The 72,089-nt window shown below is 41.6% G+C and overlaps 3 protein-coding genes across 3 annotated transcripts; 2 read left to right on the forward strand and 1 right to left on the reverse strand.

Moving 5' to 3' along the window:
• Positions 1 to 8,010: 8,010 nt before the first annotated feature.
• LOC133128418 (protein c-Fos-like) lies at positions 8,011 to 11,021 on the reverse strand. The gene is made up of 4 exons (XM_061241924.1): positions 10,447 to 11,021; positions 9,695 to 9,922; positions 9,299 to 9,406; positions 8,011 to 9,178 (listed from the first exon to the last, which is right to left on the reverse strand). The coding sequence occupies exons 1-4, from the start codon at positions 10,585 to 10,587 to the stop codon at positions 8,549 to 8,551; spliced, it is 1,107 nt and encodes a 368-aa protein (XP_061097908.1). The 5' UTR covers positions 10,588 to 11,021; the 3' UTR covers positions 8,011 to 8,548.
• Positions 11,022 to 15,732: 4,711 nt separating this feature from the next.
• On the forward strand, positions 15,733 to 19,048 carry LOC133128575 (protein c-Fos-like). Its single transcript, XM_061242206.1, has 4 exons — positions 15,733 to 16,001; positions 16,937 to 17,143; positions 17,514 to 17,621; positions 17,744 to 19,048. Exons 1-4 carry the CDS (start codon positions 15,855 to 15,857, stop codon positions 18,413 to 18,415), a joined length of 1,134 nt encoding a protein of 377 aa, XP_061098190.1. The 5' UTR covers positions 15,733 to 15,854; the 3' UTR covers positions 18,416 to 19,048.
• A 22,076-nt stretch (positions 19,049 to 41,124) lies between these two features.
• On the forward strand, positions 41,125 to 54,302 carry LOC133128769 (jun dimerization protein 2-like). The gene is made up of 4 exons (XM_061242536.1): positions 41,125 to 41,253; positions 50,800 to 51,015; positions 52,204 to 52,308; positions 53,217 to 54,302. The coding sequence occupies exons 2-4, from the start codon at positions 50,815 to 50,817 to the stop codon at positions 53,400 to 53,402; spliced, it is 492 nt and encodes a 163-aa protein (XP_061098520.1). The 5' UTR covers positions 41,125 to 41,253; positions 50,800 to 50,814; the 3' UTR covers positions 53,403 to 54,302.
• The last annotated feature ends 17,787 nt before the right edge of the window (positions 54,303 to 72,089 follow it).

Raw genomic sequence — 72,089 nt, forward strand, 5'->3', positions numbered from 1 at the left:
TACACTGCAAAAGTTCACAGGAATACAAGTGAGGAATAATAGTTCACCCCACCAACTATCACATAATGTGTATGAGGTGAAGTGTAGTGATACATTTTAAAATATGTTTTAAACTTGAACTAAAAAGCAACCCAAAGCATAAAACCAGTTACTTTATTAAAATAGTTGACTTAAAGGCATGACATGGCATGGTAGGCATGTCAGGCATGAGAATGTGCACTGTAACCACATGTAAATTGTTTGATTTTACATCTAAAATGGTAGAGTACAGAGCCAAATCAAGAAAAATGTATTTGCCCCAAACTCACTGCATATCAGTATTCAGTTGACAGCTCAAAAAATAAACCAAGAATGGGGAAAATAACTTCCTGATGGCACTTCACCGAGCATGAGAAAAGCTGGACTACATTATAGCTACAGGTTTTTTAAAGAATAAAAAATATTTCTACATACAACTTCCGTGTAATGAGAACCGCGAAATGACATCACATCTAGGAATGACGCAGCCATGCCCATCCCAAGTTTTATGATTCTGGTCTGATTTTATGGCCTATCCACACCTGATGGAAATCTGCATCTGATAACATCAGTTTCTATTGAGTGCAATTAATTTAACTGCCTTTGAAGGAACCACAATTTTATGATGTCCTAAATAGAAAGAGGTCCAAAGTAAAGACCATGTCATGGGTAAAAAGCGGTTTGTATTTAACTGCTTTCCAGTTTCCATTTCAATGTGCCAGCGATTCTAATCAAAAAGCACATCTTCACAGTGCAGTCTGTAACTATTTGGACAGGGACATAGATTTTGTTGTTTTGGCTCTGTCCTCAAGCACACTGGATCTACTATAAAACAATGTATACAAGGTAACTGTCTAGACTGTCAGCTTTAATTTGACGGTATTTGCGTCCATCCTGGGGGATCCATATTGGAATGACCTTTTTATACATATTTCAACACCCAAATCATACCTCAAAAGCAACCACAAACTACTGAAAAGTACAAAAGAGTTTTGCAATGGTCGACATTGGCTCACGCGGTAAGAGCAGCCATCTAGCAGTCAGAGGGTTGCCGGTTTGATCCCGCCCTGGGTGTCCCTGAGCAAGACACCCCACCACACCCCAAAATGCTCCTGACGAGCTGGTTGGTGGTTGGTAAGGCAGCCAATTGCCATTGGTGTGTGAGTGTGTGTATGAAGGGGTGAATGAGAAGCATCAATTGTACAGCACTTTGGATAAAGGCACTATATAAATGCCAACCATTTACCATCTTCACTTGAATATTATTGAAAATCTGCGGGGAGAACATGCAGCGCTTGCAAGAAAACTGAAGAATATTTCTGAACTCAAAGGATTCTGCTAGGAAGAATGGAACAAACCTAAGCAAGCCTTAAGCAAGACACTATTAGCAAGTAATAAGAATATTTTTGGAGCTGTGACTTCTACCAGAGGTGTTACTAAGTACTCACTGACATGGTGCCCAAACCATTTCACATGCAAAATTAAAAAGTAATTGTGCATTAAAATGTATAGATATATGCCATATTTAAGTGTGTTCCCAAGAAAACACCAACAAAGAAAATCAACAAAACATGCAATCTGAGTTTGGCAAACCACTGTACATCAAGTATTATTCTAATGATTGCCTTTTAACTCTTTAAAGCAAAGATATCACATCTTACATCAAAATATAATGTAAATCAGATTTTTAATTTAGTAATGAGTAATGAGTTTTAAAGGCCTGACATGTTTTTATTCTGCAACATGCAAATGGATAAAGAATGGTCATCCCTGATAAGCAATGGATCACTGGCCTGGCACTCATCTGTATTTTTGGATTTTGGATTTCTAAAAGCTTAGATTATTCTGATAAATGGTGGCACAAGGAATTCCCAGTTATATTTGGCAGAGCTGTCCAGTTTCCAGGGAAACATCCCTCTTCAGTCTCCCCTGTGGCAAGATGACATCTAAACACTTACGCAAATGCAGCCTGCCAAATGTACCGTCTGTCACCACGGCACTGGCTGAAAGTCCCTGCAGATTCCCCACCATGTTAGATGAGCCTTTAAAAATGAATCCATGAGCAAGAGATTACTTCTAAACTGCCTTTGCATCTTAATGTCACAATGTGAAAACCTGACACCATTGTACAAGCATAACATGCTTGTCTGAAAGCTGTAAGAAAGCTCTGCATTAATGCAATAAGCGTACACTCCCATTCGTCTAAGTAAACTAAAATGTGAAGATGAATGGTTTCGAATGAAGTAACAGTGCACTACTATCTCTGTTGCCAGATGAATGTTGCAATACTGAATACGTGCCTGAGAGGCCCAACAGGAGAAAAAAAAATGAGTAGGCAGTGTGACGCTGTTTTCCCTCCACACCCTTTTGCGATATACGTCAATATCTGAAGTACTCGAGTACCTTTCTCAAAAGGCTTTTTCCAAATGAAAGGAGGGAACTCCCACTCACTTCACACCTTGTGTGCATAATGTTTAGTCATTAGATATTTTGAAAGCTCATATTTCATATTAATCGCATATAAAAACAGTATGTGTCCAAGGTTCACAATGATAGCTGAGGGTAGTAAGTTTATGTAGTGAGTAAGTTTATTGCCATTTCCAGGGCAAGACTGAAAACCACCACAGTGGGAATCATTGCAGAAATGTCAATATGAGCAGGAAGTATAATGCAAAACCAAATCCCAGCATCATTGCATCCTATGGCGTTTGACTGGTCCCCACACCCACACAGAAGGTGAGTTATCTCAGCAATGAAATCACTACAAAAGCTCAGGCGAATCCTTGGCTCCTGTGTGAATCCACGTGAATCCAAGAAGACACCCCCCCCCCACCTCGACAAACCCTCCCTGCCCTCTTCTACCCATCAGCCAGTTTTCTTCCCCCCTTGGGCTAAAGCACAGACGCAGTTTGGCGTCACAGAGTTTCTAATTTTACCGCCATGCTGTTGATGCTGATGTTAAAAGAAGCGGCAGCTATTTCACCCGGCACCGCTTCTCTCTAGGGCTGACAGGTGGTATAAATAGAACAAGCTATTAGACGCTGAATGATCTTACGGGAGGGACGGTGTGGTGTGATATTGCTACACTTCGTGTTAGAGAACATACAGTGCTGTTAAAAAAGTATTTGCCTCCTTCCTGATTTATTCTCCTATTGCGTATTTGACATACTGAATGTTTTGAGACAAAATGTAAGAGACAAAGAGAAACTGACAAAACATTTTGATCTATTTCATGAAAAAGTTATCAAACACCCATATAATGCATGTGAACAGTAATTCCCGCCTTCATGAATGTTACGGAATCAACCAATTAACCAAAAGTAATTGATAATTAGATTCAGGCGATTAAACTGGGGCCAGAGTGAGAGGCCAAATGAACCACAGTGAGAGCCATTATCTGCAAATGGAAAATATTTAGAAAAGTGGTGAATCTTACCAAGAGTTGCCAGTCTGCCAAAATGTCTTCAAGGGCACAACTTGTCCAGGAAGTCACAAAAGTTTTCAGAAGAACATCAAAAGAACCGTAGGCCTCTCTAGCTAATGTCAGAGTTCCCGACTCCACAATAAGTACAGTAACATCCTGGGCAAAGATTGGATTCATTGGAGAGTAGCCAGGCGGAAACCACAGCTAACCAAGATAAATATGAATGCTTTTCGGATAATGTTCTATGGACAGATGGGTCAAACGTGGAACCTTTAGGACGATACAGGACCCAATGTGTCTGCAATAAAACAAATACAGCATTTTACAGTAATAACATCATATTAACTTTCAAACATGATGGTGGTGATGTGATAGTTTGGGGATGCTTTGCTGCCTTGGGACCTTAACATCATGCCATTATTGAAGGAACAATGAATTCTGCTCTGTACCAGAAAATTCTTAAGGAGAATGTCCAGTCATATGTTTGTGAGCTGAAGCTTAATTTGGTGATGTAGCAAGACAATGATCAAAAACACAAAAGCAGGTCTACATCTAAATGGCTGAAAATAAATAAATAAAATTAGTTTTGGAGTGGCCTAGTCAAAGTGGACCTGAAACGAGCAGTTCATGTTTGAAAGCCGAGAGGACAAGATTCCTCTCCAGTGATGTAATTAAATTACAGGCATTTGGTTGCAGTTATTCCTGCTAAAGGTGGTGCAACTGGTTATTAAAGGTACAATAGGTAAGATTGATGTGTTAAAACATTGTTACAAGACCATTGGTCAATGTCAGCGCGTTCACAGAGAAGGGGGAGGGATAAACAGTGTTGTGGTTTGAGGGCGTTTGTAGCTGCAATTCCTCTCTTGACCATTAGAAGTCTGAAATTACCAGTTGTACTGGTTTAAGGGACCAATTACTTTTTTTCACATGGTTGATATAGTGTGATAGATTTTTTCATGAAATAAATGAAAAAATAATTAAAGGATTTACTCTGTTTCCCTTTGTCTAATATTACATTTTTTGTAAAGATCTGAAACCATTCACAGTGACGAATATGCAATAGAGGAAATCAGGAAGGGGTCATATCTTCCATAGGAAAGGCATGATTCCTGTATTCCACTAACAATCACCAAAAGTTCATTTTATTCAACATAAGTGCATTATGAATAATTTACAGGGATGTTTACACCTAATGTATTTTGTTTCAAGGTGTCATTTTACTGTGATTTTACTTATGGCATGGTGTCTATGAAAAGTGTAACAGAGTTTGACCAGATAAAGGAAGTTTATTATGAGTGACAACCATCATTCTCTGAAGCAAAAGCATGTGCACACCCCCATACTTCCACACTAGTCATTTCCTGTGAAAACTGCATGCTCAGACAATTCAAGGGAAATACATGGATACAGGGGGGTGAGTGCAGGTAGTTGCAAATACTGAATGACGAAATCCCTATCAAACTTCTGTGGGCTTGTCTCTGTACCAGGAGCCATTATCCGTGGGCCTGTGTGCTAATATCCTGTAACCACCGGAAGACGAATAAGAGCTGAATAATTCATATCTTATCACTAATCCCCAAAACATTGTGCTCAGTTGCGAAAGCTTACTGGTGGCAGCCACATAGATATCTGTAATGCATGATCATGCATTTAACAGCCCCTTTAATGGATAATAATGTAATATAGGTGGAATTGGGGGTTACATTACTCTGCGGACCAGGCCTTGATTCTGAAGAATGACTTCAAAGTATAAGTTTGTCATTTTGTGATTTTTATTTATTTGACAATTTGTTTTACAAATAGTAAAGTGTTGATCCCAGAACCCCTATTATGAAAGCTACTTTATACATAAGTCACTTGTCTGTACTATATCATTCCATGCACAAGACCAAAAACTAATGTGTGCAACATAACAATGCAAATCAACAGGCAGGTCAAAAATTACATAGACAATTCTGATAATGGCCGCGTTTCCCGAACGCGTTAAGAACGTTCTTAAGCTAAGAAAGTTCTTAAGGACCTTCTTAGGCCTCCCGAAAGAAGCAAACGCGTTTCCCGAAACACCTTCTTAGCCTAAGATGATCTTTCGTAAGAAGGCTTTGTAAGAAGGGTCCGGAGCGTTCTTAAGAGCCTTCTTATCTCTTAAGAACGTTCTTCATCGGGAAACCCGGCCAATATCATTCAGTTTTTTCATAGCAGACCTATGTATCAAGGAAAGCAATGAAATTGAAGAAAAGAACAGTAATCGTGTTGACCCGTGGACTGCATATATTTTTAAATATACTTTTACTGAATATTTTAACTCCGCAGATACTTATAACATACATGGTAGCATAAAATATCATGCACTTCACAGGGCATGTGACTGATTTGAATAGCAAGTATTTCATATTCCATATCTAAATATTGAGATATGAATTTCATAAACTCAGGCTATGGAAGAACATCCTGGAAAGCAAATATGAATGTACCTACACTCACTGAGCACTTTAGTAGGTATTTATTAGACTTATTTTTTAGACTTCTACTGCTGTAACCTATCACTTAAGAGTTATGATGCGTTGTGTGTTCAGAGTTGCTCTCCTGTTGTAATGTATGGTTATTTGCATTACTGTCACCTTCCTGTCAGCTTTGACCACTCTGGCCATTCTCCTCATTTCTCATTAAAGTGTTTTTATCAGCAGAACTGCAGCTCACTGGATTTTTTTTAGTTCCCCCATTCTGATGGTTGACGTGAACATTAACTGAAGCCCCTGACCCGTATCTACATGATTGTATGCATTGCACTGCTGCCACACAATTGGCTGATTAGATAATCGCATGAATAAGTAGGTGTATTAAAGTTTAAATGTTCCTAATAAAGTGCTCGGTGAGTGTACATGAATGAATGAACAAAAGTGTACTTTCATGAAGGAAATGAAAGTGATCTTGCATAACTGGGCTCATAGGATGTGCGAAAGTAGAAACCTCATTTTGTAATGCCATTCCGCAGTGAAAGTTACTGAGCAACAGCAAAAAGTCACAGGTTTATGCTGAGTAGGAATATCTCAAAAGCATTTCTGACCACAAGCTCTTACTCTTACTCTTACTCTTACACATATCTTTGGGGTTCTTTGTCATTTTCACTTGTCACCTAATAAAAATGATCATGCAGCTGTAGGAAGGCCTATTGTTAATGCTGCATACGTATATCAACAAGTCTAGTTGATCACCCTTGTGCACTGATCCCTCCAGCCATGCCTATGTTTCCAATTCATTTCCAACTCAGTGAGCATTTAATTAGACATTTATTAGACATATTTTTTAGACTCTGCTGCTGTAGCCTATCCACTTAGGGGTTTGTCACGTTGTGTGTTCAGAGATGCTCTTCAGCATACAACTGTTATAATGTGTGGTTATTTGTGTTTTTGCCACTTTCCTGTCAACTTCGACCAGTCTGGCCATTCTCCTCGGACCTCTCTCATTATCAGAGCGTTTCTGCCAGCAGGACTGCTGCTCACTGGATGTTTTTTGTATTTCGCACCATTCTCTGAAAACTTTTTTTGTGTGTGGAAATCCCAGGAGCAGTTTCTGAGATACTCAAACTACCCTCTCTGGCATCAACAATCATTCCACGGTCAAAGTCACTTTCCCCCCCCATCCTGATGGTTGATGTGAACATTAACTGAAGCTCCGGACCAGTTGATCAGATATTTGCATGAATAAGTAGCTGTACATATAATAAAGTAGAGTTCACGTGAATTCAGCACCAAGAACCGAAACTGCCTTGACCCAATTTGTTCAGCTGTAGCCAAGATGTAAGGATTGCTTGTTGGTTCCGTTCTTTTTCTATCCGGAAAGCAAATTCTAAAAATGGCAGGTGCTATCCAAAACTAACATCATCAAAACTGGAGCTCGGTAAATCTATTAATTTAACATAGCTAGCTAGCCTAGCTAACCTACAGCCATATCATTTTTGCTAGCCTTACGTAGGAAAAGCAAGGTTACCAAATTAGAAAGGTTAACGCAGAATTATTCACAGATGCACGTTAACATAAACTGCTGAATATATTTTCTCTTATATTTTGGGCTACCTACCCGTATATCGTCGGCTTTCTTGAATTTCGGCATCTAGCTACATAACAGTATATAATTGCTAAGGTAACAACATACTCGCTGAGTCGCCCAGCAATTTTCCAGAAATTTCCACCCGCCTAGGAAGAAAGTAAATCTATATTTGGTCACGGAAACGTCAGACGTCATTCCGTTAACGTTGCAGGGTATTCAGAAAAAAAAAAAAAAAACAGAACAATGTAACACGCACTGACGTTAGCGCGCTCTGACGTTTTGTGTTAACCTTGGAGACGGAACAGCAAATAGAACAGCGGAGGGGTCTGGAAAACTATTTTGGGACGTTTATTTTTTAATCTCAGAAAGATTGTGTCGGGAAAGTTTGTGAACGTATACTGGTTGTTTCAAATGTAGGATATATGTGCAGTAAAATGGGTATTATGTAGCCGAGTTTAGATTATACACTCTATGGAAACATGAGCTTTATAACTTAAAACACCAAACATCACATGCACACGTCGTTTTCAGATATTTATTGTTTGTAATATTGAGCAAACAATATAAATTAGCTTTGCTTTTTCACAAGCTTTTCAAGTAGAAAAATAAAATTGAAAATATAAATATCAGAAACAGATTTAATAAATAAATTAAAAACACAGCGTTTTCACAGAAAACTGTATCATCAAATTTACCCCACTCGCACAATGCTTAGACAAGCACATCCTTTATAAATACCACACAATGTATACAATAAGCACACACATTCGGTAAAACAGAAACAAACATCGAGTTAATTCTATTGCTGTGAACACATTTTAAAGTCAGCTGCACAAATACAACTTTTAATATCTAGCACCAATAAAAAAATACATACATTTGAACCCTAGCATGGTTTGACATGCTTTTATAGAACTTCATAAACATTATTATTTTTTGCTACATACAAATAAGATCGGGGGTGGGGGGTGACAGGTTTGTGGTATTCCATTCCACAGTCCAGCATATGCACTAATTTACGCTAGATTCATGCATCCTAGTAATGTCACTCAAGTGCCCTCACAAGGCCAGCAAGGTGGGTGAGCTGAGGGAATCTGAGGACTGGTCATTGCTACTATTTTCTCTCATGTGGGCCACACTACATGTGGGGAGAGGGTCAGCATCGGAGTATGTGAATACAAAGGAAGACGTGTATGTTGTGCAGGCAGGGGAGCATGTCACCACTGGGGTGCAGAGGGGCTCGAGATCATTGGTGGAGGGAATGTAGAGGGGCTCCCAGTCCTGAGTGCAGAATGAGCTGGACAAGTCCATGTCGGGGACGGACCGCACCGCCTCCACGGTGATCTTTCTGAGAGGAGTCAGCAGGTCAAATGATTCCTCCAGGGAGCTGTCCAGGTCAGACAGCTTTACTGTAGTGTTTTCGTTGACCTCTAAGGCAGAATTGGCAGAGAATATGGAAGGTTTGGGTGAGAGTGAGGCAGATGCCTCTATCTTGGGGGAGCTGACCTCGCTGGAGAAGCTGTGAGCAGGGGAGATGGAGGTCTCTGGGAAGCCAGCCTCCATGTCTGAGGGGACTTTGCAGGCTGGCCTGTGAGCCATTAGTATGAACTCCAGTTTCTCCTTTTCCTTCATGAGATTTGCAATTTCGGTCTTCAGAGATGATTTTTCATCCTCCAGAATATCGGTTTCCTATTTAAAAGAATGAAAAAATATATTTTGTTAGGATTTCCTTAACAATGGCCTCCAAGTCTCGGAAGTCAATATGATGCCAACACTTTTTAAAAATGTCCACTTTAAAAAAATACTTACAGCTTGCAAAGTGTCAGTGAGTTCTCTTCTCCGGTTACGGCATTTCGCTGCTGCCATTTTATTCCTCTCTCTGCGAAGCCTTTTCTTGTCCTCCTCCTCAGGGGAAAGCTATAAAAACAAAAATAAAAAGTGTTTAATTCATATTCAGTAGTTATACCAACTTCAGTGATTGAATTATTAGCCTGCTTGCTCAGTGCTGATTGTAAGATCATTCAACAATTGCCTTCCAACTGGAAGCAGGCTTTTGTGGCTTATACCTCAAACAGCAGTGATGCTACACAATGCATATAGCTTTTCCATAGTTTTGACATCGTACACAATGGTACAGTCACTAAACATTCGTATAAATTGACTATTTGTATCAATTTAACTCATAGGTCAATGATTGAAAATCACCTGTTCCCCGTGGCCTCTCTTGCGAGTGTTCAATCCCTTGGTTCCAGTAATCTTGACCATTCCTGCACTTGTGAATGTTGGAGTCGATCTCTCGGTACTGGTATAAGAAGGGGCTACAGATGAAATAAGATTGGTCGGCTGGATCATCCATTGCAAATCCGCACTTGTGGAGATTGACGTGACAGTCGGGATGAAAGGTGCGCTTGAAACGGTCAGATCTGTGAACTCCTGCAGAAAAGAAAGGGGAAATATAGGCAACGTAAATATTAAAAAGAAAAAACGAGCGAAACTGTTCATCCAACATTCTTGTGTAGATGTTACAATATTGATCTGAGACATCCCCAAACGAATACATATGCATGACGCTATATGCGCTTGTATGTTCTATAAAAATCGAGACCGTTATAAATATTATAGTGATGCAACTCATGACGTGGAGTATCTATATTGAGGAATGAATTAATTTGCATTTGCGTTCCGCGTAAACAGTTGTGGCCTGCGCACACTGGCATGCAACACAGCTTTAAAAAGGTGCACAGTGTAAATTCACGTATTCGTAGTAAAGTAAGAGACTAACTATGAACATCCCCGGCTGAGCTGTTTGGTGGACGTTTTATTAATCGATAAATACAGCGTGCACATTAGTTGTTAAACACAATATAACGGAAATTGATGCCTCCTTTGGGACATACAATATAAAGATCATTTACATTGCCGTGTAGACCACAGAATTTCCAAATATCTAATCTTACCTGAGTGTGGGTGACAGGGGAACCCATACTGGAATAAGAGCCGGTTGGAGACGAATAATAACTGAGCATTTCGCCAGCCGGGGAGGCGGTACTGCACCGGGAGGTTGAATCGCACTCTGAGCCGAAGCCTGTGTACATCATCCTTGAAAAAATCCCAAAGTAAACCTCCAAGGAAAGTACGTCTCTATTACCTAGGTTTCAAATGTAAAAGTTGTTTGACAGGTTTTCTGTTTTGGTTGTCAGTTAATGCGCAGATTGTCAAATTATCAGGTCGTAGTTAGAACTCGAAGTTTTAAGTGTCAGCTTTCACTGTCTCCGAAGCTTATATAGCCTCGTTCCCCCACCAGCAAAAAAAAAGAAGTTATGAATGGAAGTCCAGTTGCACTACGAGTAAATGAAGGGGACTCCGTCGTCTGAAATCATGAAGAAACTTGTGTACGAATTTAATATCAAAACTAAAACAGACGGATCATAGATTGTTCTGAAAATAAAAATTGCACTTGTTTATTCGGTTCATTTTAAATGATCTACTTTTAAAACACTTCAAAGTCGTAATAAATAACTTACCTACAGTTAGAAATGGAACGTTCCACAGAAGGGTATCCCAATACGTAGGTATCCTTATATGGAATACATCCTGTAAAACGATGCGGGTTACTGACGGGAAATCTACCGAGCCACAGAAACTGCGCGTGAGTCGTCTGCCATTGGTCGGTGCTTAGTAACGTCAGAAGCAGCGTGGTAAAGAAGGAGAGGCAGTAGATTTGTTTGTTGCCTAGAAACCCTCTGAGAATTTGACGTTACAGTTGGAATGCGGGTATAGCGGTATTACTGAATGGCAGAATATTTATAACCATGCCGTGATAATATTTTATATTTTAAAACTCTCATGGCTGTATTGTATTGCCCATGACCTGATTTAACTCCACGCGCGGGGCATACCCCATTGTCGTCATTATTATCAACATTTGGCCAAACATTATGTCACATCGGGCTCACCCAAATCGAAGCTGACTCTGCATTAGGCCTATTTGTCACATAAATTCCCATATCTTTATGCTTCATACCTCACACGTTATATCTTATTCATTTTTATTGCTTAATATTTACGAAATCAAAGTTGGTTAATAAAAAACAAACAAACAAACAAACAATGAATATTGCCAAGAAGCAGCCAGCAGTCATTTGCCTCTAGGATAGGCCTATAACATTTAGACTTGCTTAAATGTGTTATTTTTTTTCTTTGTCTCCTTTTGGGGAAGCGAGGATGGATTAAAGGTGTTTAAAACAGCAATGTATGAAGTCAGCAGTTTTAACAGTCAACACCCTTGTTTAAATGTCCAGCACTCCACAATACTGAACACAAGCGTGCCAACAGTTAAAACACCTCACTTAACCAACATACATGCTTATTTAATTTAATTTGGTAATCATTATCAAAGATATAAAGTGTGAATTAAATTGCCCAATTGATAGGCAGAGTAATCTGTTGGCTCAACCTTTATCAAAAAGTAAGGAAAAAGCGCAACACTGCTGCCTTACAGAGTCACCACTTTATGGGCAGGCGTGCTGACGTTTCGGCACTAGGCCTTCATCAGAGTTTTTTTGCACCTGTAAGGTGTGCAGGCCCTCTCTGACTTTGTGGCTCAACCTTTATCAAAATGTAACTTGCAACCAGGTTAAAATGAAGACATTTACCTTAAAACAATGAAGCTTACAAAAACAGTAAACAAGGAACAGTCATAAAGGAAATGGAGGAAGGGAAATTCCGAACCCCAGCTTGTTTCCTCCCAAAATGGTCAAGACACTGGAAGACAGCCACACATTCCAAAAAGAGCAGGGATGAAATACACACACTGAGCACTTTATTAGGAAGACCTGTAGCGATAGTTTTGCAGGCGGAAACACTGTTAATGTGTTAATGAGAGAAGTCAACAGAGAATGGCCAGACTGGTTCAAGCTGATAGAAAGGCTACGGTAACTCAGGCAACCACTCTGTACATTTTGAGCAGAAAAGCATCTTAGAATGCACAACACGTAAAACCTTGAGGTGGATGGGCTACAACAGCAGAAGACCACGTTGGGTTCCAGTTCTGTGACTACTGTCTGCAGAAGTCTCCACATACAGAAATACTGCAAGATGTAGTTAGATGCAAAAACAGAATGGTTATAGATTGCTTAGAAGTATCTAAAAGAGTTCTGGAAAAGGGTCTTGTGGATGTTTGGGTTTTTTTCTTCATTATGGTTGGAATTTTTTGTTCATCAACTGTCAATGTCAATGATTTTAGTCAGTCAAAGGTTTGGCCTATGTATATTATTATTTCTCATGCCTCATAATGGCTTCCTTGACTCTGCTCCTCATGTTGACAAATGCCAATAACAGACACCAATGGCAATCAGAATGCTTATGTTGATGTTCCGTATGTGGCAGAAGACCAAAAATATTCTCAGCACATGGTGACCCTTAGGCGCTTCTTGTACCTGGCAGAAAGTTACAAGTGCATGTGTCTGCTTGTAGAGAAAAGTTGATGACGACCATAATGTCACCAAAATAATATTTTTTACATTTCAGTCTCTCTCTGTGTTACTAATGATGTCATTCAGTGCAGAGTATACACTCACAGAGCAGTTTATTAGGTATTTATTAGATTTATTTTATTTTATCTACTGCTGTAACCTATCCACTTAGAGGTATGATGTGTTCAGAGATGCTCTTCTGCATAACACTGTTGTAATGTGTGCTTATTTGCATTACTGTCACCTTCCTGTCAGCTTTGACCAGTCTGGCAATTCTCCTCTGACATCTCTCATTAACAAGGCATTTCTGTCTGCAGAACTGCTATTCACTGGATTTTTATTTATTTTATTTTTCAAACTCTAGAGACTAGTGTACATGAAAGTCCCAGGAGATCAGCAGTTTCTGAGATACTCAAATCACCCTATCTGCCACCAACAATCATTCCACGATCCAAGTCAGTTAGATCACATTTTACCCCATTTTGATGGTTGATGTGAACAATAGCTGAAGCTCCTGACCCGTATATAAATGATTGCATGCATTCCACTGCTGCCACACAATTGGCTGATTAGATAATCCCATGAATAAGTAGGTGTAATAAAGTAAAAATGTTCCTCGCTGTAAATAAAGTGCTCGGTGAGTGTACATTCATGCAGAAAAGAACATATTCGTTTTAATGAAAACCACATGTCCTAAAATGTAACTAAAAAAGTGACATCCATCCTGCTCAAGATGATTCCATACATTTATGGCACTGCATTTTTTAAATTCAGGTTATTTATTATTCACAGGGAATTTTTTCTGGACTGCTTTACCAAACTTGTTTTCCCCAAACAATCGGGGTTGTCCTAGTAATGTCCAACCCATAAACATGCATATACACTCAGTGACCTGTACACTCGCTTGTTAATGCAAATATTTAATCAGCCAATCTTGTGGCAGCAACTAAAAATGCATACAAGTTTTCAGACCAAATGTCAGAATGGGGAAGAAATGTGATCTAAGTGACTTTGACCGCGGAATGATTATTGAAGCCAGCCAGGGTGTTGAGTATCTCAGAAATCTCCTGGGATTTTCACTCAGAACAGTCTTTAGGGTTTGGTGAAAAGAATGGTGCAAAAAACAAAAGAAAACCCAGTGAGCAGCAGTTCTGTGGGCAGAAACACATTGTTAATGAGAGCAGTCAGAAGAGAGGGGCCAGATTGGTCAAAGCTGACAGGAAGGTGACAGTAACACAAATAATCACACATTACAACAGTGGTATGCAGAACAGCATCTCTGAACACACAACACATCAAACCTCTAGACTACAGCAGCAGAAGACTTAATGAATCTAAAAAATAAGTCTAATAATTACCTAATAAAGTGCTCACTCAGTGTAAAACCAGACAATATCCTTGCCAATCTAAGCAGTGAAGCACCCAGAAGTACAGTGTAGTCCATAAGTATTTGGACAGTGGTACAATTTCTGTTTTTTTACTCTGTGCTCTGGCACATTGGATTTGGACCATGAGATTGTGGTTAAAGTGCAGTCACCTTTAATTTGAGGATATTTAAATCCATATCGGGTGATCCATGTAGGCCTTACTCCTCTGCCCATCAGGCCACCCTTTGACTTTAATCAGAGTAGTATCTTCACAAAAGATGTACAGAGGTTGCTTGCACATAAAACTCACAGTAGCATATAAGTAAGAGGCAACATAATTGCTGATCAACACTTTTTCTTCAAAAAAGCGACCAAGTGCAATCCGAGGTCATGTGAACAGGATGTACCATATATGGTATGATAACTCTCCCCTGTGATTGGCTAGATGACCAGCTCCATGTAAATGTTCTGTATTCCCAGTCTGCGTTTCCAGACTGCACAAAGGAGGATACTATTTGAATAGACAGTTGAAATGGTTGCACATTGACAATGTTTTTGTCCCTCAGACTCAGGTTAAGATGTTCTAGTTTTATTTTTGAGCGATGCTTTCGCTCCTCTTCATAATATTACGGAGCGAATAGTAGTTGACCTTTTATTCATTTCAGTCATTAGTAGGCCTAATGTGTGCACGCACACTGCAAGGGTGAATTAATAAAAATGCTAAAACGGACTAAAAATTGATTAATTCCTTATTTTTCAACGATCCGCTTACGTGTGTAACAATTAAAATGAAAAATGGTATAATTGAAAAAAAGGCAAACAACTGTAATGGTATCTACAACTATCTTGTGTGGAAACATTTGACGACACATGCATGGTAAGGTAGACTATACGTCTATGAAATAATTAAAACAAATGAGTTTTTCCACAGTTCTTCATGGTCTTTCCCTGTCTGGTATGCCAAACATATGTCATTTCACTCTGGTACAGTGTCACGGAGGTATAGCTAAGCAATTCGTCCACAAACGACTCGTTTCATTTTATTTTGAATAGCTTTTATTTCTGTATTTATTTTATTTAACGGACATTTGTGCTGAATAGAATTACATTGCAGACACCATGTAATAGATCTGGCACGTCTGAATAATCTTTACGCTTTTTATAGAGTGCCCATTGTAAACGTTGTGCTCTATATATAATGCAGGTATCCTATAACAAAATGTCATTTTATCGTAGTGTGCGCAAGTATCGCTCAGAAACTGAAAAATTGAGTTGTTTATTTTCTCATCAAAGTCTCTCCCCTCTAGAAATGGTACAGCCTTTGCGCACAGATTTCATTCATAAAATTGTGACAGTATAAAAGGAGGAGCTAGCAAAGTAACCTAGCAGTTACCAGGTTTGTAAACCTGGAGAAGAAATAGGGAAGACTTCGCAAGAGACAGTGTATCGACAGCGATTGAATTGACATATTTAGAAGGCATACAATTCTTTATTTTTGCATGTGGCCTTCAATTTTGTGGAAAAATGTTTCAAAACTTAAGCCCCGATTACGATTCATCTTCTCGCTGCAGTACTGCATCTCCTGCCGGGGACACCCTCACGTACAACCAGCAGTCTCCAGATGATTCGTTTTCTGGCACCTCCGCTTCACCGATGGAGACAACGCAGCAGGTACATTAAGAATTAAGAATTATGTTTATAATAATGGATATTGCATTTACGCAGTGGGTATTTACCCTGCGATGAGTTAATAGCACGCAATAGTAGCTTACTTTAGTTCACACAGCCAGGCAAAAAACTAGCTTTGACAGATGCGCGCTCCCGTCCCATTGATAAAAATGAAGTTCGGTCATTATCATAATAACGCTATAATTATAATAATAGTATATTATAATAGAAAAGTCTTACCATGGCCGTTGACACGAATGCATGCATTTACTGAAATTCAAATTATATAATTTAAATGAATGTATTATAGTGCATTAAATATTGACTGCAATAGTTTAATAGAAAATATGTTGCTTACAGGGATATTCATAGGATTTCAGACATTCGGGACTGTAGCAGTGCTTGTGGTTAATGGTGGTGGGGTGGGGGGTGGGGGTGATTTGCGAAGCAATTTTGAAATAAGTGGATCATTATATGTACTTGAATAAAATTTCCTCAGTATAAAATCCGCACACATTTACTGAATTGGGATATACGGTATGACGTATAGCTTGTATAGCTATTGCTGTCTCTGTGCCCTGCTAAGGGTCAGGTTTGGTCTTAAGAAAAATAATAATAAAAAATTAGGAGACTCCGCGGTAATTTTGCGTCAGTGTTGACGTCAGCGACAGTTATAAAGCGTTATTGATGTAGAGGTGGGTACATGCGTACATATGTAAATGCATAGGTAGTATGATGCATGCAATATACATAGATATTATGAATAAGAGCTTCTTTGCATATTTAAAAGATGCAATATGTATTCATCAAAGCATAACAAAATTAATGACTTGTTCTGTGGATTTGAAATGTTTTGGTAATCAGTGTAATAAAACAATGAATTGATATTGCATGCAAATCAATCTTTCATATCTAAAATGTGCTATGCTGTTCTGCAGGAATGTTCTGAAATGGATGCATCCGAGTCCCCTTTTGTTCCAACGGTGACTGCAATTTCAACTACCCCTGACTTGCAATGGATGGTCCAGCCAACCATGATCACATCCATCGCTCAATCCCATAAAGCACCAAGCGCCGTGCAAGCGACTCACAAAGCAGTCAGAGGCAGAGGACAGACCGCTGTCAGGAAGGCAAAGAACGAGAAGGTATTTTTTTTTCACTACAATGCCTGCTTATATTGATCAACTCTACAGTCAAATCATAAACTAAATGTCTGATGCTCAGTAATAGCATAATTAAGAAAAAATGTTTCCTTTCTAAGTACCCGGTGCACTACCGACAGAGCAGACTTTTTGTTCGCATGCTTTAGAGCTGTACATTGGGCACAGGCACCCAATTTATATTCAGCTCATGGTGAGTCTGCAACAATGGTCTATTTTTAGATGCACTTAGTGAAGGATACATTTGCCACTCTTTCCCAAGAAAAAGAAATTGCCTCCAGAAGTCAAGGCTTAGCAGATGCAATGGCAAGATTGCTCCGGATAATAATTGTGTTTTTTTTTTTTTGTGAAACAGCTCTCCCCGGAAGAGGAAGAGAGGAAGAAGATCAGGCGGGAGCGGAACAAAATAGCCGCAGCAAAGTGTCGCAACAGAAGGAAGGAGCTCACCGACACGCTGCAATCCGTAAGTGAACCTGTCAATTGTTGCGCGGAAGCTGGTCGGCCGCGACTGCTGACGCGGAGGTGTGCGCTTTCGCGAGTGAGACTCGATTCGTCTGTGATAAACCTGCCCCGTCTTCTCCGCAGGAAACGGACGCGCTAGAAGAAGAAAAGGCGGCGCTGCAGGCGGACATCGCCAGCCTCCAGAAAGAGAAAGAGAGGCTGGAGCTCATCTTGGCTGCCCACAAGCCAGCCTGCCGAATTGCTGACGATCCAGAGGGAGACTTCAGAGAACCCCTGGGGTCGCCCCAGCTCCTTTCGGTCCTGGAGGACGGCAAGCTCCCGGAGAGCAGCGCGCTGGAATCGACGCCACTCCAGGAGCTGGACGGGTCCGATGTCCCCCCGGCCACTGCTATCTCTGGAAACTCCAACATCCTCCTGTGCTCCAGCGTGGCTGCGAGTGCCAGCGACCTGGAGCCCCCCCTTGACCTGAAAGACGAGCCCCTGGACAATCTGCTTCCGAGCCTAGGCAAGGTCTCCATGGAGACGGCACGGTCTGTTCCAGACATGGACTTGAGCGGGTCCTTGGGGGCCACGGACTGGGAGACCCTCTACAAGTCTGTATCCAACGACCTGGAGCCTCTGAGCACCCCTGTTTTGACTTCTACCCCCTCCTGCACCAGCTATTTGTCACTTTTCTCGTTCACCTACCCCGAGTTTGACTCTTCTGCCAATGTGGACGAGAGCTGCAAAGGCGGAGAGGACAGAACCGATCTGGTGATAGATATTCTCAATTCTCCCACCCTCTTGGCGCTGTAATGTTGATGCCATTAGGTAATCAATTGGATGGCACTTGGAAATTACTGTTGAGGCGATCTGCCCATGGGACCTGATCTCACTTAACATGACATGTGTCTTTTGTGATCAAGCCTTTCATCCAAATGTTGTCTTCATGAAATGTTTACCTTTGTCAAACCAGTATTAACATCTTCTAAACACTTTGGTATAGGTAAAGCATGGATATGTATTTCCCGTACAGAGAATTGAAGTATACAAATTTACCAGCATGCAAAGAGGTGGCATAGAATTTGAAAATACCCTGATATTTTAGCTTTGTTTTTTGTTTTATTTTGATGTTAGATATCTTAATGTATTGTGTTGTCCTGTTTTGTGGTTCACTTGAATTGTATATTAATGTGAAAAAACTGAATATAGTGTCCAAAAGTAATCATGAAATTTACTGAATTTGCATGCATAGCTTTTACTGTTCTGTAATTTCCTGTCATTTGAATTCCTTAGTTTTCCATGAAAACATTTTGTCTGCTACATAATCTGTGAAGATGAATTTTATGACATAGTTTATTTTTCTACCTTCAAAGTTTCGACTTGTTTGTCAAACGCAAAATAAGAGCATTAATTGCTTACTATGATCATTAAATATATTTGAAGTGATGTTTTGTCCCTTGTTTATTTCTGAGTGAAAACTAAACTCCAACCATGTCCAACCAAAAAGATAGATTCAAATTAATAATGTACCATCAAGGTCCTACTACTGAATATAATACCACTTGAATTAAGTGGAATTGCTTATAACTGACTGGAATGAAAGAACATTCTCCTCAACTGATGTGAAAACATTTCAAGAACCATTCCGTGGAAAATACCTGTCATTATATGCCCCTTATTTACTATTATCAACATAGAACCTTATGAACAGAAACTGCAGCACAAAGCTAAAAACGATCAGCTCAAAACCAGGTGCAGGATGTTACCAATGTTCTGCAAAGTCTTGCAATATGTCTAAACAATAAAGTTTGACACATATTGCACAATCACAGTCTTTTGGAACATGCACAGGCTATAAAAAAAAATCCAAGATTTTCATTAGAGGAAGAAAAGCAATATGTTGCTTATATATATATATATACATACATACATACACACATTTATTTATTATGTAACTATAATGTAGAGAATATTAAAATATAGAAATACAATTCAGTTGCTTGGATTACTTACCACAAGTCACTTGATTTCCAATGGGGGCTGTGAACAATGTCACATATTTGCTTTTTAAGTGTCTATCCTTAATATTGGGAACTGCATGTACCCGTCATTCAGATGACCGATATTTCTGTTTTCAAAATGATCTAAAATATAGTACTGTGAGAAACGTCCTTGCCTTATGATGACCTATACAAGTAATCTGAGCTGGATCCAAATTAATTGTCAGAAAAAGATAACATACGCAGTTCATATGACAATGGTTATGGTTCACTTGCATTATTATTTTATTATTTGTGGACGTGAACCTTTAGCAAGATAAGAGTCTATTTTCTGTCAGTTAGGCCTCGCCCCACAGCGTGAATGAATTACGTCAGAGCGTGTTTGCATTCCTGCGTTGCATGGCACGCGATTTCGTTCCACTTCCATGTACATATATGGAGGGGAGCGTAGGCAACTGACACTGATACGTTGTAGCTGCGGGTTGGTTTTGGGCGGATCGCCCCGCCTTCTGTAGATCGAATGGTTGTTCTGTTTGGTCTCCATGGGGATGTGCGGAATAGGGTTTCAGACGGACATGCCAGCTTTTCCCGGAAAGATAGAAGGGAAAGCGGACAATCAGACTGCTACCCTTTTTACGGGAAATAAACAATTAGGGCATCCGGTTTATTTCTGGAACCGCAGCGTTAGATTATCGGACGCCTACCGGTTTTCTGAAAGAAAGCCTTTTTATCACAAAGAAAGCTAAGCTAACTTGCTAGCTTGTACTCTATATGCGTGAATAAAAGTCACAACGCTGAGCTTTGGAAAATAATTATGTATTGGTAGTTCGCTTGTTCGGTTTCAACGCCTAGCTACTGTTATTACGACGATTTGTGTTTTAGTTTAGATTGCCAAGTAACATGGATAGATTTATAGAACATAATGCGCACAATGTCATGAATATATTTTTAGAGATTTGGTTATCATGGTACTATCAAACGTTGACGCTACACATTAAAGACATAGCATACTGAGACTAAATCTCCTGTGCAATCAATGCATAATAGGCTACCCCGCTTAATGTTGTGTAGTCGGAAACATTTCCCTGTTTTTGATGTTTGCAGGTCTGTCAGCTGCGCGGAACACGCAAAACTGAAATTCGGAATTAAGCGGCCCTCACTGCACGTCATCACCACTGCCCAGCAAATTAGACCAGATTGTGAATTTTAATTTACAAATGTGATAGCTAATGCTAATGCTGTCCCATTGCTCACTTATATAGAATACTATTTATTAACATTAGTAACCTACGGCATGTTTAGCTAAAAAAAGGGATCAGGAATATTTTTTTTAGGGAGTGTATTTAAAAATACAGTTTTTAGAGGATCACGACCATTCCCTTCAGTAGGAGGAACTAGAGTTGATTAAAAGCAGGATTTTCATTTTGTATTGCCTGTCTATGGTCATTAAGTGATTTTTAAGTGGTGTAATATTGGCTGTATGTGCTTGGACCCTGTGTATTCTAGGCCAAATGGTTCAAGAGTTATAGGCCAAAATATAAACATGATAATAACAGCGTCACCTATGGGCCAATCTGGATAAATAACCTGAATAGTGAGTGATGAAAGATTCATGGTATCTTTTTTTGGTAGCTCTAGGTCTTACGGTTTAGGAGCTACAAGAGGTACAAGCTTGATGGGGGGGGGGGATCTCAACAAAAACAATAGGATTCCAGCTCTTTGGTGAGGGCAGACTCAGAAACTGGATTTACAAAGAAGTGTCCCAAATGTGTGATACAGTGATACATGGAGACAAAGCACAAACAGCCAATACACATGTATCCTTCCGTCTTCTGCTGGTTTAGAAAAGTGATCCGCGCCCCTTCTGAAGGTAGAGCTAGATACCTGTGTGTTCAGTGGTTATAGTTCCAACCGTCTAACTTCTCCAAAAACAAAAACAAAATCTCTTGGTTTAAAAAAAATCCTGCATGTGTATTTCAAATACACATGATACCTTGTGTAAATAAGAAAGCCTCAAAGTTGACTTCTATTGGCTTCAAGTCATAACACGTTATGCTAACATGGAAAACCAGCCAGCGAATGGTCAAAAATTCAATCAAACATTTCATCTAAGTCGGAAAAAAGTGATGTTAATGTTGGTGTATTCCTTTAAGAGGTGCAATAAGTGCCAAATGCATCTTCTGTGTGCAATATCAAGGAATGTGCCCTAGTTTATAGGGTGGCCTGTAGTGTAGTGGTTAAGGTAAATGACTGGGACACCCAAGGTTGGTGGTTCTAATCCTGGTATAGCCGCAATAAGATCTGCACAGCTGTTGGGCCCTTAAGCAAGGCCCTTAATGGCCCTGCATTGTTCCAGGGGAGGATTGTCTCCTGCTTAGTCTAAGCAACTGTACATCGCTCTGGATAAGAGCGTCTGCCAAATTTTGATAATGTAATGCAATGTAGTACCAGCAAACTTAAACATAGTGGTTACTCCACTTACAAATGACATGTGATTCACCCACGTTTCAAGCGGTGTAATTGTGTTGTCTTTTCCCTGTATGAGGGAAAGTGTATTGAGAATGTTGTCTTTTCCCTGTATGTCCGAAACATTAGAAGACTTCTGTGCAACTAAAGTCACTCTCTGATTTAACAACAATCTGTCATAACAAGTCATGGGTTTTTAGCCCTAAAGGTCCACACAAGCATCATGCATATTCACACAGAAGACTCCAACGGGATTCTTTTGGAGATTACTTTTATTTTAGCCCTTCTCTTCCTGTTAGAAACTCACACAAAGAAGAAAACAGGAAGACAGTACAAAACCATGAGCAATGAGCAATGGAGCCACTGCAGCAGCAGCAACAGCGTTTGACCTCTGCCGTACTTGTGTGTGCAATGGTTGGCGCTAAAACAGCCAAAAAGACTCTGGCACTGGTGATGTCAGACAATAACTACACACCTACTGGTTGTTGACAGTGTAGGATTTTGAAGTCACGCCATTGACCGTCACAACCCTTTTGGGCCAAGACTAAAGACTTATGATAATAGTCAACAATTTTGTCTGAACAGTTAAGAGGAGAAAAAGACTGTATGACAGCAGCTCCAACTAAGTTTGTGATCATCTCACACTAATTGTGTAGTGTTGTCACATGTGGGTGCACACAAACTGAGGCAACACTGGCATGATTTTACCCTGAGTTATAACACTGAAATGAAATCACTTAAAATATTGTCTTGTAAAAGGCCAGCCTAAGAGAGCACAAAAGCCCAGGGTGGCTGAACCAACACCAGAGGGGGCTGTGAGACACTGCAAATAGCTTTGCCCCAAGCTAGTCAGTTTGTCTCATAACATGACTTTGTTATAACTCATAACATAACTAGATCTCTGCAGATTAAAAACAAAACCAAAAGGGAAAATGCGATACTCAGAACACAGGTATTGTGAACAACAACAACAGACCAGGAAGAAGAAAGAGAGTTCAGGTGTTGGAAATGAGAGTCCATTTGGGTGCAGATTTCACCGGACTTTCCCAGCAGAATTACCCAGAATTCATAGCAATAAGGATTAAGGATATGACAATATAAAAGACATGAAGGAAGCAATGCCAAACAAAAATAGAATAGAAGCATGATGTCATGTATGTAATACATAATTCTTATAGCCCATATTTGCAGACATTGATTTATTTATCGTTTTATTTGAAATTTAGACGGGGACATATCCACGGCAATTTACCAGCACATTTACCCTCGCAGCCCTGCGCTCTGGCAGGCTTCATATAATGACGCTGAGCACTTTTCAACATTTTTACCTCTAGTGGTAAAATCTGATTACTCACTGAGAGATCTAACAAAGAATCACTAGCTCTAATTGGCTCTTTGGAGCAGCGGTTGTCTTCGTTCCAATCACAGTTGTGACCCCAAACCCCTAAATTGTCCTAAATTATACACTTTAATCATTTTTGAGGAATGATTTGCTCTATTAAGCCATATTGAATGTATAATTGCAATAAACAGCATGAAGAATAAATATTTCATTTTCATATCCAAGGGCTTCAACCAGTCAGATCATTTCACCTTCTGTAATGAGCTATATGGCAAACAATTCCATGGTTGCATTTTCAAATTGATAGGGGGGGGTCCTAATTGCTCAAAGTTTGCATACCTGGTTAGTGACACGAAACGATTTCTGGAAAGGGAGAAGTACTCAGACAAAGCAATTGACAATGAGCCAAACTTTGTGTTAAAATAAGTTTCTCAAACATGGAAGAGCTTAACATATTTTCAATTACATAAATAAAAAAAGAGATGCTATTTCTGCTCAAATAATTCCATCGTAATTGCGTACCTCTATTTCCAGGGCTTGACTATATTTATAGTGTCAGTGGCAAGTGATTCAAAACAAGTCAAATCTTTCCACACAATTTCCAAGTAATTGGAACATTAATCAGGAGGCGCTGGCAAATTTGTAAGGATAAATCTCAATGATTCAAATGGGACTGTGTATAGTCACATGATGCATGTGATGACAGCAAATGGCGCAAGTGATGTGGCAAACATTTACATTTTAGTCATTTGGCAGACGCTTTTAATCCAAAGTAATTTACAAGTGCATAGGTTCTTTCACAAGTTAAAGCATCACATCCATAACTCGTAAAATACACATGAAGGGCTGTTCTAAATAAAAATGCAGTCCTCATAAGAGGGATATTGGAAAGGGGGGGGGGGATCAGGAAGGAGGACTAAGGTATAGTTTGAAAAGGTGTGTTTTTAGTCTGCATCGAAATAGGGGGAGGGATTCTGCTGTCCTGACAGTGGTAGACAAGTCATTCCACCACTGAGGAACCAGAACGGAAAACAGGCATGAACGTGCAGCTCGACCACCAGGTGCTCGTAGTCAGGGAACCACAAGGCAACCAGAGCTGGCAGACCGATGTAAGGTGGGGCAGTCCCCTTAGCAGCCTGAAATGCCAACACTAGGGCCTTGAAGCGGATGCGTGCAGCAATAGGAAGCCAGTGGAGGCCAATGAGGAGTGGGGTAACATGAGCCGACCTGGGCTGACTGGTGATCAGGCAGGCTGCAGCATTCTGGACCAGCTGGAGGGGGTTGATGGCACAAGCTGGGAGACCGGCTAGGAGGGATTGCAGTAATTCAGGCGGGAAATGATGAGCGCCTGGACTAGGAGCTGGATGGCTTTCTCCGTCAGGAGATGACGGATACGGCATATATTTTAGAGGAAGAACCTGCAGGTTCTGGCAGTGGAGGATACATGTGAGGGTGAGGTGGTTATCAAGAGTCACCCCAAGATTCTTGGCTGTATGGGAGGAGGATGCTACAAAGTCCTCAACAATCAGTGAGAGGTTGATTGTTGGAGAGGACTTGTGTAGGGATGTAGACAAGCTCATGTAGAGAAGCTCAGTCTTGGCAAGGTTAAGCTTCAGGTGGTGGGAAGTCATCCACGCAGAGATATCAGAAGACAGCACTATATTACCACAGGCTCAACACATCACCCATCGCTTCAGTGTAGAGTGTACCAAAAAGTACTGTTTTTTATGTTCACCTGGTTAGGCAAAAATCTCCATGTAATTTATGTCATATTCCAGGCACCAATGCACAACCTATCAGCTCCCTTGTTATTGCTTTGGCTTTGAGATGTGAAAACGTTCTTCTGCTTCATTGCCATGGGTACAGCTGAGATACACCTGGCTGAATCCCAGAGGAATGCAACAAAAACTATAGCCCTAGCACTTTGGTTCCAGGAATGCATTTCTGGGCTTATGCTCCTAGGTTTTTGGCCTACAGTAGGAAGGAGGCTAGTGTGTGCATTCGATTTGCAGCCTGGATTATGCCATTTGGCCAGTATTAACCAGTGCACCAATCCAGAAACAACATCTTTATCTATGCCAATGACATTCAGTTTAAATTGCTCCTAAGCAGCATAATTTGGGCTAAAACATAATTTTCCCAGTCTGTTTTGAACAAACGGTCAGCAAGGAGGTGGGTAACATTTCAAAATGTATTTTCAGACCTTCACTGCAGCTGCCTTCTGATCTTTGTTTTGGGGGGCTTCTGTCTTCAATATCCCATTCAGTGAGTGAATTGTATGCTTGATTGGATTTAAATCAGGTGACTGACTTGGCCAGTTCAAAACATTGCACTTTTTCCAATTTATGAATGCTTTTGGTTGCATAGGCAGTTTGGGGTTTGGGCATAGTCTTGCTGCAGGATGAAGTGCTGGCCATCCTACTGCTTTCATCCTCTGTTACATTATCAATAAAGACAAGCAAGCCTGTTCCAGAAGCTGCCATACATGCCCAAGCCATGACACACACTACCTACTCCATACTTCATAGATGAAGGGGTTTTGGACCATGGTCTACTCCTTCCTTTGGTCACATCTTTAGGATTAAATTTATTTATTTATCTGTCATGAATTGCAGTTGTCTTCCTTGACCAATTTGACTCCAAATGCAATCTCCACAGATGAAAACAAAGGCTAAATCTCTCAGTCACTCACTGCTCTTTTAAGTGTTATGCAAAAGGACCATGCAAAAGGAAATGCCCAAGCAAAACACCTGTCACTCATCTGTGAGCTTTTGCAGAGCAGAAAATGAGGGGACACATATAAATACCAATGCTTATTGATCTCAAAAAAAATGGCTATTGATCTCAAATACAAATGGTGTAAGTATACAGCAAAAATAATGCATTGTTATTTTTACTGTTTCCATACTTTTGGCAGGCACTGTATATGAAGTGGATGCACAGATTTATTGTTCAAGGGGAAAATGTATTTCCAGAATACGAAATAGTGTATTTTATTTTGATACATTTTTGGCTGCAGTATTTTCTAGTTTATTTTGGTACATTTACATTTGGGGTATTTTGTATCAAAATACATTTTGATGTATTTTTGCCCATCCCTGGCTGAGAGAGAAAGATAGAGGGGAGGGGAGAAGAGGGAGGAGGGGACCAGAAGAAGAAAAGAAACAATTATAAGAGGAATAACTCACTATAAAGCCAGCTGGACTGAGAACATAAAAAGTTGATGTATTCATGCATTTCTACTGGCGACTCACATGTGACTAGGCTGCCCTGTACATTTAATGCTCCAAATAGATGATGGTTATGAGTTGCGCTGGCCAAAAGCTTCTGCAAAATGCCCTAATTGTGGTTGGGTACTTCTGCAGCTGGAGAGTGAGTCAATACGAATGCTGCCAGAACCCTAAATATGGTAGCCGTAACCCTAAATATGGCTGAAACATGGAAGTTGCATTAATACTGGAGAACCCCAAAACATATGGTTAAAGGAACTGGCCCCTACAAAGTGATGGTGACTTGCGCACAATATCCATTTTACAGGATTCTTGAGGCCTGTGGCAGATGGGCGGGGCTGAGATGGAGCAACGCAATGTCTGTGTCTAGTTGACAGAAAGGAAATGATTCAGAGCCATCTGTGCAGTCTATGGGCCAGTTTCCCAGACAGAAGGTGGCCCCTTACGGCACCTGCACCAACCCTGCACATGCCTCAAACATGCAGGATGGCTTATAAACTATGATATATCTCCCCTCGTCTTTGCAAGGTGGGTGGGAATTCAACCATTATATTTGGCTGTGGATGTGATTCAGATAAATATCCAAATACCTAATCTACATTACAGCTTCAGGCTAACTTTAATGGTGTTTCGTGTTCATTTTTGCCCTGTACATGTGAATTAGATTGCTTATCTGCAAAATCTATAATTAGATGGATATCAAGACATTCTATTGATCCAAAATGATCAGGAATTTTTTATTTTGTGCATGACTGAAAAAATTCTGATTCTGAAAAAAGGCAAATGTATTTCAAGTCCAAAAGTACTAATTGTCTTAATCTACAATGTAGTCTGTGTTAGTAAAACAAAGTTTTACCAGGAACCAGTAAGATGACCGTTGTCACAGGAAGAAGCAGATCCGATGTTCGTCATTAGAAAACAGGAAAGTTTATTACAATCAGGAAAATGTTCCAAAGAGCAATGGTGTTTGGAGTGTTTATACTGTTACATTTGCATATATTCAAATATGTCTACAAATCCAAGTGTAACCTCTGATTGGTGGTAAGGAATTGCGCCTATCCCGAGCACGTCGGATTGGGCCATTCAAATCCTTAATGGTTGTGAGGCCTTGCCCCGCTCCCCCCTGGAGTCCAGTGGAAAATCCCCAGAGGGGGGACCTGGAAACTGATAGCGGTCATTACCATATGTGAAGTGGTCCAATACACAAATCCGTCTGTCTCCCAACAGTCCCTCCTTTTTGACCCAATATGAATTTCATGGTGAGGTCAATTTTAGTTAAACTCTAGTCATTGTTCAAGGTGGGGGCGAAACCTGTTTTAGGAACAATTCAGGAAAAATTCCCCCACGTCCCCTTATGGGCGAACGAGATATACTCCAAGAACATGGCTCATAAGAGAAAGCCCCTCTGCTGCTCACGAGAAGTGATGGGTACAGACATCATTGGTATGCCACATGCAGCTGAATAGATATCAGCCCACAAACATAACAGCTGGTTCTGTTAGCATGTTTGGCTGTCATTTGTACTGGTTGCATGTTTATATTATTGCCCATTGTCCATGTCACAGAGTCATTGAGTCCTACAACAGCGATCACTATGATAGTGACAATGTTGTGGTGGTGCCAGGGTGAATCAGGCTTGGTGGGTTGTCCTGTGGAGTAATCCTCCAGTGCAGGAGTCCGCAGCAAGGTGGTCCGGAAGGTAGGCGTCTCCGGCGACGTGGTCTGGCACAGGTGTCCGCCCCAGTGTATGAGGGAATACGAGAAGAGAATACAACTTGAGTGTAGTATTCAAGTACCTTGAATACTTCAAGAACTTGTGCACCTGATTAATGAAGGCTGCAGGTGCCCATGGCAGCGTCGTCTGGGTCAGGCATCCTGTAAACAAGGGGAAAGGCCAGAAGCCACAGAATCCAGGCAAGAAGAATATGCAACAGGGCATTGCACACCTCCATGGGAACTTGTCATTGGAGGGTCGCGCCTTGGGTGTAGTGGCTGGGCATTTTCTTGACCAGTGTCCTTTTTCTCCAGTTATGGCAAACATCTTGAGTCTCGTTTTGGTGATTATAAACACGCCTACCTCTGTCTTTGTCCCTCTCCCTGCATTGACGAGCGCGATGACCCTTCTTCCCACACTTATTGCAGCGCACATTATTGTCAGAAGAATTGTCACGCACAGCGGCAATGGGGTGTAAAGCAGAGGCATTTCTGCGTGTCTGTTCTTCCAAGCGGGAAGCCCACGCCACAATATCATTAAAAGTATTACCGGGGTTTATGCCGATCGCTAGTACCTTTTGAATATGTGGGCCAGCATCCGCTAGTAGCTGTTGGGTGAAGACAGCCACATTCCTATTTGGATTAGGGAAACCACTATGCGTTTCAAACGCTTCATATTTTTGGTCCGCATATTCTGCAAATGGCAAGTTACCCTGCAGTACTGCCGTAAACCGATGCCATTTAGGTGCGCCTTTGCCTAAAGCAGTTTTTACAGCCTCGCTGAATAAGTTAGTTGCCGTTTGGAGGTCGGCGCGATTTGACCAGGGGCCAGATGCCCAGGTGTCCTGCCTGAAGTGTTCTGGCTCTATTGTATTCCAGCAGGAAGACGGACACTTAGCGCGCACGAGCGAAAACATATCTATAGGATGCAATGACATGCTTCGCTGCAGTTCTGTTAATTGTCGCCAGAATTGTAAATTATCATCATGCAGATTAAGACTTGGTAGGTCTTTTAATAGCGCTCTCAGGTCGATTACGGTCAACGGTACATGGTCAACGTGAAGTCGCTGCTCAGTCCCTCTACCTCGAATTTTAGTTACCATCGGAGCCATCGGTGCTATATAATCCGTGTGTTTATTCTCATAATATAATGGATCGGTTATCGAACGTTCCTTGCTTTGATCTGGATATAATCTTTGAACGCCTTTTGAAACCTCCGGGATACATGCTACCGCCGAACTCTGATCAGAGTTTAATTCTTCGACCTTTTTCCTCAGGTCGGATAATTCGTTGTCTTTCATTTGCAACTGGTTTTGCATTGTGTCGCACTTCTCTATAAATTTCCTGTGTTCGGTCACCAGGATTACAGTACCAAAAACAGTGCGATTGCTATTTAGGTTTTCCCACCATTGTGGCGACGACGGAGTAGATGCTTTCGAATCCCAACCCTTTTGTATCATCTGTTTTTCTTGTTTTGTGTATTTCTTTTGAATATAAGAAGTGATACACCCGGCATATTTAAGGGCATTTTCCTTTTCTGTCGTCATTGTTAATTGTAATTTATATAGTATGTTAAATGTATATTTTATAGTTATAAATGTTTGTTAAAATGTTTGTTAATGGCCAACACTGAACATTTAGAAGACAATATTAAAACGACGCGAAAATGACGCGATTCTTTCCAAAAACCGTATCACAGTAAATGCAATCTACGTCCGACGGACACCGAAGTACGCTTCTTAGGAAAAGCTGCAATCAGTAGCCAACCACTTCACCTAATACCCCAGGTACGAGGGTACACCTCTGTCCCCTGGACTGAGGGCCAAAATCTCAGCCAGCCTCAGCACGACACTTCACACAAACCCAAGTGAGACGACTACTTCCTTGTCTCTCACGTTAGGCCGGGGCGTAAAACACTCACTCTCCCCTTAACATATAAACACAGACACGGGATACGCTTCTTAGGTGACTCTCGGGACCTAATACCCTGGCGTGAAAATATTTTGTCACCCGGGCTGTGGGCGAAAACTCAGCCTGCCACAGCAACGCACCACGTATTTCCTCAAGGCGTGAATACCTCACTCGCCTTAGGGGGATGATACACCGGTCACCCCGTCACATAAAGCTATACTCACAATAGATATAGCAAACAACAGCGCTGGTACACACTCAGCAGCGCTCGCAAATACAAACACCGAACAACAGCGCTGGTACAAAAACAACAACGCTCGCAAATTCAAACAACCAGTTACGAAAAGACGCAGTTTTCCAACAACGAACAATCGATCGCTTCTTTAAAGGTCATGAAAATGATGCAGGTTACATACCACTGGGTGGAGTGCGCCTCAGTTCTCCGCTGGTTTGCCTTCCGATCGCTCGTCGATGTCAATAGGGGAACCAGTTTAGTTGTCATTTTAGTGTTCTGTTGTGTACTTGTTTGTTTGTTAGCTATTACAAGTGGTGTTTATTTAGATTCAGTGAAACTGGGTTAGGTGTTTGTTTCTCTCAGGTAAGCTAGGCTATTAAGTTAGGCTATTGTTTTACTGGCTGGCAGGCCACAGCTTTTGTTGTAGGAGGAGCCAATACTTTGCACCCTGCTCAGGCTATTAGTACTGGCACACCTGAACTCACTTCAGTGTGCATTATTGTTCTGCAGTGGGTTGGTTGCATTTTCTGTATTCAGTGTCAGTGTTATTTAAGCAGTTGTGTAGCGCACCAGCGGCAGCTGTGTGCGGCAGCCTCGGCTACTTGCCTCGGCGTACGAAGTCGCAGGTGTACAAACTCGAGGGTGTCTATCTACGGGTGTCCATCGAGGCTGTCCGAGAGCCTGATGTTTGATTTTGTTTTTGCTGCCTGCCCTCATTCCACTGTGTAGTATTCCTCTTGTCCTCCCTAGTTCCCTCCATGTGTTTCCTTCCCATCCCTGTCCTCTCTCCTCTCCCCAGGTCCCAGTCAGGTAGGAGGTTCGCCTCCCGCCAACATGGGCAGAATATCTCTAACTTCATCTTTCCTCCCAGATCCCCTGGTATTGATCTCTGTGTGGCTGGTGGCCTCTGGAACTGCCAGTCCGCCGTCCAGAAAGCAGACCTCATATCTGCCTATGCCTCCCACCTCAACCTTGACTTTCTTGCTTTAACTGAAACGTGGCTCTCACCTGAGAACACGGCCACCCCGGCTGCCCTTTCCTCTGCCTTCTCTTTTTCCCACACACCCAGATCCTCTGGCAGAGGAGGTGGCACAGGTCTCCTAATCTCATCCTCATGGAGATCTAGTGTCTTCTCCTCATCCCTCTCCTTCTCCTCTTTTGAATTTCATGCGGTTTCTGTTACTCTGCCGTGCAAACTGTTTGTTATTGTTGTTTATCGCCCCCCGGGTCCTCTGGGAAACTTTTTGGATGAGATGGACATCCTCCTCAGCTCCTCACCTGTCAATGACACCCCCCTGATCCTCCTGGGTGACTTCAACCTCAACTCAGAGTCCACCCAGTCTACCTTTCTCTCCCTCCTCTCTTCTTTTGACCTTACCCTCACTCTTTCCCCTCCCACCCACAAAGCAGGCAATCTTCTTGACCTCATCTTCACAAGGAACTGCACAACAACCAACCTCTCTGTAACACCACTCCATATATCTGACCACTCCTTCCTCTCTTTCTCTCTTCCACTCTCCTCTAACACCCATCCATCTCTCCCACCATCCACTGTCACCTGTCGACGGAACCTACGCCACCTGTCTTCCTCCACCCTCTCATCTACAATCCTCTCCTCCCTACCATCTGCGGTGTCTTTCTCTCGACTGTCTACCGATGATGCGGCTACAACTCTCATGTCCTCCCTCTCATCTTCCTTTGACTCTCTGTGTCCCCTCACCACCAAACTAGCTCGGGCCTCCCCCCCTGCTGACCCTCCTACCCTCCCCAACTCCCTAACCTCCTTTTCTCCCCTCTCTGACGCCGACACACTGAAACTCCTTACTTCCCACCGCCCGACCACCTGTCCTCTTGACCCCATCCCCTCTCCCCTCCTACAATCTATATCTGAGGACATTCTCCCTTTTCTCTCCTCTCTAATCAACACCTCCCTCTCTTCCGGCACCATGCCCTCTTCCCTGAAGAGGGCCAGAGTCACTCCCCTCCTCAAAAAACCTACTCTTGATCCCTCTGCCCTGAACAACTACCGGCCTGTCTCTCTTCTTCCCTTTCTCGCTAAAACCCTGGAACGGGCGGTCTGCTCCCAACTGTCCACTTATCTTCTCCACAACAATCTCCATGACCCCAACCAGTCTGGCTTCAAGAGTGGCCACTCCACTGAAACCGCCCTGCTCGCGGTCACTGAGGCACTCCACTCTGCTAAAGCAAAATCCCTCTCCTCTGTCCTCATCTTCCTCGACCTGTCAGCCGCCTTCGATACAGTCAACCATGAGATTCTGCTCTCAACGCTGTCTGGGATGGGTGTCACAGGTTCTGCACTCGCTTGGTTTTCCTCCTACCTCTCTGGTCGCTCCTACCAGGTGACTTGGAGGGGCGCACTCTCCGACCCTCAACCCCTACGAACTGGAGTCCCGCAGGGCTCGGTTCTTGGGCCTCTCCTCTTCTCGCTATACACCATGTCTCTTGGTTCTGTTATCTCTTCCCACGGCTTCTCTTATCACTCCTACGCTGATGACACCCAACTCTTCATTTCCTTCCCCCCCGACACCCAAATCACCACACAGATCTCTGCCTGCTTGGCTGATATCTCTGCGTGGATGACTTCCCATCACCTGAAGCTCAACCTTGCCAAAACTGAGCTTCTCTACATCCCTGCTAAGTCCTCTCCATCAATCGACCTCTCACTGACTGTGGAGGACTTTGTAGTTTCCTCCTCCCGTACGGCAAAGAATCTTGGGGTGACTCTTGATAACTGCCTCTCCCTGGCTCCACAAGTATCCTCCACTGCCAGAACCTGCAGGTTCTTTCTGTATAATATACGCCGCATCCGTCATCTCCTGACGGAGAAAGCCACCCAGCTCCTAGTCCAGGCGCTCGTCATTTCCCGCCTGGATTACTGCAACTCCTTCCTAGCCGGTCTTCCAGCGTGCGCCATCAAGCCCCTCCAGCTGGTCCAGAATGCTGCAGCCCGCTTGATCACCAGTCAGCCCAGGTCGGCTCATGTCACCCCGCTTCTCATTGGCCTCCACTGGCTTCCTATTGCCGCACGCATCCGATTCAAGGCCCTATTGTTGGCATTTCAGGCTGCTAAGGGGACTGCCCCACATTACATACAATCCCTGATCACTCCCTACTCCCCAGCTAGACCACTCCGGTCTGCCAGCTCTGGTCGCCTTACGGTTCCCTCTCTACGGGCACCTGGCGGTCGAGCTGCACGTTCACGCCTGTTTTCCGTTCTGGTTCCTCAGTGGTGGAATGACTTGCCTACCACTGTCAGGACAGCAGAATCCCTCCCCCTATTTCGACGCAGACTCAAAACACACCTCTTCAAACTCTACCTTAGTCCTCCCTCCTGATTTACCCCCCCCCCCCCCCCTCTGATACCCCTATCCCTGTCTAACCCCCCCCAAAAAAAAAAAAAAAAAAAAAATTGCACTTATGATGACGACTATATGTTTAGATCAGCAGTCCAGGTGTATTTTCCTATTTCTGGATGTGATGCTTTGACTTGTGGTAGAACCTATGCACTTGTAAGTCGCTTTGGATTAAAAGCGTCTGCCAAATGACTAAAATGTAAATGTAAATGTAAACCAACGGAGATTGAAGCGATTCCACCCTGCTCGCAGCGCCAATTTGTTAGTAAAACAAAGTTTTACCAGGAACCAGTAAGATGACCGTTGTCACAGGAAGAAGCAGATCCGATGTTCGTCATTAGAAAGGAAAGTTTATTACAATCAGGAAAATGTTCCAAAGAGCAATGGTGTTTGGAGTGTTTATACTGTTACATTTGCATATATTCAATTATGTCTACAAATCCAAGTGTAACCTCTGATTGGTGGTAAGGAATTGCGCCTATCCCGAGCACGTCGGATTGGGCCATTCAAATCCGTAATGGTTGTGAGGCCTTGCCCCGCTCCCCCCTGGAGTCCAGTGGAAAATCCCCAGAGGGGGGACTTGGAAACTGATAGCGGTCATTACCATATGTGAAGTGGTCCAATACACAAATCCGTCTGTCTCCCAACATCTGTAAGCATATGGATAGTGGCATGATTTTAGTTGTTTTGGCTCTGTACTCCAGCAAATTGGATTGAAATGAAACAATGAAAATGATGTTAAACTGCAGACTGTAAGATTTAATTTGAGGGTCTGTACATCCTTATCAGGTGAGCCGTGTAGGAATTATGGGTGGTTTTATACATAATTTCCCCCAATTTAGGCCACTAAAAGTAATTGGACAATTAGCTGTTCAGCTCTTTCCTGGCCAGTTATGTGTCATTGCATCAATATTAGTATAAGCCTAGACTTGATTCTGGGTTCAGAATTTGCATTTGGAGTCTGATTAGATGTGCAGAATTTGCTGCAGTCTCTCAACACGATGACCAAAAAAGTATCAATGCAAGAAAAGCAGGCCATCAAGAAGCTGAGAAATCTGAATAAGCTGATCAGAGATCTGGTAAACCACGGAAGCCCACTGTAGTGAATGACCGAAGAATACTTCCAATGGTAAAACTTTAGAATAAGGTTCCATGACTTTGCATGAACTAATGTACAGCCTACTACCCAATCCAGCAGCAGATTGCTCCAGCAGCCCTGACGATCTCCCCATCACCTGGATGAAGTCAAGGGCTTAATTGATCGGCCGCCACTTCATGCAGAAGTTTAATGCAAATTGGACCGATAATTATGGAGAAACAGACAAAACCCCCACCACTTTCCTGTGTTTGGAATATATCACCTTAAGCCTGGTACCAAGCCTGGTATCATAGGTATCTCATACCAAGTTTTCATGGAAAGGGAATTAGGCTAATTCAACTTTACACAAAAACCAAAGATTACCAAACTTAACTTAAACACTCAAAATTAGCTTTAATAAAACTGGCTTGCAGATAGTGAATAACATTAGCTAGCATAATTTCAAAATGACGCTGTATTATCTATAGACTTTATTATAACCTGTACCAGCTCTGTTTGCTAATGCTGGTTAATTTGCTTAGCGAAGGAACAATTTAGGTGCAACATACAAAGGCAGCCATTACAATCTTGAAAAGGGACAACATGACTTTGTTCATGTGACAAGTCACGTTAGCCAATCAGAGAAAAAACTACTAGTCCATGGCAAAAGTCTGTCACCTGTCTCTTCTGAATTGACAGTTATTTGTCTTTTTCCATGCTGATGGATGACAGAGGGATTTTCCAGGAGGAAATGATGGAATGACATGATCTCAATCTGAAGGAACTATATTAACTAAATTAAGTAAAATTGTATTGCCAAATTGTATGGTTTTCAGAAAAATGTACCTAATATTTAATAACAAACATTGAAACTTTGAAATGAGAGTAAATGTGTTAAAATAAAAGTATACAATAGCAAACATTTGGGCACCCCTGGTCAAAAAGGCTTTTACAATTAATATCTAAGTGAACAGAAGCAAACCTGACCTCTAAATGATACAACCAAAACATTTATTCAACTTCTAAAGTGAGATTACTTTTAATTTTAATTTTAATTGTTTACAGTTTCAAAAAAAAAGAAAAAGAAAAGCCCTGTGCAAAAGTTTGGGTCAATTGTACTGTGTAACTCCTCCTCAGACAACTATAACAGCTTTTAAACATTTCCTTTAGCCAGCTAAGAGTTTCAATTGTGACTTTTTGAATTTTTCCCCATTCTTCCTGGCAGAGCAGCTCTAGCTAGAAATATTCTTCAGCCTCCTTGCATGTACGACATGTTTGAGATCTCTCCACAGATTTTCAATAATATTCAAGTCTGGGAACTGTGGTGGCCATTCCAAAACTTTCATCTGTCTTTCCTGGAGGTACTTCATGGTTGATTTCAAGGTGTGCTTTGGATCATTAAAGGACTGGGACATGCATGGTTGGTGGTTCTAATCCCCGTGTAGCCACAAAGCCGTTGGGCCCTTGAGCCTGCATTGCTCCAGGGGAGGATTGTCTCCTGCTTAGTCTCATCAAATGTATGTCGCTCTGGATAAGAGCGTCTGCCAAATGCCAATAATGTAATGTAATGATATTTGATGGAATCTTTTGCAGTGATCTGTGGGTTCTTCTGAGCACTTCTCACCAGATCTCGGGCCATTATGTCTGAAATAAACATGAAAATATAAATCAATCTTGCTTTAAAAGAAAGGTCTCATGTTTAACTCTAACTGTACCATTTAGAGTTCATGTTTGCTTTGATCACATAAATTGTACATTGTAACAGACACTTAAACCAGGGGTGCCTGATTTTTTGCACCCCACTGTATAGTTTTCCCATGTTTGAACATAACATATAGGGCAAGTTTCCCAGACAAGGATTATGCCGAATCCAAGACTCTTTTTCAGTAGATAGTATCACAATTGGGGAAATACAAGGCTTAATCCTTGTCTGGGAAACTGGCCCATAGATTATTATATGCGTTGTTCATTTTATGCCAGCCTTTTTTCTTCATTTTTATCAAGGGTGCCAATAATTGCCACTGTGGGTATATTCTACAGTTTGGTATTTAAAGGCAGGATTTTTCAGGATTTTCACCTTGAAAATATTGTAAAACAAACATGCTCAGTCATTACTATGATACACTGACAACTTGTGTCTGTGTTCTTGGGCCGCTTCTGAGCATTGTCCTTTTTTATTTTTATACTGGAGGGCAAGTATGGATTGGCTACTACAGTGGTGAGCTGGGTTTAGCCTTGGTGGCTGACCATTAAGCAAGTGGCTGGCTAGCGTTCAGTCACATCACAGTAGGTAGCTGCCGTTATAAGCTAACTAAATTCAGCTGGTGGGCCAGGATCGCTGAGTCCCACTGTACAGTACTACTGCTTATATTTTTAGGAGATTCTACAGCCTTATTCCCTGTCCAGGGCAGAGTCCTCACGCCCAGACTGCCAGAGTTTCAGAAGACTTGAGATGTCTGATGTTTTATGAGTCATAACAGACCGTGGTTTTCTTAGCTCATTGCTATCACATGGTAGTCTGCAACAGCCGGAATGATCTTGTAGCTGTTGGCGGGCGAGGTTGAGAATGGGGGCATTGGAGTTTTCTGTATCTAAACACAAGAGTGAAGTGAGGAAATAAATCCTGTATAGTATGCCTTAAGTATCTTGACCAGAGTTTTTGCATAAGTTGAGAATCTACATCATTCTGGGCACGATCCCCATTTTCTTAACCCACTCAGCTACACTTCTGCATTTTCTCCCTGGATGTGTCCATCTCAACTCATCAATCTATCTTTAGAATTGACTGACACATAGTTTCTAATAGGAAATGGACATAAATCACAACTGGACTAATTTAGAATTTAGAAAAAGGATGGCACAGTGTCTGTTATCTGGATGACACAAGATTACCAGAGATGAAATTTAATTGTCTGTCTGGTACTTATCAGGTTTTGGTGTCCAGAGATTAGTGCATTAACTATTGACGAACAACTGAATAGCATTGACAGTGCAGTAAATTTTCACACAATTTATCGCACAACAGTTTCAACATAGAAATTTTAGAGAGGTTCAGTAATTGTTTCATAGACTATGCATGCAGGCTATTCTGGTCACACACTGTGCCTCGACTCCTTATCGCATTGGCTTTACATTGCGGTTTCGATATATGTTCACTTGTTCTCCAGTTTTGATCTAGACAGCAAATTTTTGTATAAATATTTAGTTTTTTCTGAAGATTCATACCCATATAACATTTTTAACACGGAAAGAGTTCAAATGGCTTTATGAATTAATCTGCAATGTCCGAACATGCGTTGAAGTATTTTTGGAGAGTAATTAATGGCAACTCATAAAACTTAGTTGATCCATTGGCCATACCAGTTCAATAAACTAATACATTGTTTTTTTCAGAACAAGCTCTGCACTAGAAAATAATGATCTGCAGTAGAGAGTGTTGGCGTCATCATTCACTTTTCATTCACATAACAGCGTACCGATATCATGTTTGTTTATATTCGGTGAATCTCATGTACCAGCTAAGCTTTGATCAGAGACAGCAGAGAGGGTCTATCACTATAGAGATGGAAGGTCCGTGAATGACTACATGGAAGCAGCCCACATGGCCGAAGCAGTCTAAAAATAAGCATTGCAAAAAAATAATAATAAATTGAGAAGCCCCTGTCTTTAGACACATATGGCATAGTTTTTTTATTGCAGTAACATGGCCACATAATGCTGTGCTTGATTCACAGGCATCTGCGATGATTGCAAACTAGAAGGGTAAAGCAGCAAATGCAAAACAAATTCAAAACAATACAATAATATAGCCATGCTTTTTAACAGTTCAACAGCAGTATTTTTATGTCATAACCATAGCCAATAGGTGTTATCTTTGTGTATTGTTGTGTGTTAAACATAAAAGTTGGAAGCAATTGTGCAAACCAATATCCTTCGCATGGCACATTAACTGGAGAAGTCCTACTGGGGTAATAAAGGGGTAGTAAAGGCTAGTGCATTAACTATCATATGCCTGTATTTCAATGCTATAAATAATTACCAAGATCGCCCTTCCAGATCTGCAACAGAAGTTGGCAATAAGAGTCTGCGTGGAATATTTTCCCCCTGCAAATAGTATTACTGAGAAAAGTGACTGGGTCAGACTCCTTCCTGCACGTGTCTACTGAATTGCTGGATCAGAGGAACACATTATTTCTCTGAGGGGGAGATGCAGTGGATTTGCCACATGCCTGGTATTGCCACAATATCAGGGGTACAGACAGACTTCAGATGGATATCTACAGTATGATGGTAGGTCTATAACATGGATCCTATCCAAAATACTCTGAAAAGCTGCCCAGTTTGACACTGTCAAGAATTGCACACAGATATTACAGCTCAAGAACTATCAGAAACAAATTATTTTGGCTTCAAGCTGGTCTGTAGCTGGTCTCAGTAGGCCTACTATTTGCAGAACAGCTTTATTACAATGTTTTTTAAGGTATTTGGTTACGTTTACCCAATTTGATTAGCAGCAGGAAAGCAATTATGCTGAATTGGAATTCTGTCCAAAGCATAAAAATAGCATAAAAACCATAAACCACATCTAAATCATCTACTGGAAGCAGATGCCACTATGATGTTGCAAATCAATTTGACAGGTGATTCTGTGATTTCATCGTTTACAAATCGAAAATATGCATTGATTAATGCATCCTGTATGCAGGTGAGAGTTAAAGAATACACACCGTGGTGATAAATCAGCTTTACGCACTAGGTGGAGACTCTGAGAGCACAAACAAATGTGTGGATTTCAATAGGAATGTATGAATGTGTTGATATAATCTCGTTTTGAGCAAGCCACAAGAGGGGATTGGAGGGGATGGTTGTTCAAAGGTCATTCACTTCCAGCCCTAGCTCTCACAGATGGTCTTCTGCGCAAGCCAATGTGGACTATATTTACTGCTCAAGTCTGCAAAGACCTTTGCAAACATTTGGCAGGAAGGTAGGAAAATTCCAGAGCGCTCTTTTAGGTATGCATGCTGGTCGCTATTTCCTGGAGCAGCTTATATGAAAAAGGAAAAAAAAGATGTTCGCCAGAAGAAATAGCATAATATATAGCCAATGTTTGCCTTCTTCAGGTACCCCTCTGAAATTAGCTGTGGACTGCAGTATCATGGTTCATGTTATGACCACTGGTCAGGAGTATACACAAGCACTTGCTTAAACACGGGGCTGGTTAGACTGGTAAGATATGTCTTTTGTATGGTGGCTCTGAAGTGCAAAACACAAAAACAAAAACAAAAACTTGCACTCTGAAGTACAAAATGCAAAAACAAACACCCCCCCCCCCCAAAAAAAAAGAATTAAAAAATGTACAGCTCTGAAGTGCAAATCACAAACAAGCACCTTTAAACGAGCACCTTTAAAGTGCAAGGCACATACAAAGAATGAGTATCAACATATAGCTGTTTTTGTGTTTTCTCTTTGTATTTTTACATCTTTCACATTTTTTGTTTTTGTATTTTCCTTTGGTATTTGTGTTTTGCACTTCAGAGCCACCCTACTTTTTACATATGAATGTCTGGCATATTCATGAAGAGCCTGGACTAGTGCAATGTACACACAGGTTTCCTGTTTGAAGGTTGGGGAATACTAAACCAGCATAAATTAATGTTTTCCATTAAAGTTTCTCGAGCTAGTGTCCCACAATGAAAATTGCGGTCAGCACTGTCGCCACAACATATTTGTGGTTGAGTTTACATTGTGCACAGATTAAGCTAAGGTACACCTGCCAGCCTGCATGAACCTAACATTCTTATGTGAGCTTTATGTTATTGAAAGGAAAACTAAAGCTAAGTCATCATTCGGTGTGTGAACAGTTAAATTGCCACACAATGCATTATCTGTGTGTTATCATAATTTTATATTCATAAAAAACTTTGTGCTTGTTCATAGTGTTCACGGATTATTTAATTAGGTCCCGTTATTCAGCCTGTCATTGTGGAGTAAAATTACCTCTGTTGCGTGTGTTTATTTTGACAAGGAGTCGCTGGGCATATTAAGAAGCAGAAAGTTTTGTTGTGTGTTTTCTTGTTGCTAGGGGTGGGGAAAACAGGTTTTTTTCCACCCTCCGACGTTGAACTGTATTTTTACACCAGTGCTTACGTCTGGCTGGTAAAAACGGAGTTCCGCATTCTCAACCCTCGGCACTGTATATAAACGAGCTGATGTAACAATTTTCGCTCTCAAAAGTCCGCATCAGAACTTCAGCTAATCGAAAAAAACAATTCTGTGTATCGGACTTAGGACCAAAGTCGAAGGTAAATCAAACTTTTTTTCCGTTAACACGCCAAATTATGCAGATAGAACTAATGGATTAAATACAATTGAGTGATTTAAATAAAGTTCTATGACTATTGCAACTTTTGCCTCGCAGCCCAGTTCTGTTGGGAGTAAGTTGGCTTACTAAATGAGTCGTACTTTAATGCAATTAAAAGCTAGTAAGCTTAGTAGTTAAGTTAACTTGCATCACATTCAAATTTGAAATCTTGCTGACTTCACCAAAGGTTTTTTTTTTCATTATATGCGTTTTTCTGCTTTTAACGTTGGTTGTCTGAAGTGTAACTTTTGTCATTAAAAACTTGCACGATTCACAGTAACTATCTAACTACAAATAACTCCTATCTGCGGTTTCACAAACAATTTAGCGTACCAGCTAGGTTCAATTTGGGAATGTTCATCTAGCATTAGAGGGAAATAGCATAATGCAAGATGAAAGAATGCATTAACTGGAAATTGACGACTGTACAAGTCTAAGTAGTGTTTGCGGTCTTATGTAACGTTACAGAGCAGTAACCTTGCTAACAAGCTTACTTGCTGTAGTGAGGTAGGCTAACGCGAGCCTTAAAAAATCTAGCTAACAAGCTTTACCTGACGCAGCCAGTCGCACAAGGTCTCGATTTGATTACTGTCGCTCCTGGCTTCAGTTAGAAAGTCAAATATATAGGCCAACCTTGCAAGCCTGCAGCGCTAACACTTAGCGAGTCAAGACGAAATGCATGAATGTGTGATTCTTGCCTAGCGAGAATACGACTGTAGTAGGCTATTTGTCCCGGGGACGCGACACGCTCATCGCTGTCACCAACATGCGAACATTCTGTCCAGGGTGGTCGTTAGCCAGCTAGCAAGACAACCAAGCTATGCCAGTGGAATGGTCACTGTATATAGCGTGATAATGCACGATGTATCGGAAAAGAAGTGACTTTGCATTTGCAACAATTTGCATTTCGATCTCCTTCGACCAAAAGCTCGTTGTATATATCTGGGTGGCCAGCTATTATATCCAGTTTTCTTTCTCGCTTGTAAATCCATATGCATGAAATCTATATGCAATTTTATTTCTTTATTCTTTTCAGTTCCACATTTACTAATGAGAAAATGCCCATCGTGCGGTATGTGTTATTAGATTTATTTGCTAACAAGCTATGTGTTAGTTTAAGTGGTAGTCTTAAACCAGTTTTCATTGCTGAAGGTCGGGGGGTGAATTGCACGAATTGTATTTGCTATAGCCCTAGTTTGGGATGAAATGTGAATAAGCAGAACAAATAGGCTACTTTGGTTGTAGAGTGAAGGTTCTTGCGGGTCAAAATGATCATAGCACTTTGGGGTAGCACATAGCACATAGGACACTTTGAGTGATAAAGGCAGGAACAATCTGCTCCTCTTTTTGCCAATTTTTTCACGAGGACAGGAGAGGCACATGGCACCCTTACTGATTACGTTTTTCATACACGACTTAATTGTTGCTGCATGCTTCCCCAGAGCACTCGCTTTATCAGCCAGGATAGTATGTCCTATGTTTTCTTGTAGTGTTTGTCCTGGGTCGAGAATCGGTTCCTCCTCTAGGTCACTCTGTTACGTGAACAGACAGATCTGCTTTGTGAAATAAATTATTCTCTTCCTGTGCTTTGGTTAACAGCTTTTGACATGCATTCTGCCCTTTCTCCCTGTCTGCCCCTCACCTCTCTAAATCAGATGTAATTATTGTGCTATAGGGGCCCCTTTGCTTTTCACTTGAATGATCAGAGCAAAGGCCCATTAAGGTATGGTGTTCAAATTCCATTGGATCACTTGGATCCAGAACCAAGAAATCCGCTTGGTTTCAGATTGCAATATTTTGATATCACAGTTTTGCAGGATATTTAATTCTGATTGGTAATTTCTCTATAATGACCATTAGTGCAGAGGACAGGCTGCAGCCTATCTTTCTGCACTTAACATGGCTCCTTTTGGGCAGATGCAACCTGCACGTTACATCTGCCTTCACAGACGGATGTGACCTGCTCATTACATCTGCATTAATAGACGAATGTGACCTGCATGTTACATCGGCCTTAACAGATAGATGTGACCTGCACATTACATCTGCCTTAACAGACGGATGTGACCTGCTCGTTACATCTGCCTTAACAGACGGATGCTACCTGCATGTTACATCTCCCTTAACAGACAAATGTGACCTGCGCGTTACATCTCCCTTAACAGACAGATGCGACGTAGGCAATAGCAAAGTAGTCCTGTCAGTATATGCTCAGTTATTTGTCTATCTAACTTTACAGTTAACGAGGCAATATGGGGGTAAAAACTCAGAAAGAAGGATTGGAAAATGTAAAAGTTCAATTAAGTGTTCTTTTAAAATTGTATAAATGCTAGTCGAATTGAATTTTATGAATACACAAAATGTATGTCCCGAGCCTGCCTTGTTTGTAGTTGCTAGGATACTAAAAGCCCTAGCTATTTGTTGGAACTATATTTGTGACAGAAGCTAGATTCATAATGAAATCAAAATATGATTTTGTGGCAAATAATTGATTTGTTTGGCAAGTAGCCATGGCATAAGTGGGATAATGTATGGCAAGCCTTCAGAGTGAGACTCGCCACCCTATGGGGCCTATTTTGAAATGATTTAGTGGCTCTAAATTATCCTGTACATACAGAACTAATGAGACTTTTTTTTCTTACTGAACCATAGTTCCCTGCACACCCCACAAATTATTTACTGTAATTCCTATGAGTACTGCACTCATAGTAGGGTTATTTGAAGAAAACAGAACTCTCAGAACAGGAGTCACCCAAAATCATGTTTTCTGCATGCTCTGCTCCATATGAATGATCTAACATACTGCCTGCCTATGGAAAACAGAGTAATTTAATGTGAAAGTGCTTTTCCTGCAACTCTCAAGCAGAATGTAGGCTATGCGCACCCTCAAGTTTACTAAAAACTGTACCCACCCTCGCATTGTACTCTGCTGTCACAAAAATGTTCTATAGTGTTTATGCGTGTGTTCAAATCTCTGTGCGCTTGGATTTTCAGTGCAAAAACAGTGCCAAAAGTTCTAAACCAATGAGATTAGTCTGTGGGTTTCATCAGTGAAAGAGCCGAGCTTCTGGTTCAGGAAGTATTTTTTTCCATTAGAACATTTCCATTGGACACAAATCATCTGTCTAGCTAATTAATTTTAATGTGTGCACATACATTTCCAAGTTCTGTCCGTCAACATTCCTTTTTTGTTTATATTTTCAGTTTTGAATTGTATGTAAGATGCGATATGTCAGAGATACCTTTTTAAATGAAATACATTTTAAGTTGTTATCATTTGTATTTTACAACTCCTATGTATTATCATGGGTGAGAGTGCTGAACCACTCTTGTGTTGAATTTGGTTTATACTAGAAAGGCTAAATCACTTCCATGTGAAGTGCTACCAGTTAAAAAATTAAGACAATTTTAGGTAGGCAGCATCATCGTTTTTGTGATGAAGGCACAAAAAGAAGGTTGCTGTACTGGCATTGATTTGGAGTGTAACAGCCCATGGTTAGTGTTTCCAGTTGCTGAAATGCGCCCCAAACTAACATTCAGGGCAGCTTGCTGGATGATGCATGCTTGGTACTCTGGCCAAACAAAGGTCGACCCCTGGTTTAATTTGAAAAAATAAAAAAAAATATGTATTCTTGCAATTAAACCCAAATCAAGTTGAATGTCGATTGGTCTTGGTTTTGTGTGTTTGTGTCTTACATACAGTGAGCTCCATAATGTTTGGGACAAGGACATATTTGTTTTCTTCATTTTGCTCTGTACTCCACAATTTTAGATTTGTAACCGAACAATTCACATGTAGTCAAAGTGCACATGTACATTATTTAGCTCACAAAATGTATACATTGGAATAAATTTAGGTTTTTAAAGGAATATTTGCTTTGATGGTTCCAGAACGATGCAGTGGAAGTGGGATATGAGTGGCATTCAGGAGGCCATACACCGCTGCTTCCTGGCTTTTTATTTTGGGTACAGTTTGGTGATTAAGGGCAAAAGTAAAAGCAAGGTGCAGGCAGTCCAAGCCAACGTGGGGTGACTTTCAACAGTATTGCCTTTCTGCAAGGCAGACCAGGTCTATAATTTAATCTGGTTGAACTGCAGCCAATCGTAGCAGCCCATTCTGCCAGGCTAGACGAGGAGACAAGCTGGCGTTTGACCCAGACGTTGCTATATGGCAATTTGGCTTTGTCACTGTTATCCGTTGAAGTGTTTTTGCATTTTGTCTTTGCCTTGGTGATATTATACATATCACATTGAACTTTGAACTTCAACATGTGGAAGGGCTCATTTAGCAAACATTTGAGTGTTGTGATTCAAGATGCTGCAGTACTAGTCAGTGCAGTTGCGGCAGGTCTGAGATTGAGGTTTTTTGCTCATTTGACTATTGGAACTGAAATTTACTTGACATTCACCTCAACTTTGCTTGCTAATTCAGTGGATGCCCTTAATGTTATCTTGTGTGATAAGTTGCAGTCTTGAGGCCTACTTGGCATATGCAGATGCAGTTGCATTTGCATTGGTCCTTCGTACAAGATTTGTTCCCTGTAGTACAATGGGGTGCATGTATTTAGCAGCTAAAACAGGATAAACAGGATGATTTGGAGTAAATGGTTGGAGCTGGGAATGGAAAGTGGGAAATCTACTGTGGTCTGTGTACTGTGGGCCAGTGAGGACATGTTCAGAACATGAAAACACACAAAACATGACAGAACCCTCCTGTTACATAAGCACCACGGCTGCTTTAAAAGAAGGCTGCGTCCGATCCACCATCAACTGCAGTTTCAAATTTGTGACTTTTTAAACGTTTGCATAAATTCGGGTGAGTTATTGTCTTGCTTTTCTCTGTGCATTTTTTTAACGTAATGGCAAGTGTGGGCTTTTGTGTGAAATGTTTAAGGCTTTGTAGGTGAGGGTGGTTGAGGTTTGTCAGAAGTTTTATTTGTGATTGTGAACCCTTCCCAGTTTTTATCCAAGGCAGCTTAAATGCTAACAAGTTCAATGCTGGTGCCACTTGATTTGCATTAGATTGTCGACTGTCATCTTTTGATGCATCTTCAGTTTGAAATGAGGTGTGAGAAATCAGTTTTGCTTCACAATGGCTGCTGTTTGGATCCATAGATATGTGATGGCTTTATTTGAAAATATGCTCTTCAGAATTGTGCAGTTCTTACATGACAGAACTGCTTTTTCAACTGGGCCAGTCGGCTCAATTTAAGGCTAAACTATTGTATATTCTGATCACAAATATGGTTATGCAACTGAGGTCATACTGTGAGCAATACTGCAATGTCCTGTCACAGCCCTACACAAAATTACTTCCCACCCATACTCTACGTGCTGTACGATGCATTCGCAAGGTATCACACACAATGTACCCTGCTGAAAAAACTCAAGCTAGGTTTTGAAACAGCTGGCAGCTGGTTGAGCAGTTCAGACCTGCTCCCAGCTCTACATGGTTTAGCTGGTTGACCAGTTCAGACCATGTTTTGAAACAGCTGGTAGACAAGGTACCAGCACTAGCTGGTTGACCGGATGATACCGCTCTAGACCAGATTTATGACCAGCTTGGCCAGCTCAAACCCATCTAGACCAGCTTTATGTCCAGCTTGGCCAGACTGGTTCACCAGCTCAAACCCAGCTAGACCAGCTTATGACCAACTTGTCCAGATGAACATGTGAAACTTTTAATATACTTTGATCATTGTTCATCAAACTAAAGACTTATGATGTCTAGACTCTTAAGAGGATGTGTGTAAATGCATTTTTAAATTAACTGATAGAAGGCCCTAATAAAGTTTGAATATGCTTTCTGAGGATGCCAACATCACTTGGAATGTTGTGACATTACACCCCTTAGGTTGTCAGTTCAAATTTCAAAGCTTTCACTTTGATTTGATTGAGTGTAAAGCACCCCTCATTCCAAACGTATCGCACTGGAAAACAGGCTTCTGACTAAATGTCATTTTATGAAAAATAGACCTAGAATTGATCACTTCTAGAATACACCCATGCAACAGAAAGACCAATTCAATTCATAATTTGAGCACTGGGAAATATTAATACAGTTTGAAAATTGCAGAGCCAGAATACATTGTTGGAACAAATGGCCTATAATCCATTTGGCCTTTACTTGAATCTTTTTCATCAGCAAACAAAATCTGCTGTTTTAATGCTGTACATTTTGCCTTGACCCTGGGAACAAATGCATCTGAGAAATAAAATGGGCTGGGAACAATAGTTCAAAGTTTCGATTCAACTTCCTATATTTTCAGCTAAAAACACTCCACTTCACTTTTCTAAATTGCATCATTTAATCAGCAATTCTTATTTTTACCCAGTCACCCAGCCCCCTCCACTGATTAAAACACTTCTTCTGTTTATAGAGGATTTGTAAATGAATTTATTTACTTGGACAATGCAAAATGCAAGTGACGTCTTCAGTATTTTAAAATATCTACTGTTCTCAGTTGTTCTCTGGAAGGAAACAGAGGACACAGTGATATAACAGTCCAATTTACAATTTTTACCCAAAGAAACTTGCAAAATATCCAGCACTTTAAAGCAAACAAGCCAGCAGCATAGAGCAGATGCGTATAGCAGAACTTTTTGCAGCAGGTCTGTCTCACATTTGCGTCATGCATAGAGAACCTTATCCTCCCCTTACTTTGGGTACTTGACTCTGCATCAGCTACACATACATACCGTACCTCACATGAGCTTTGAGTATCCTGTGAGGATCAGAACATTGGGAGGATGCGATTACTCCTGAACGCGCCGAACGCGCTCCTGTTCCTCCTCCACCGGGGATCACCTGTACGCTTGAAGTGTTCTCGTGTCAGTTAGTGTTTCGTTGAGTCTGGTCATGTCCCATCAGCACACAGAAGGGTTGCTGTTAGAAATATATCGGTTATGGTGCCAAGGAGAAGTGAAAGATGCACCAACTTTTGCAATATTTTCAGTTCCATCTTTTGTTCATATTTGCAGTGTGTTAATGCTTTATGACCCTGGCCTGGTCAGGTCAGTGTTGTGGGAATGCATTTTGTCAAGTTCACTCCTTGGGAATGCCCTCTGAGATGTAGAAAGGGTATCATGCCCCATCTCCACAGCAACAAATGCTAAAGTTGGAGGACCGTGCAGTGAATGTCTGGTGGGTCATAGGCTGTTTTTTCTCCACTAGCCACTGTGGCAGGTATTTATACTAGCCACTCAGGTTTTTTCCAGCCACTTTTGCTAACCACGGGGAAAACATTACAATTACAAACAAAGACCCTTTTTAGAATTTAAATTGGAAATTCCAATCTCAAACGCATCAGTTGACTTTGGGCTTGAAATGCGAAGTCAGGGGTTGTGTTGCATCCTTTGTGCTTGTTCGGAAATCTAATAAGCAATCTCGTTTATTTCACGTTTGTTTTTTAAAATTGTTGATATTGTTTCATTGGCTCTAGCTAACATTCATTTAGCTCTCTTTCTTGAAAGTCTTGAAAACAGCTTGGATTAAACAGATTATTATCTGCTTTTTTCTTGAAATATTTTCTAGCTGTAATGCAGGCGTGCACATAGCGGGGCTGCGTTGTTGCTCGGCTATTTCCATGCAGTCTCGAGACAAGTGTCTGAATTTTAAAAAATGAACCTAATTTGACGGTGAGGTTGTAAAGTCTTGCAGTTTGATTACTTTTGTGATATAATTGTGTGGTTGCTGTTATGGCCTGCTACTTATCGTGCTACATATCATACATAGGTGTTAATTTTAGACCCTGGTTACAGAAAGACCAGAGCCTGCAGAGATATTGAAGGCTGGTCAATAAGGAGATGCATTAATGTAACACTAACTCACAGATCCACCGACACGTAGACCTGCACATGGCAAAAGTATGAGATATGACTGGCGATGGCCTGATGCCAGTTAGTCTTGAGTATGGCTCTGTTCTGTAGACCATGTGGCCCTGCAGCACAGCGCTAGACTGAGTGGGCTTCTTTGTCCTGGGCAGTGCTCAGCCTTGGCATCAGCCTTTCTGCCCGACTGCAAGAGCACAGTGGCGGCATTGCATCATCAAAGGGCAGTTAATCTCCGCCAAGCGTCTGCCAGCCAGAAAAAAACCCCTCCTTCACAAGTAGGCATTTCCTCCTGCGCTGTTACAGTAAAGACTCAGCCAAACCAGAGGGGGGGAATTTTTGCACATTTTTGTTTTTCCTCTTTCCTCTCATTTGAGGGCTTGAGTACTTTGTAAACTCTGATTTAATTTTATATTGTGGTAGGTCTTTATTTAGCACAATTTCTTTGTACTGGGTTCTGGGCTATGATGGGCCCTGTTCGTTCTCTTTCCAGGGAGGTTGAGACAGGGGATGGGCAGGAGGCTAGAGGGGATTTGGGGGCATGAACTGCCGATTCCTGGCTCTCACCCTCTCTCTGGGCCTGTCCTTTGAAGAAATCTTCCCTGTCAGTGCATGCTAGAGAAATGGTGGCCTGAGAGCTGGACACTGCTAAAAACAATCTGTCTTAAGACAAGTGTTTTTGTTTTGTAATGAGACTTAAAATCGTGGAAAATATCAGCTTGTTTTATGTTACTGCTTTCTTGGCAAATTCAATTTTCTTACCCCATTGGCAAATCTTGAAATGAGTCAAACTGTCTCACCTCATTCACAATATTTTTAGTTTCATTTGGCAAAACAAGGAATATAAATCTGATTTTAAGTCTGGATATAAGACTGAAATACTTGCGGAGGTTTCTGCAGTGGATCCGGGAACAGTGCGTATGCCATCATTGTGTGCAGCTCCCGCGGCCACACACACGTTGCGTGTGAGGGAAACTGAAGCGGGGGGTGGGTTGTGTGTTTCTTGGCATCGGCGGAATCTGCTTTCCCCGTCGCCAAGCCGGGGGAAACGTGACATGGTCTCGTCAGCCTGGCTGCCTCTTTCGCTGCCCTGTCCAGAAAAAACAAACGGGCCCCATCAAGTGCTCTGCAAATGAGTCTAGATACTGCCTGGGGGATGAAAAAAAAAGAAAAGAGGAAAAGGAATGACAAAGGGTTGTTGGAGACTGACTCCAGTCTTGTGCACCTCAGCAGTCTGACAATTTATGTAAGGCTGCCTGCCTGTTGGCCAGGTGCACCTTGACTATGGCTATGACTTAGGCAACCATTGGGTATAATAGGGCTAATGCCGGAAGACAGAAATGGGGTGGGGCTAGACCCGAAGGGAAAATTGACCAATGAAATCGCAGCAGTGAAGATCTGTCGAAAGGGAACTTGAAAGATTTCTCTTACAGCATTGGATTGTTAGAATGTGGTTATGTAAGGTCAATTCTCTCTCTTTCTCTCTCTCTCTCGCCCTTTTCACAAATCCGACTTCTGGCCGTATTTTAATCGCAGCATATTTCAATGGGTTTTTTCTGATTCTACTTGCATGAGTTCTCATTGCATTGTACACATGGTCCCTGTGCTGACAGCAGAATGAAGCTGCATTAACACCCCCCTCCCTTTTCTCTTTCAGCTGGTCAGGTGTGACATGATGCCGGGTCAGCTCCCGGACCCCTCCCTGACCACCGGCTCTCTCCCCAGCCTGGGCCCGCTGGCCGGGATCCCCGCCACTACGCTGACCGACCAGCTCAAGTTCGCCCACCTGCGGGCCATGGGGGGCGTGCTGTCCCCACTACAGTTCCTGGGCAGCTTGGGCAAAAGGCCCCTGCCCCTGGAAATCAAGGACGAGGTGAGGGGAGAGAGGGGGTGGTCGGTGAATTGTATGTGAGCAGCTCAAATTCCTTCCATGGCTAAATCACATGTGCTTTGAAATCGATATGCGGACGTGGCTCTCGGTCTCTTGAATAATAACACTATTTTTTAATGAAGCCACAGGGCCACTCTTCAGTCCAACCTCTGATTGACCTTCTGCTTGATCTTATTAGGATTGCCTGCACTGTAATTTTGAACCAAATGATGTACACAGATAATTAGTTCATTATCGGTGTACGCCAATGTTGGTTCAGATTGGATCACAGTAAAAGGCTTTTAATCGGGACATACCAGCTTATGTTCCTGAGGGATGCATAAATGAGGCAAAAATGTCACATTGTGCAAATGGGACTCAGAAGTTGCTATGAAATGCAATTCTTCCCTGTGCCTACACCCTACAGCACTGCAACCCTGGTTTTCTTTTCTCATTATATTAGATTACATTACAGTCATTTAGCAGACACTCTTATCCAGAGCGATGTAATTAACCAAACAATTGGTGGTACAGATTGGCTTAAATATCTTCTATGAATGGACATCGATTCTAGCCTGGATTTTAGTCTGTTAGTATGTATACATTTTTGGCATACTTTTGCCAATTCCACAGAACGGCATGTTTGAATACTGTACATTTCTCTCCAGATTTTATGGAGTACATGATGATCAAAAGTTTTGGTGTTTGACACTTTCACTGGGGAGGGAAAGCAGTGTAACAGCCTTTGTTGGTTAAAGGTTTCATAACATGAGCAATGGTGTCCTCAAGTGGACAAATTTCAGAATACACCATAAAGGTTTTATGTAACAAAAAGGTTTTGTTCTGTCATCCAGTGGGGGAGCTGAGTTTATGCTACTGCCTCAGACCATCAATAATATATGGCCAGATTTGGAGTAAATGCAACTGTTTGATTGTTTATGGCCAGGGAGGCAGTAATTTTAGACTGTGTAGCCTGCCAAATTGATTCAGATTCCTCTGTGATGTTAAGAAGTGCCATGGAAAATAATTTGTGCAAGGTGATATCTAGGTGAATTTGAGGTCTGTATTCACATTGAAATAGATCAGATGTATTTATTTCACATTTTCCGGTAGTTCCGGCAAATGGAGTTTGCGGAGAAAAAGGTTAATCATTTTGATCGGTCTGATGGAATGTTTCTTTTTCCCCGGCAGATGGAGGAGGACGAGGAGAGGAGGAAACGGAGGCGGGAGAAAAATAAAGTGGCTGCCGCAAGGTGTCGGAACAAAAAGAAGGAGAGGACTGACTTCCTGCAGCGGGTGAGTCTGGAACGGGAAGGCAGATAACGCCCCCTATCTACTGTACTTCACACTTTTATGAACACACAGATTCATGCTGTAAATACCCTCTTAATGCTGTGTGTCAACAGCACCACCTGCTGGCTTCATGATATGGTGTGAAAATGGCACTTTTTTCATCCCAACTTCATCTTTCCAGTGTGGAATTTGTTTATTCATCATTTATTTATTCTTTGACATGTCAAATTAATTGCATTTATTGGGGGGAGGAATGGGGGCTCTATTCAGAGGTAATTTGGAGTCCTCCATGTGATAGCTCTCCCTCTCAGTATTGCTGTTATTTTTCAGTATTCAATAATACTAAATCTACTTAATGTGGCCTGTCTCTTCCTGGGTGGGGGTGTATGCTTTCAAATGGGGGACACATGCATTATGGCTTTCATTAATATATACATTGAAGATTTGTGTTGTGGCCCCACAGCTATGTGAGTTTCAAATGCTCAAAAGTATATAGCCTCTGCTATAATTCCTTCACAAATTACCCGATATGGATGTAAATGCCCAGAAATCAAAGATGACAGTCTGCACTTTAACCTGAATGTTTAACCGGAGTACAGAGCCAAAAGAACTGGAATTGCCACATAGGAATGCATTAGCTCAGGAGGTAGAGGGGTCACCCGGCAGTCAGAAGATTGTCGGATCGTTCCCCCGCCCTGCGTGTGAGGAAGTGTCCCTGAGCAAGGCACCTAACCCACAAATGCTCCTGACGAGCTGATTGGTACCTTGCATTGGTACCTTGCATGCTGTACATCAATTGTACAGCACTTTGGATAAAAGCATGATATAAATGCAGTCCAATCTGGCACCCCTGAACCGACATAGTCCGGTCCAGACGTTGATTTAACCGCCCCCTTCTCCCCCTCCCCCAGGAGTCTGAGCGGCTGGAACTCCTGAACTCGGGCTTGAAGGCTCAGATCGAGGAGCTGAAGCAGGAGCGGCAGCAGCTCATCCTCATGCTCAACCTGCACCGGCCCACCTGCATCGTCCGGACCGATAGCGTCAAGACCCCCGACGGCGAGGCCAACCCTCTGCTGGAGCAGCTGGCTGCCAAATGAGGAGGGCGGAGCCCCCCCCCACCCCCCCCACCTCCACGGCGACCGTCGCCACGGGGACTGTTTACAGAGCGGCCAGCGGCGCTCGGCTCAGAGCTGTGTGCGTGTGTGCGTGCGCGTGCGTGTGTGTCTGCTGTGGCTCCCACCTGATGCCTGCCCGTTTGAAGGCTTCTCCCCACCCCAGCATTTATAAGAGCCGGTTGATGTGACTTTTGGCTCGCTTTCTTACCCCAGTTGTACTTAGCGCCACGTAGTCGATGCTGGCGTTCGCTACAGTCATGCAGACGGATAAAAAGACTGCTCCTAAATGGACTGCACCATGCTGTTGTTGAGGAAACACTAAATCAGTATGGCAGATCTGTCACACTTAACTGGATGGAACCCAGTGTGTCACTCTTATTTTTATTTTTTTTGCCAATGTATACCTGTTGAAATACACGTGTAGTATTTTATAATACTGATTCGTATTCTGCCTTTTACAAATGGCGGCCTCTGGTTTAACCTGCACTGTAGTGACGCAGGCGTCATGAAAGCACATATATATATATATATATATATATATATATATATATATATATATATATATATATATATACAATGAGTTGTTTACAATTTGTTTTTTATTGCTACTTCCAGTTTTACACAATACATGTTTTTATATCGGTTTATATATGTATTATATAAAATATATATGTACTCACTAGATGTGATGCATTTTATGTCTGTTGCAAATTGATTGTTTTTTACACTATGTTGAGTTGTCTGTGTTGCATCGTTGTTTGCACGTTTTTTAAAAAATGTGGTAAATATCCATTCCCGGCAGAGTGGTGGCCACATTTATACCTGTAACATGTATTCCTTTGTTACTCTGTTCTATAACAATTAAATACTGTTTTCAAATGATATACGTGTTCTGTTGGTTGGATTCTCATTTCTGAGCAAAAAATTATTTCTGGAAGTCTGTGACAGGCCTACGGACGTTGCCGTGTAGTTGCCTGAGTCCTTAATGCTAAACTTCTGCTAAACTTTTTTTGCATCACATGTAGCATGTTCCACAGAAGTAGGAGTGAGGAAGAATGAAGGAAGCCATTTCAGAAGCATCTCATTTATAGTTTATAGTTTAATAGAGGCTCCAAATAAGACATGCACTCAATGGTCCTCATTTATGAAACGTGAGCCGAGCAGAATTCACCGTAAATCCTTTGGAAATTCATTTGCACAAATAATGTGGGATTTATCAAAGTTTTTGGATGTCAGTTTAGTTGTAGGAGCCAAACAAACTCAGCTGTGAAAGCCCAAGGTTGTAAAGCGTGCTTTGTGCGTTTATTATTCCATTAATTAATATTTTACTTTGATTTTGGTTGGCAAAATTATTTTAATAAGGCAATTGATTATTATAATTATTCATATCATATAAAAACACGTAGCCTACTTAGACTGTTTATATGTCTGGCCTCTCTTTTCATTACAAGTACATTTATTGCATTAGCCTATTAGAAGATTTGGGGCATGGCGTAGCCTAATTCTGAAAGAGCACATATTCAAAGACTGAGCCGATTTCTTTGGTGAGGCTCACAGAAGAAACAACAAACGTGCAAATACTTCTACAGGTGAAGCCGCTCCGTACCCACCCACCCTAACACCATGATAATACACAGATGGACAGACAGACAAACAGACAGACTTGACGTCATGAGGAGACCAAGCAGATGGACATGACAAGACATAAAAACGCAGCAGATACCGACAGATAAACAAGACCAAGCATTGCATATAATGGGTTGTATAAACATTAAAGAGGTCATTTAGGTTCCGATGTAGGAGATATGAGATCGGAAAGTAAGATGAAAGGGAGAGAATACGATTTTGGTGAAGATTTTCTAATGTGTGTGCGTGTTTGTGGGATTAGTTAACAGGCAAGTCTAATGAGATGATGATGGGGCCCTCACTTTTAATATCAGAGTTTTACATGAACTGTTTTTCCCAAGGTGGTAATTCAGTCAGAAGGTGGTAATTCAGTCATTCCAATATGACACAATGCAACATTAGACTCTCTTTACATTACAAACATGCATTGCTTCAATATGAGATGAAATACAAAATGTAGCTTACTGCATATTCATTTTCAAAGACCGAGCCGATTTCTTTGGTGAGGCTCAGGAATCGGTTCTGACTGCCCAGAAACCTCCTTGTCAGTTTGTGCAACACACTGGAGCCAGAACTCAGAAGATCCACATGCCAACACATGATCAGGTGCATTCCATCCTCAGCTTCTTGCAGGACAGTGAAAATATATTGCTTCTTGATAATCCCAGACAGTAATGTCTCTCCTATAATTTTATAACTTTGCCTCCAGTTACATGTCAAACCATTTTTGTTTTACCTGTTCCACAGTATGTGGAACTCAAGACAGAGATTATAAAAACAGCAATTTCTCTGATGCCGAGGCCAGTGCAGCAGGAAGGACACTGCTCTATATTTTACATTTACAGTTACATACAGTTTTTATTCCAGTCTATGTGGCGGATATGTAGTTTATGTAGCCTATATAAACAGAAGTAGGTTAATTACCAACTAACTATATTTTGATGTTAGTTTGGAGGAAGGAAGCATGCACACTGATATGCTCCTTACACAGCTTTAGTGTAGACAACGTTTCGGTCCAGGATCTTCGTCAGGTTTAGCACATCGCTTTATGTTTCTCCCCCAGGACAGTCAGCTCAATTTCCTTGTCTGTCTTTGAACAGAAAAAACAACGCATAATAACAAGTTCAAGTTCAAGATTATTATCAGAAAACATCATGGCATCGAAGATATAAAGTCCTAAATAAGTTTTAATATATATTTTCATGTTCGCAAAGACAAAGTAGCTGTAGCACACTGTAGAAGTTTTCATCTTTTCTCTGCCATCTTTAAATTGCCTGAAATTGATTTCCGTGGTCCTTATAAGGTATTTTATGGGAGTGAATTTATGCTATTTATACATTTTGTGCATGCGCTTTTTGTTTACAATTGATTGGTATTTATAAACATACACACATTGATATGAAAAAAAAGCTGTGTCTACTTGTTAGCTTGTTTCCGATCACACATACATTCACACACAGATTTCCTAAAATATTGCTAAATGAGGAATTTGAAACAATCAATCTGGTAAATCTATTAACTAAGCATTCACTAGCTAATTCATAGCATTGTGCTTTGTGCTTAATGTAATATTTTTTTATATGCCAATATATGGCTCTGTATGTGAGATGTGAGAAGGCTCAGAATTTGTAATCTGAATTTGTCAGATTACACACTGTATGTACCTGATTTTATTTGAATTCATGAATGTATCTATAAACTGTTTCGAAACAGTTTGTTTTGATAAGCCTATTGTTTGGCCTATGTCTGACTGTTTTTCCTTGACTTTCATTGGTACAACTCTTGTCCTCATATTGACAAACAACAACAACAGACTCCAAAGGCAATCAAAAACCTAGAATCAAGACTAGATACTGAAAGCTTTCTTATATCAGCTCTAAGGAAGCAATTGAATACACTTGACTAAACAGAACAATTTTGGTCCCCTAAAATGTGGGGGACTGCATATAAAATGGCTGTAAGTACTACACGGATCACATATTGCTTGTGGGAATACATACAGTGGGCTCCAGAATTATTGGCACCCATGATAAATATAAAATGCTATGTAGGGTCCTCGCACGGGCCGCCAAATAAATGTAGGGTCCTCGCGCGGGCCGCCAAATAACGTAGGGATTTTACTCTATACAAAACCAGGGCGCCAATTGATATTATGTAGCAGTATAACTGCAAAAAGTAATCAGTCTCATAAAATTACTGTTATGAGAAAGATCTAACCACAAATTTAGCTAACAAAATACATTCCAATGATAAGACAGCAAATATGGAAACAGATTCACAAAAACAGTTAAGACTAAACTAAACACTGGCTATGCCTGAATGTTTGTCATCTTACTGAGTCCATACGCGTTGCTGGACGTGCTGTCCTTGTAGAAGTGGCGATGGTAATGTGAATGTACTGGAGAGATGCCCAGGCTGGGGTGTTCCCGTCTTAGCCGCGCGTTGTCGTCTGGTCCACTCGGTTGCTGGAAGGATGTTCGCTGGTCCTTTTTCCAGGTGGAAAAGTTTGTTGCTGTTGTTCGTTGGTGAGCTTAGCAGGGGTAAACTGATGTAGTGTTCCGTGTACACCAGTTTCTACTCGCTATAGGCCACGAAGTTACCGCGAGGTAACTAGGTGTGTCCGTAGGCCTGGTAGTGTGCTGTGCAGCGTTCAGCCTCTGTCCGAGTCTCGGAGCAGATGAGCTGAAGCGAATAGCCAAAAAGGGTGCGTTGAAGAAGAGCGGAAGAGGAGAAAGAGAAAAAGAGAGGGATCCCAAGAACATGTCATGCTCTTATATGGGAAAGTTTATTGCTCCCGCCATTACGGGATTGGCTGAACTGAGCTAGACGTCATGCAGGGTGGACGTCGCGGAATTGTCCTGTGGGATTGTGGGAGTTGTGGTTCCTACATCCCCCCTGTGGTCTCAGGATGTGGCTGAAGCCAGTGTTCCTTGAGAGCACAAAAGTCAGTTCACAGTCCACAGGTCAAGTACATTTGGTCGGTAACACAGTTCACAATTGACTGACAAACATCCAGGCATTTATCAACAATTAACTAAACTGGTCTAAACATGATACAAACAATGTGAAACACTAAGGTCGAACAGTGAAAACATTGTCACAAAACATAAGAAACCTTGGTGAAAGGGTTAGTCGTTTTGTTAGTTCAGGTGTTTTGTTAGTTATTGGATGGTGTCCAGAAGGTGGAGCACCAACAGGAATGACCCAGCCACGAAAATGTTCAGATGATGTAGGGGTCTAGGATAGAAAGGCTGTAGCCTTTGGTAGTCTTGTTCAGACTGACCAATTCTAGTCCCTTCAGTCAGGTTGCTGATGAGGGTTGTCATCTGAAATATGAGGGGACATTTTCAAATTAGGACAGCTTCCTGTATCCAAGCTTAACCTAATGGCGGTGTCATCAGGAAGGAAATGGAGAGGTGGTCTCATTTTGAGGTAAGCTCACAAGTGGTCTTGTCTAACTAAGAGGTGGAGTAAGGCACACTGGAGTGTGGCAATATACTTGTAAAGAGTACACTGTAGTTCCTACATGCAATAACTTTATGATGGTTCAGTAGGTGTAGAAAGAAGCAATGAACGTTTACAAGTAATAACGGGTGTCGGATTTAACTTTACAGTACCTACTTACGATCTGCGTTTGCTGCTGCTACATGCAAATCTAAGTGACTGCTGTAAACTACCAGTTTATTTTGCCACCCCCCTTTGGTAGGAAAGATGTGCAAAAGCTTCAGCTGGGAGTCTGCCTGTGAGGAGACCACGGCTATTGATCAGTCTTACTCAACGTCTTTTGATGGAGGTTGAACAAGACCAGATAGCTCTTTGGAGTGGTTACTCAAGGCATACATACTGAACAAAGGTTAGAGTCTTTAGTGGTCCTCAGAAGAACTGAAGAAGCTCTCTTCAGACAAGGTATCTTCCCTATCAGAGTCATGCTGGTGACTCTCAGGCTTGGGCCTACCGGGTCGGTCTTCTCTCCAATTCTGGCTGGAATCAGAGTGTGAGAAACGACCATGGTGGCTCTTAGCCGGGAACTTACTCGTATGCCTTTGTTTTAAGCTATTAGACTTTAAAGGGGCAACCTGGAAAATGCCAGCAGGCTTGGTTGGAACAACATGCTGTTTCCAATTCCTCGTTCCTGGGCACAATCCTTAAAGTGTCCCAGACCATTTGGGCTTCATTTCTTAATTCAGGGGCTGAGTGTGGCCCCTTGAAAACAGTGAAACATGAGTTCAGACACAGGGGTGCAGGTTGTGCACAAAAAGGGATTTGAAAGCTCGATCTTCATCTAAGCCTGGTCCGTTTCTGCCCTGGAAAAACACATGTTTAAGACGTTGGTAGAAGTCTTTTGGTCGTTCTGTACAGCTATGTTTAACCTCCACAGATTTGATCATGGCTGTGGCCTGATCAAACCGTGGCAGGTACTCAGCTACTAATGCTTCACAAACCTTAGGATAGCTAGAACGAACCTTTGGTGGAAGTTGTTCCATAAATGTATGGATCTCTCTGGTAGAGGTTTTCCATACAAGTCTTACCTTTTCTCGATCGGTTGCCCTGGGCAGATCCGAGAGACAGTAGTCAACTTCACTCAAGTAACTCTGAATGTTAAATTCGGAGTCCTTGGGTCAAATGAGTGGACATACTTCGCCATGGCCTCTAGCTCCTCAAAGCGAAGACCATGTGAAGTTGCACTAGTCTGCCTGTTTGGGGAAGGAGAGACTGAAATCACATTTGAATGTGAACGCGTTTCATGTAGAGCTCGACGTCCTCGGTTTGGTTTAGGAGGCGGAGCTACAAAACAGTCTTTATTCTCACAATGGTTGGCAGAAGATGAAGTGTCGCTGTCAGTGTACTGTACAGAGCTGTCACCGATCCTCTTAGTTATAAAGGGAAAGCTAGCGGCAATAGTGTTGCTTTTTGTGTGCGCAATTAATAATGCAGAATCTCCTCTACCGTGTCCACGTGAGGGTTCCCTGACCTCCTCGCTAAAGGGGTAAGCATGGAAGGTGCAGTCCTGTACCTGCCTGACTGTTTCTCCTTTGCGGAGATGGACCACCATTGGGATGGAGTCCCCCCCTTTCCCTCTCTAGGGAAGAGGTGGACAAACCATTGCAAGGGTGGTCAACAGCACTGCGATCTGAGGGGACTGAGGAGTCTCCATCAGAGCAAGCTGTGGAACTGGAATCTGAAAAACCTGAATCAATTTGTGACCCCCCTTCCCCCACCTTGTGGTGTGAGGAGGAAGCGGGAGAAGCTGGAGTTGGGCAAGCCTGAGAAAGCAGGTTTACGGAAGAGAGTGGATGTGGTAGCTTGTGGCATCCACTCTTCAACTGAAATAATTCCTCTCTGTAGGAACAAAGATCTGATTCGGCTGAATGTAGATCATGCAAATATTTAACTGCTTTCTTGCCAACAGTTTGAAGCTCAAGTAAAACACTACTGTGTTGGCCTTTGAGGTATGCCATCTCTGATCCTAGGTTTTTGTTGCTCTGAAGAGCAAGACTAATCTGTCTGGCAAAGTTCAAGACCAGACAACTGAGAATTGTCTCAAATTGGGTCTTTTGACTGGGTGGGGGAGTGACCTTTCTCATTGATAAGTGAGAACATTTCTTTCCTACAATCAGTTAGGTTCATCTGATTCAGGAAAGCTATGTAGCCAGGTGCTAAAACGTAGGCTAAAAATGAAAGGTACTCATCAATAGATATGGGTTCCATATCTCAAGCCAAATAAAGCTAAAAGCTGAATCAGTAACTTAAGAGGGTACTCTTGAAGTTAACTATTTCACAAGGGCCTTGAGCTCCTAAAAGTTGGCAAAGAATTGTTCACCCAAAATCACAATCCAACATACAAATTGTGATGAAGGATAAAGAATTTAAAACGCTCTTTGAATATTCTCTAGCTATAGTACAAGGTAGCTATAGCATCACACAGGGACTCGGGGAGCACTTGCGGTACTGTAATGCAACAACAGCAAAATGACCGAACATATGGCGGATATTCAGACCGTAAAATAGGAACTGTGATGCTGATCACATTAATCCTAAATATCAGAATGTGATAGGTTGAAATTACAATTAAATTTGGATTTAAAGGTAAAATTCAATTAATTATTAAAATTACTTTGATAAAGTAATTATAATGAATAATACAGTACGGCTAATAATACTATTATTGATAATACGTATTATACCGGAAGGTAAATGCAAATCAACAGACTACCATGTAAGATTACGAATGTAGTGCCACAATGTTACACGAAGGGGCAGTGTATTGAGAAAGCGGCTCATGCAGGCTTTCAAAAATGGTACAAAGGTGACATCTAGTGGTCTTTTCAGAACATTGCACTTGTGGCTATTTAGCTGAGAAAGCCAAAGAATGCAGAGAATTCGTTCGTCATGTCACATGACATGAAATATGAGCCAAAGCTCATCTTTCTCACGCAGAGCTCCAAATAATGAAGGGGAATTCGTTATGAAGTCACAAGACATGAAATTTGAGCCAAAGCTAGTCTTCCTAGTCTACCGGGAACCAAATAACTGTAGGGTCCTCGCACGGGCCGCCAAATAAACTGTAGGGTCCTCGCACGGGCCGCCAAATAAATGTAACTTTAAGAACTAATTAAGAACGAGAATTCCGGGGGTGTCTCGGTGGCGCAGCCTGTAGAGCACTGACCGCAAGCTCATTGCGAGCCGTGACGTCGGCGGTTCGAATCCTACCGTCCGACTTTTGTCGCATGTCTTCCCCTCTCTCTCGCTCCCATTCTTCCTGTCTCTCTATACTATATACTTTCCAATAAAGCTGAAAAAAGGAAAAAGAGAATTCTTTCAGATGATCGTTGTCTTAACTTGCAATCTTGTGTTATATGCGTTTTTTATCAACATTAGGAGAACTTTGTCGTGTCTAGTCCAAAGTCCGAGTCCAAATCTCCAATTTGTCGAAAAACATCTTCACGAGGGAAAAGACACCACGGCAGCAAGCTCTTCAGGAAAATCTGACTTTATTTAGCACAAGTGCATAAAGCCGGACCAGTTTTTTCATAAACATGGTCCTGGATTGTCATTTTTACACCCATTTTATACACAGTTAAAACATCATTGTGGCCAATCACCCACACTGTTCTTATCTTAACTCCTCCTAAACCATCAGCTGACTTGGCAGCGCTACCTTCTCGGTTCTGAAACCATCGTGGCGAAACACGGTGCTATTCACTATATAGTGTTTTCCAGAACTTTCTACAACCTATCGATCATTTTTGGTACTTTTCGCAGCATAATAATCATTTTTGGTACTTTCCACTTCATATTAATTATCTTACTCAACTTTAGATTACACATGGGTCACTTAGTCAGTGAAAGTATGTTGTGATTGCGCATAACTTTTGTGGTGTGTTTTAGCTGACAAGAATTCTGATCTTACAGAATCAAGCAAACTTATCTTTTAGCAATGATATTACTTGCTAACGATCTCCTAACAGGTGGTTAGCAAGCAAGTGTGCTCACCAGTTTGTAGGATTCAGAACTCCGGTGAAGTCGTCTTGACTGCAAGATAAAATTGGCCCTATCAGTTCAAATAACGAACCCGGACACACAACGTGTTAAACGCCATCACACCACATATGTTGCCTCACCAACAAACTTCTTATTTAACTGACGTTGTTTAGTAGGTAAAATCTGCCATTGACAACATGCCGGGGTAGTTTAGAGGAGCTAGCGTGGGTTAGCAGTGTAGATGTGGCAATAAGACTAGCTAACGGATGAGGTAAAAATCTAAATTATAAAGCGTGATGTAGTAGTTTCAGCAGGCGAACTTGATGCTTTAGCAGAATTGGCTGGCGAACATAATCACCACGTGTGCTAGCCAGTTTGTTTCTTGCTGCTAGGCTGCTAGCCACACTGATATTTTTTTGATGGAAGTCTTTGTTGAATTTGTGCTGTATGACATTTGTGAGTGGTAATAGGAGTTAGAAAAAATCTTGTGTAAAAAGGCAGTTTAGTTGTTCTTGTTTTACATTACTTGTAACAGATAACCACAAGAGCTGGCATGTCTGGTGGTGTTAGCATGTGATGTTAGATATTATTTGGCAGTTTCATACATTACATTACATTACATTATTGGCATTTGGCAGACGCTCTTATCCAGAGCGACGTACAACAAAGTGCATACCCATAACCAGGGATAAGTTCGCTGAAAGACCCTAGAGGGAAGTACAATTTCAACTGCTACCTGTACAACAAAGATAAGGACAAGGGCCATTATTTATTTATTTTTTTTAACAAACAAACAAACAAACAGAGCAAAAGTGACCAAAGTTAACTATCCAAACACTGCTTACCTGGCCAACTAAAAATACCGATACACAAAGCAAGTCACAGAGACAATAATTAAGGTTCACAGGGAAGTAGGGAGGGATGGGGAGAGGTGCTGCTTGAAGAGGTGTGTCTTCAGCTTGCGCTTGAAGGTGGGGAGAGATTCTATAGTTCTGACCTCAACGGGGAGTTCGTTCCACCACCGTGGAGCCAGAACAGACAGTAGTCGTGAGCGTGAGGTGGAGGTTCTGAGAGGGGGAGGTGCCAAGCGGCCTGTGGAGGCTGAACGAAGCGGTCTGGCAGGGGTGTAGGGTCTGATGATTTTTTGCAGATAAGCTGGGGAAGACCCTTTAACTGCTTGGAAGGCTAGCACCAATGTTTTGAATTTGATGCGAGCCATGACAGGCAGCCAGTGGAGGGAAGTAAGCAGGGGGGTGACGTGTGAGTATTTGGGAAGGTTGAAGACCAGACGAGCTGCCGCATTCTGGATGAGTTGGAGGGGTCTGATGGCGGACGCTGGGAGGCCAGCCAAGAGGGAATTGCAGTAGTCCAGGCGGGACAGAACCATCGCTTGGACCAGGAGCTGGGTCGAGTAGGGGGTGAGAAAGGGGCGGATTCTCCGTATGTTGTATAGGAAGAACCTGCAAAACCGGGTCACCGCCGCAATGTTCTCGGAAAGGGACAGTCTGCTGTCCATCACCACGCCGAGGTTCCTTGCACTGGGTGACGGCGTGAGTGTGGTATCCGCGAGGGAAATGGAGAGATCCAGATGGGGAGAGGTATTAGCAGGGATGAATATCATTTCAGTCTTGCCTGCGTTGAGCTTTAGATGGTGGTTGTCCATCCAGCTCTGGATGTCCCTCAGGCATGCAGAGATACGGGCTGAAACCTGCCTATCAGACGGCGGGAACGAGACGAAGAGTTGGGTATCGTCCGCGTAGCAGTGGTAGGATAGCCCATGTGCAGTGATCACAGGGCCAAGGGAGCGAGTGTAAAGAGAAAAAAGAAGCGGGCCAAGGACTGAGCCCTGGGGAACTCCTGTGGCGAGGGGCCGAGGTGTCGATACCGAACAGCAAAGTCCTCACAGGGGGTCAGCGGGGGATGGCTGAGGTTTGAGGGGTTCCGACGGCGTGGAGGCCCACGTCGCAGGGGGGGTCTTCGAGGGAGAGAGCAGACTGGGATGGGGTGAAACATAACATAACAAACTGGGACTGAGCGACGCTAGCTCTGACATGCCTATTTAAATGGCCTACAATTGCTCACAAGCAATACCAAATCAAAGCTAATCTACTGATAAATTCCACAGCTATTTAAGTTATTTAAGACAAATGTTCAATCACTCTACAGGTATGCAACCAGTAGAAGTGATTAACAGGTAATAGACAAACAACCTGGCTCAAGCCCTAACCCTTGCTGTTCAAATGAGCAATTTCAAAAAATCTACGTTACCGCGTCTAGAGGAAAACCCGCAGCGATACTAAACACTAAAAACATACATTGTATCCTTTACATATAATAGCATTTTGTCCATCAGGCATATCTGTTGTTCTTTTTTTTTTTTCGGCCTTTTTCAGCATATAGTATAGAGAGACAGGAAGAATGGGAACGAGAGAGAGGGAAAGACATGCAACAAATGTCAGACGGTCGGATTCGAACTGCCGAAGTTGCGGCTCGCAAGGAGCATGCAGTCAGTGCTCTACAGGCTGCGCAACCGAAACACCCATATCTGTTGTTCTACTAACATTTCTGTTTCTGTTTTCTTCTTAACTTAGTGAAGCAACCTGATGCAGTGCGAGTTTTGTTCATTTGCACACCACAATGCAGAGACTCTTCTGAGACACCATAGATAGGATACACCACAGTCGGGAAGGAGCCCGCTGGCCCTGTTTTTTCAACAACTGCGTCTGCTCTTTTAAAACATCAGGTTCGTTAAGGTGTCATCTCTCCAAGTTCCATAGAAAATCACCTAAACATGTACAGAATTCAACATTTACATGTGAGTTGTGTGATTTCAGGGATGTTTGCAATGAAAAGCAGGTTTTTAGTCATTTAGGATTACATTTAAGGAGTCGCCAGACAGTTAGATGCCCATTTGTAAATTGTGATTTCACGTTCAGTAGTCACAGAAGTAGGTCTCATAAACACCACACTGTGAAAGACTTAAGGACTTCAGTTGTAACTGGTTTTGTGGCGACAGAAACTGGTCTTGTAGACCAGGAACCAGGTGGAGAGAGAGCTTGTGATGACCGAATTCCCTCTACATCAGCAGTTAGTTGTGATGAGAGAGTAGATACACCTACTCAACAGCATAAACTCGCTTCACTTTTTCTTTGTATGCAGACAGTTTTACATATTTCAAGACATGCTACACAGACAATAATTGAGAAGTTGAAAGACATTGTTCATTTCTCAAGATTGCATGCACATCAAAATGTGAGAGAGGTACTTTCTACACACAATCTTGAAGTTGATGACACTGTCGTTCAGGAAGTAATAGAAGCCTTTCTTAGAGCCAACCCCTTGTATGAGAGTACTAAAGCAAAGGGAACTCTTGCCACTGATTACTGCAGGAACAGCTACTATGATGGAAACCTTCCGGTAGTACAACCAGTAGAGTATCTTTATGAAAGAGTGGCAAAGAAGTCTTTTGTATATGTTCCAGTTTTGCAAATGCTCGAGAGCCTACTTTGTTGCTAGGATGTTGTTCGAAACATTCATTTCACTGGAGAGACACTGACTGGTTTTATTCAGTCATTCAGAGATGGACAATACTTCCAATCCAATAAACTGCTTTGTTTTAGCCCTTTACATTGATGATTTTGAAATTTGCAATCCATTGGGTACTTCTAGAAAAAAAACACAAAATCAATGCAGTATATTGGGTACCATTGAACTTACCAGCAATGTTTTGTTCATCTTTGTCAGCCATTCAGTTGGCTGCTCTTGGCAAGACTGATGATGTGAAGCAGTTTGGATTTGATAGATTCCTTGCCCCATTGTTGAGAGACCGAAATGTCTCTCAACAAGGGCTATATGTTGAGGCAAAACGTCACAAAGTGAAAGGAACGATTTGTTGTATTTGTGCCGATAATTTGGCAGCGCATGGATTGGCTGGCTTTCAATAAAGTTTTTCTGTTGCCAATTTCTGCAGATTCTGTCTGATCAGTCAAGACACTCTGGAAGAAGCTCCTTGTGATTTTCTGCTGAGGACTCCTGAGCAGCACGATTTACTGGTGAGAACACTTCCAGGCAACAACGCCATTTGTGGTGTCAAAGGTGAATGTGCTTTAAGCAAACATTTGACCTATTTCCACCCCATCACAGGCTTTCCTCCTGACATTCTGCATGATCTCTTTGAGGGGATTGTGCCTGTAGAATTGATCTTATGTCTCAAAGAACTTATAAGGAAGAAGTTCATTTCCTTTGATGATTTTAACCACTCAATAATGTCATTCCCATACAAGTACTATGACAAAGATAACAAACCACACAAAATACCAAAATCCAGCTTTTTGAGCGGTACAGCCTGGGGTAATGGCCATGAAAACTGGTCTTTGCTAAGGTTATTGCCTCTTATGATAGGTGATTGTGTGCCAGAAAATGAGCCAGCATGGGAAATTCTCATGGATCTCAAAGATATTACTGAAATTGTCGTTAGCACAAAATTCTCTGAGAGCTCACTGAATTATTTGGGAACTAAAATAGCAGACCATCATAGCTTGCTACTTGGGACTTTTTCTGAACTGCGTTTACAGCCCAAACATCATTATTTGGAGCACTATGCACAGCTTATTAGGTGTTTTGGTCCCTTGGTTGAATTATGGACAATGCGTTTTGAGGCAAAACACAGTTTTTTCAAAAAGGTTGTCCATGATACCTAAAATTTCAAGAACGTTCTAGTCACCCTGGCATCCAAACACCAGTTAATGGTTGCACATCACCTTGATTCATATCTATTCAGCCACAGTATCCATGTTGAGAGTGTGAAAGTTGTTCAGGCTGCATCTTTAGATGCGTCATGGAAAAGGGCTTTAGACAGAAGGTTTTCCCACCTCGAGTCTGTGTCTTTGTCATCTGATGTTCAAGTGGATGGAATTTGATACAGAGAGGGCATGATCATTTCCGCAGGTCAGTGTGGCGGCCTACCAGAATTCTACAGAATACATAGAATTCTTGTTGCAGAAGACCTAGGGTTCCTTTGCATAAAGCTCCCGTCTTGGTGATGGATCAGATGTGTCACTGTCCTCACTGGATACAGCATCACCTCCAAGTTCATGTGGCTCTCCTGGTACATCCAGGCAGTGTTCTGCATGGCCATCTCCTTTTCCAATACCAACCTCCTCCTATGATGTCGAATTGTGCCTCCAAAAAGGAAATGATGTCGACAAAGAGAAGAGCACTCTGTTCGACATCACTAGAGACATCAAATGTGAAATACTAGATAAAATTGCGCAAGCTGTGTTTGAGGTTACTGCATATCCAGACAGAAAAGAAATAAGATTCTGTAGCAATGGCTCTTGTCAATAAACATCCCTGTCTTCGTGAACCAGGAAGCGGAAATGGGTGGAATGGATGGAATGGATGGAGAATGAGTATTGCATTCAATAACTACCGTCAGAAGCTGCGCAATGCAGGCTGTGAAGAAGTTAAGGTGAATGGAAACTGTGAGGAAGGTAGACCCAGTTTCAAAAAGGTTAATTTCCTTCCTAACCACCCCGCTGGACAGAGTGAAGACGCCTTGGAAAAGGATCGAGAGTCAATGACAATTGAGATGGAAAAAAGGAATCCTAACATGACTTTTGTCAGTGGAGCTATGGATCGCACATTTTCCTTGCGAAGGAAAGAAATAGCTGAACAGGAACCCCATGTTGAATTGGTGAAAAACAGATGGCCAGCTCTCTTCCTGGAGTATCAGGTTGGTGTGCTTCTCATGTTAACTCTTACTCTGTCTGCTTTTTTCTTCCAAAACCTTTTCTCCAACTTGCTTCTTTGGTGACACACTCTCTGATTTCCTATTTCAGTCTCTCTCATAATCTCACTAATGCATTCTTTCGTTCACTCGCTTTCTTTTGGATAAGCATGTGATAAGAAAGACATGTAAATGTAGTAGATTAAATAAATCTGCTGCTGTACTCTAAATTACTTTTATTGGTATTTTTGATTGCCTAAGTTGCTTGTTGACAAGTAATAGAATGACCACAACAGAAATCAATGTTTATTTTGTGGAAATGGAAATTCTTAAGGAATAAATTTCTTTTTTAAATTTTTTTTTTAATGTTTGCTTTTTTCAGACATCGGACATTTCCATGCACAGACAGACCATGGCACTCAGAGGCCTTCCTTTGTTTCTGAGAGACTATGGAGCAGAGAAGATTCTAAGAACATGCTTGGTAAGTACGTTGAAGGGACACAACATCATTAGCTACACATTGATTTGTGCTCTTATGTAATAAATAATTTTTGCTTGTTTTGGTGCTCAACAGAACACTGATCCAGAAGAAGGCTACACAAAAGGTGTGAAGATGGCCATCCTGACTGTGGTTGAAGATGATGTAGGGGCCTCCGCTTCCTCACCACACATTGAAGATTATGCCATCGTACTAGAGGAGATTGTGGTAATGCACAACATCTGATTTGCCAAATGCATTTGCACTTTTTTTTGGCCTCTTGTACGCTCTCAATTTTCAGTACCCCAAAGAGTTGAAATACACATGTGAGGTGATTCAGAAAGTATTCCTTGGACTTGGTGGTGATTGCGCAGCAAGAGTTCAGTCTTTCAAAAATAAACTCTTGCAGTAAACAACATGCTTATGCACTGTTTAATGGTAAAGTTTTACAGACACTGTCTTGACATGTTTGAATTATGTTCATTTTTGCTGCAATACCTGTTTGACAGCCACATGTAACATTTGCTGTGAGTGTTACAAACCAGTGGGAATCCTTAAGCATAGTTTATGGTACTCTTTGAATTCTTTTTTGACTACATTTTCAAGAAACTTTTAAAAGCTTGAAAATGATCATTTTTGCTGTGTAAGCAATAGTTATTCATTTAACATTTGCTGTGGATGTTACAAACCAGCAGAGGAACATTTAAGTGCTATTTGTAATACTTTTGACTGTTCTGAATTTTTCAAATGGTCTGTCGGAATGACCTTTGTTTTTTTAATTTTTCCTTTTTTGACTACATTATTTTGGTGCATAATATACAAAATATGCAAACAAGTCATTTTTTCCACTTTAAGAATATTGAAGCTGAAAACTTTCAATGGTGTGTGAAGAAAACCCAGATTCTTTGGACAAAAAAAATAATGATTTCTAATCGATATGGGCTACGAAGTTACCGCGAGGTAACTAGGTGTGTCCGTAGGCCTGGTAGTGCGCTGTGCAGTGTTCAGCCTCTGTCCGAGTCTCGGAGCAGATGAGCTGAAGCGAATGGCCAAAAAGGGTCCGTCGAAGAAGAGCAGAAGACGAGAAAGAGAAAAGGAGAGGGATCCCGAGAACATGCCTTGCTCTTATACGGGAAAGTTTATTGCTCCCGCCATTGGCTGAACTGAGCTAGACGTCATGCGAGGTGGACGCCGCAGAATTTGTAGGGGAAAATTCACAGAACGAAAGATCTCCCTCCTAAAAGCATGATAACCAATCACAAGTCAAAATCAGACTCCGCCTTAGTGAGCAGGCTGGTTCCTCCAAAACTCTCGACGATGTGTGCTAAAAGTTTATCAATATATCTGTATTTAAGTATGATATGTACCCTGTATAGTTTCAAACTGATTAACTGCTAAATTGTGCTAGGATTACACAGTGAGCCCAGCCAGCTGGCAGGGGGGGGCCCCGTCTTGAACTGTGTTTATGTGTTTATGCCAGGAGTGTATCTATGACCTAGAACATTAATTATAGCTGAGCTTATGAAAACGCAAGAAACCACAGTGAAAACTGTCGAAATGAGAGCAAAGAATGCTACGTACATTTACTCCCTTAGAAGAGAATAATTAATCAAATGTTTAGTATGTCTGTAGATTAGAAAAGTATATTAGAAGTGAATATTAATGAAATGTTTAGTTTGTCTGTATATTTTCAATGATTACTGCTGCTTAGTTCGTCTTATAAAAGCGAAAGATACAGAGTGACGTGTATGGATGACGTGTTAGAGGGAGGGCATCCAGAACTTTATGAGGTCTGGTAGTTTGCCAAGAGCAGGTGCGGGGTGAAGTGAGGACACGTAGTTGGCAGAATGCCCTGAACTTTGTACAGAGTTGGCAGAGCATAAGGACCGTTGGCAATTTGCCACAATGACGTTGTGGGAGGAGCGTTGGGAGGAGTTACGATAAGAAAAGTGTGGGTGATTTGCCAGAATGAGGTTTGAGGAGGAGTTGTAGGTGGAGTAACTGTGTATAAAATGGGTGTACAAATGCCAGTCGGGGTTCAGTTCTGGAGAGCTGATCCGGCTTTATGCACGTGTGCTAATAAAGTCTGATTTTCCTGAAGATCTTGCTGCCTGGTGTCGTCTTTTCCCTCGCGAAGATGTTTTTCGACAAATTGAAGATTTGGACTCTGTCGTTTCCTAGACACGACATTTGGGGGCTCGTCCGGGATACGAAAGAGAAAGAGAAGCTCCCGGCGACTGGAGACCAGGGTGGAGAGTACTTTTTCATAGGCTGCAGCTGCAGCTTATCAGGGAATGAAAGTATTCAAGGACTCTGATCTCCTCTCCCGGACGCCGGAGGCAACATTCTCTCGTATAACTAACCCGGCAACTAAATTAAGGGGAAAAACATTTCAGGAAACTTTTCAGGAAACGTGCGCGAGGTGAACTGTGAGTAAACGGTGTGGGAATTTATTAATTGTGTTGGAAAATGTTTTTTTAGCAGAACTTGTATTAAGTCTAAAAAGTATATTGATACCGCGGACTGAAGTTCTATTGTTGCTGCTAACGATTTTAAGTTATGTGATAAGAGGTGCCAGAGACTTGGAAGGAAAGAAACCCAAAAAGGGGATCCTGCAAGCTATATCTAGGTAGTTACCTCAAGGTGTGATGGAAGAGAAAAATTGCTGTGATGTAAGAGAAAATACTGTTACGCTGTGCTGATGCTTCGAAGGCTTGTGGGAATATAATGTTGTATTGAGGCAACAAAGGTAAAAATAACGCTGTGCTGAGGCTTAGAATGCTTGTGCGTGTGCGGATATAACGTTGTATTGAGACAACGGAGGTAAAAACCGTTATTTATGTATGTGTAAGATAAGAAACGCAAAGAGTGAATTAAAGTATTAACGGGAGAAAATACAGGCTCTGGCGGAAAAATAAAGATAAAATATATAATAATATAGATAATAATAGGCGGAAAAAATATAAATAAATAGATAATAATATAAAAGTATTACGGGCAGTATATGAAAATGAAAAAGGGAAAGAAAACTGCGATTGAGATAATAGCGGGGGTGTATCTTAAATGTATACAGGAGATAGAAACTATCTCCGATAAGTGGAAACAAAAAAAGAACTAAGAAAATGGTGGCAAAATGGCCGTTTGATAAGAAAAATATGCGGAGGAGAAGGAGAGCGTAATGGCGGCGGGTAGAAACTGAAGCGAAGAGGCGACTCCGCCTCCATATGACGTGTGGCCTTGGGAAGGAGGAGTGTGGAGAAGGGGGGTCAAACAGGTGCAGAGGGACTTAGCTGGGTGATACAGAACTCTAATTTTTTAAAAATAAAACAAGAACAACACAGAAACCCATACGGTT

This window comes from Conger conger, chromosome 5 (genome assembly GCF_963514075.1).
Source record: "Conger conger chromosome 5, fConCon1.1, whole genome shotgun sequence".
NCBI classification, from domain to species: Eukaryota; Metazoa; Chordata; class Actinopteri; order Anguilliformes; family Congridae; genus Conger; species Conger conger.

Excerpts from the sequence above, each read along its gene's own strand:
- LOC133128575 (XM_061242206.1), top strand. The coding sequence starts at position 15,855 with ATGTTTCAAAACTTAAGCCCCGATTACGATTCATCTTCTCGCTGCAGT. Across the intron at positions 16,002-16,936 it reads CGATGGAGACAACGCAGCAG|GAATGTTCTGAAATGGATGC; the intron begins GTACATTAAGAA and ends GCTGTTCTGCAG. Across the intron at positions 17,622-17,743 it reads TCACCGACACGCTGCAATCC|GAAACGGACGCGCTAGAAGA; the intron begins GTAAGTGAACCT and ends TCTTCTCCGCAG.
- LOC133128418 (XM_061241924.1), bottom strand. The coding sequence starts at position 10,587 with ATGATGTACACAGGCTTCGGCTCAGAGTGCGATTCAACCTCCCGGTGC. Across the intron at positions 9,923-10,446 it reads CCCCTGTCACCCACACTCAG|GAGTTCACAGATCTGACCGT; the intron begins GTAAGATTAGAT and ends TCTTTTCTGCAG. Across the intron at positions 9,179-9,298 it reads TCACTGACACTTTGCAAGCT|GAAACCGATATTCTGGAGGA; the intron begins GTAAGTATTTTT and ends TCTTTTAAATAG.
- LOC133128769 (XM_061242536.1), top strand. The coding sequence starts at position 50,815 with ATGATGCCGGGTCAGCTCCCGGACCCCTCCCTGACCACCGGCTCTCTC. Across the intron at positions 51,016-52,203 it reads CCCTGGAAATCAAGGACGAG|ATGGAGGAGGACGAGGAGAG; the intron begins GTGAGGGGAGAG and ends TTTCCCCGGCAG. Across the intron at positions 52,309-53,216 it reads GGACTGACTTCCTGCAGCGG|GAGTCTGAGCGGCTGGAACT; the intron begins GTGAGTCTGGAA and ends CCCCTCCCCCAG.